Below are 72,089 nucleotides of genomic sequence, written 5' to 3' on the forward strand. Positions count from 1 at the left end.
GAAGATATTGCCTGCCTGCAATACTACAGTAGCAAAACAACACGGCTGCCATCACGTCCATACACAGTGCAACAAAATGGTGTACGACTTTCATCTGCCGTATATAGACCCATGATGTCCCCAAATCATTTGGCTGTCAGATCCGGTCTTGTTATGGAACACAACGGCTTATTCTCCTCACAACACTGTCCTCCCACAGTGCTTCTGAGCCCGTCTTTCATTTTCAATCACTCCCTCTGTTCCTGATGGGATTATGCATAGTGACTACACTTTTTTTCTCTTCACAGGAAGTAAAAGGCTCCATAGAGTTCACTCTGACTGTTAGGATAATGCTGTAGCTGAGGGCCATTGAACACAACACATTTTACAGGCCAACATATTACCAGAAATGAGACATCGTTGTTCAACGCTTTGCTAAGCCTATTTTGACAAAAAGACTGGAATAGTGTATTTATTTGGAAACCGGGAAAATAAGTATTTTTGAACCCCGACCGTTATGCAAATCCATGGCCACGGTAGGTGACCTGTCGATTGAACTGCTGTTCTTAATGGAATGGCATGTCTCCAGAGTCCAGCTATCAGAAAAGCTCAATCTGATTAAAGAGAAAAAGAAAATGTCCCCTAAAAATGATTTCAGCCTCCCATGCTCATCCAGTCATAAGAGTGAGGTCCTTTTGTTGAGGCAGTGCATTGATGTTGTTAAGGAATGTGTTTCGTAAGTTCTTACTTTAGCTGAGCTTGTGGTGACATTAAACATGCACAATTCTATCTACAGTATGTATACCCTGTTCAATGACAATGGCATTTTTGTAATGGGAACTGAGAATATTAGCGCTAATTTCTATTAACCGTCCAAAATAACATGCCTGAAAGTGTCTTGGTCAATCTGCAACTCACTGTGAGGTTCAAGCTCTCTGTTGTACGAAAAAACTGTTGTGCCACAGAAGCTGCCATTCAGGACCTCCGCAGAACAACAAAGATGTCTGTTTTCCTGAACCCGCATGCTCCTCATTTCATTCATCAACAATCATACTGACCACAGTCACTGTTTGTATGGTATTCAACAGTTATGTACAGTATGTACAGGGTTTTTCAGTGTAGTCTACAGAGGAAAACAACCATGATTCCTTCTTTATGTTATGTGCCCATGTAATGGAATTATTCATTTAAATCCACAGGCATTTATTATAACTTAACAAGGCAGCTGGATGTGATTGATGGGCATATGTCGGTCGGTCGGCCGCTAAAGTGACAGTTACCTCAGCGTCCCTAAAATAAAATCCTGCTTCACTTTTCATAATGATGATCAAAAACACGAAATATTTACAATATGCCAAAAGTCCAGTATATCACAGTAATTCCTTTCCATGAAAACCTGTGAGTCGGTTGGACATCCCTGCTTGCTTCCTAGTTGCAATTAAAGGTTCCTCTATTCCTTTGGAAACAATAGCTTGATAATACATTGATGTATTGCCGCTAAACAAGTTGCTCAGTGACCTTAGACTAACTCCTTTCAGGGTTACGTGGGATGGGCAGGGCATTCTGTACAAGCCCAGTATCCTTCATGATTGACAAGGAGCCACGGTGCCATGGTAACCAAAACCACCTCTGGGAGTTATGCCACATGCAAACTAAGGTGTGAAATTAGAAAACAGTGAGTGTGGATATCGAAAGCAGAGTCTAAAGCAAGTCTCCCGTCTCACGGCTGGATCTATCAGGTACAGTAAGCATGCAGAAATACAGCATCCATCGATTAAAGTGTCTGCCATTGGTTCAAAACACATTCTCACATAACATCATGTTTGGGTGCGCTACTCACTGCACTCTGAAACAATGTGGTATTTCATTGTTGAAAAGCCCCTTTGGTATTGTTCGAAACTGTCATGTATTTTCATGAAGTCTGCCCAGTCAAATGATTTTCAGATGTGTCCCAACCCACACATCTGTGGATTAATAATTATACTGTACATGCAAACATCTATTCTGTTGTAAGGCGTGTGCCTTATGAATATTTAATGCTTGTAAACTCTTGTTTCTGATATGACTTGGCACTTCAGGGCAACATGGGGGGGGTCCACATGATATAGTCTGGGTTTGATACGTGAGGTGTATGTTGCATTCATCTGTGTTACGAATGATGGTACTCTCATATGTACATAGAACGTTCTATATCTGGTACAGGGCAACACTGTCTGTAATGTTACCCATTACAGTTTATGGTTGCCATGTCAACAAGCTCATCCAGACTAATGCTACAATATGAGTCCACATTAACCAGGTCTATTCCCACGTTTCTGTCAAATTCCCCTATGTGGTATACGTGGACACAAAACATTTATTATGGGCTAGTATATGACTACCACTCTGTCTGCATGATCAGTTGGATGTTCCTCAAAAATCTACTTGTGTGTTTGCACAACCCAGTCCAACATTTATATTTATTTATTTATTTCGCTAGGCAAGTCAGTTAAGAACAAATTCTTATTTTACAATGACGGCCGATCCCAGCCAAACCCCAACCCGAACGATGCTGGACCAATAGTGTACTGCCCTATAGGACTCCCAATCACGGCTGGTTGTGATACAGCCCGGGATCAAACCAGGGCCTGTAGTGACGCCTCTAGCACTGAAATGCAGTGCTTTTAGACTACTGCACCACTCGGGAGCCCCTTTGTAGGAAAGAAAAGCCCCTCGGAAAAGACAGATTTCCTCAAATAAACTCTGGTGAGCCTAACACCATCTAAAACACAGACCAAACAATGCTACGTGACAGCCAAAACATGCCAAACATAATTTCCCTGGTTTCTATGAAACAGACACCAAATGGCTATATAAACTAACAGGCAAGTTTCCCGGTATCAATGGATCTTTAAAATTAAAGCATCACAGTTTTACAAGTGTAAAACTCGTAAAGACGTTAGTGCTGCAAAACTTCTGGGAAACTCACCCCCGCAGAAATTCTGGCACTGAACTCCTTGGTCTCAGAATGGATAAGCGGTTCATCTGCTCTACATTGGCATATGTACTATATGTAAAAATAGGCACAATGTTTTGATGCACTTGTACATATAGTACCTAGTTAATGAGAGACCGGGTTGATTTGCATGCACATCCCAATGGCTTTTGGAGGAATCCACAGCGCACAGTATGGCTGCCATGTTGTGACTCCCTCCCGTGGGCAGTGCTCTGTGAGTGCGGGTGCAGACAGGGCTGTCGGCTCAGCTCAGCCTTGTTGTATATGGGATCCATCTGATGGAGCGGATGGACAGCCATCCTGGGAGGATAAGGGCTTTATTGTCTCAACCCTCTGTTGCATTGTATCCTAATATCTAGGTCACCGCCTGTGATTGAACGCTTGAGTGCATAAATGAGTGTTTTTCGCACTGAGAATTCCCCCTTCCCTCCCATACTGAATGCGCTGAAAGGACTGCCTGCCTGCCATTAGGGGTACAATAAGTGGTCCCCCCTTCACCTCCTCTACTGGGATGAGAGGCTACAATGACATAGCTATGAGCTGCCAAATGATTTTTTTCTCTTGACAAAAAGCTTTTTTCGACAAAAGGGTTATTCATGGCAATAACTGGTGTTCAGTAGGACCTTCAGATCTCTTCAGATCTCCACCATTTTGTAGGCTCTCATTATGTCCCATTCACTCTCACCAGCATCGTTATTACTGACTGATTTGTAATCATAGCAGGGTTTAGCATATAAACTCAGCAACAACAAAAAAAACGTCCCTTTTTCAGGACCCTGTCTTTCAAAGATAATTCGTAAAAAAATTCAAATAACTTCACCGATCTTCATTGTAAAGGTTTTAAACACTGTTTCCCATGCTTGTTCAATGAACCATAAACAATTAACAAACATGCACCTGTGGAACGGTCGTTAAGACACTAACAGCTTACAGAAGGTAGGCAATTAAGGTCACAGTTATGAAAACTTAGGACACTAAAGAGGCCTTTCTACTGACTCTAAAAAACACCAAAAGCAAGATGCCCAGGGTCCCTGCTCATCTGCGTGAATGTGCCTTAGGCATGCTGCAAGGAGGCATGAGGACTTCAGATGTGGCCAAGGCAATAAAATGCAATGTCTGTACCGTGCGACGCCTAAGACTGCGCTACAGGGAGACAGGACGGACAGCTGATCGTCCTCACAGTGGCAGACCACGTGTACCAACACCTGCACAGGATCGGTGCATCCGAACATCACCCCTGCAGGACAGGTACAGGATGGCAACAACAACTTCCAGAGTTACACCAGAAACGCACAATCCCTCCATCAGTGCTCAGACTGTCCGCAATAGGCTGAGAGAGGCTGGACTGAGGGCTTTGTAGCCCTGTTGTAAGTCAGGTCCTCACCAGACATCACCGGCAACAACGCCTATGGGCACAAACACACCGTCGCTGGACCAGAAAAAGTGCTCTTCACCGACGAGTCACGTTTTTTTCGGATTCACGTTTATTGTCGAAGCAATGATCGTTACACCGAAGCCTGTACTTTGGAGCGGGATCGATTTGGAGGTGGAGGGTCTCGGACTGAGCTTGTTGTCATTGCAGGCAATCTCAACGCTGTGCGTTACAGGGAAGACATCCTCCTCCCTCATGTGGTACCCTTCCTGCAGGCTCATCCTGACATGACCCTCCAGCATGACAATGCCACCAGCCATACTGCCCGTTCTGTGCATGATTTCCTGCAAGACAGGAATGTCAGTGTTCTGCCATGGCCAGCAAAGAGCCCGGATCTCAATCCCATTGAGCACGTCTGGGACCTGTTGGATCGGAGGGTGAGGGCTAGGGCCATTCCCCTCAGAAATGTCTTTGGTGGAAGAGTGGGGTAACATCTCACAGCAAGAACTGGAAAATCTGGTGCAGTCCATGAGGAGGAGATGCACTGCAGTATTTAATGCAGCTGGTGGCCACACCAGATACTGACTGATACTTTTGATTTTGGACCCCCTCGCCCCTTTGTTCAGGGACACATTATTCTATTTATGTTAGTCACATGTTTGTGGAACTTGTTCAGTTTATGTCTCAGTTGTTGAATCTTGTTATATTCATACAAATATTTACACATGTTAAGTTTGCTTCAAATAAATGCAGTTGACAGTGAGAGGACGTTTCTTTTTTTGCTGAGTTTATTAGTGCTCACGCCTGGCTTTGACAGCTGGGTATTGATACTAAGAAGTCATTATCGAAGCACTAATGATCTGCTTCACCCATACCCTCTAATAGCCCTGCTGGAAAATTACTTCAAATATTATGATTTCTCCATATTAGTTTTAAGAAGGATGATTTTAATCAACAAGAAAGAATGGTGGCTCGTATCTTGAATTCAGTAAAACAAAAGCCATGAACAGGATGGTTTTTGCACACAAACCATAAATCCTGACAAGAATGGTTTGAACCTTTCAAGTATATTTGCAAAGAGATGGTGCCCCTTCTTAAGAGATCCAGGGAAGTTTTGTGAATTCCGCCAGTGCTGGCCAATGGTATTCCTCTGTTAACCTGTTTGGTGTACCAAACCGAGGAAGAGGAAGTGAATCTAACCAACAAGTAAGCCCATAAGTCTGCATAGCACACTGTACTTTTTCCAGCAATTACACACCATTTACTGCAGCAATTGATGTGCTTTGACTGTGGCTATCAAGCAAAATATTCAAATGAATTCTATCAGGCGTTGAGTTACGACCAGGCATATGCCCAACTGGCCCCAGGTGTGATCCCTAGCACAGAACGTCTGTAAAGAAACAACATAGCCTTATAAATAAAGCAATGCACTCGTCCATTTAATGTTGGAGTCACAAAGAGTGAATGTGCTTGGAGCGGAACTCTGGTGACATGAGACACAATCTGGCTCAACATCACTCGGGCACTGACGTAAACCAAACGGTACAGCACTAGTACAAACGGAATCCTTGGGAATGTTTTTCTAGCTTCGGCTGAGGCAGGAGTCAGGAGTGGGTGGTTCGGTTAGCTGTTTACTGTGGAGAATCCAACGTAAAAAGGTTGGGAGGGAATAAAGCTCTAGTGTGCAACGCATAGCAGTAGGACACCATCTTAACATGTCAGTTCACCAGAGCAGTGTGACAATGAATGGGGCTCTTTTCAAAACTTTGTCCCCAGGAGTCCAAGGGGCCACGGAACACAGTAATATGAGTTCCACTAGTAGAGGTGAAAACAACGTCTTGCACAGGCCAATGTAAGAAAAACATCAACTACACCGACCTTATTTGGCCTCTGCAGCCTTTGGCCTTGTTTTCATGATGAAAAGTTACAACGTAATTAAATCATGCTTCAGATTCTCCACTCCTCCCTTTTCCTCCCTTCCTCTCCTTCTCCTCTACTTCTCTTCTTCTCCCTTCAACTCTCCTTCTCCTCCCTTCTCTTCCATTCCTCTCCTTCTTCTCCCTTCTCCTTTCCTTCTCCTCCCATCTGTTATCCTCCCTTCTCCTCCCTTCTCTTTTTCCTTCCTTCCTCTCCTTCTCCTCTACTTCTCTTCTTCTCCCTTCTCCCCTCCTTCTCCTCCCTTCTCCTTCCTTCTCCTCCTATCTTCCTCTCCTTCTCCCTTCTCATTCCCTTCTCCTCTCCTTCTCTTCCCATCTGTTCTCCTCCCTACTCCTCCCTTCTCCTTTTCCTTCCTTCTCCTCTCCTCCTCTCTTCCTCTCCTTCGCCTCCCTTCTCCTTTTCCTTCCTTCTCCTCTCCTCCTCTCTTCCTCTCCTTCGCCTCCCTTCTCCTTTTCCTTCCTTCTCCTCTCCTCCTCCCTTCCTCTCCCCATCCTCCCTTCTCATCCCTTCCGTTCTACTCCCTTCCTCTACTTCTCCTCTCCTCTGTTCTCCTCCTCCTCCCTTCTCCTCTCCTCCGTTCTCCCTCCCTTCCTCTCCTTCTCTTCCCTTCTCCTCTCCTCTTCCCTTCTCCTCCTCTCCTCCCTTACTCTCCTTCCCTCACCCCTTTCCTCCCTCTGGACAGTTACCAATGGCTGGTGAAGGGTAACACAGCACTGACCAGAGGCCATAACAAACTCTGCATTGTGTCACTCTGTATAAGCATTTGTGTGTGTGTGAGAGAGAGAAATAGAGAGAGGACAGCTATGGCATCGAGGCCATCTCTTAATGGTGGTTTCACCCTGCACCAACTGTCACAACGCTCTGACAGGACACAAACACTACATGATCACCAAGGGCAGCTCTTCATGTAACATATGCCATGTAATAGCAGTTGATATCTGTGAAAGAACTGAAACATTTAAATTTGAAATAAATGTATTACAGTACATTGGTGACAGTGTGTTTGGGATAACCATCTGTATGACAGAACACAAACTGAAAAGTGTGAATCTATTTCAAGAGCCAGCACTTCCTATTGTTTTCATTCACATTTGATAAAGTAAGCATTTTGAAAACTAAACGCACACTGACTTTCTTTCATTCAAAAATATATGTTTTGCTGACTTTACAGGAAGACAAAGAAGAGGGTTTGCGTCACTGTGTGACTCGGATCGAGGGGGAACAATCGGTGCTTTGTGTGGGGTTGTTTATGGCGTGTGGGTTAATGGCCAAGGCAGGCACTGATGGTCTGTAACTCACTAAGGAGCAGCCATGGGAGACACACCCTGAGTGAGTGGGCATGCTGTTAGGTCACCCTCTGATCCTTCAAGTGGCAAACATGCCAACACAATTGGAAGAAGGAGGACAATTGACCATATATGTCTTGTCCTGTCAGGAGTAAGCTAATGTTGCACCTAGACCCACCCCATATCTGGTTATGGTTAGGATTGTGGGAGGGTTAGGCTGATCCTAGATCTGTGGGAAGGGAAGGCTGATCCCAGATACAGTTTGTGGGAGTGTAGACTGATCCTAGATCTGTGGAGGGTAAGCTGATCATAGATATGTTAGAGGTTAGACTGATTATAGATCAGTGGGAGGGTAGGCAGATCCTACATCTGTGGGAGGGTAGGCTGATAATAGATCTGTGAGAGGGGTAGGCTGAACCCAGATCTGTGAGAGGGTAGACGGATTCTAGATCTGTGGGAGGGTGGGCTGGTCCTAGATCTGTGGTAGGGGGTGGGCTGATCCTAGAAATGTGGAGGGTAGGCCTAGATACAGTTCGTAAGTATTCAGACTCACATTTTGTCCACATATTGTTACATTGCAGCCTTATTCTAAAAATACATTTTCCTCATCAATCTACTGACAATACCACATAATGACAAGGCGAAAAAACTGTTTTTTATAAATGTTTCCAAGAAATAAATAAAAATAATACCTTACTTACATAAGTATTCAGACCCTTTACTCTGAGATTTAAAGTTGAGCTCAGGTGCATCCTGCTTCCATTGATCATCCTTGAGATGTTTCTACAACTTGATTGGAGTCCACCTGTTGTAAATTAAATTGATTGGACATGATTTGGAAAGGCACGTCTCCCCAGCCTGGTGAGTCCTGTGCCTGCGCCCTGTCCGGAGCTGCCAGAGTCGCCCCCCCTGTCTGGAGCTGCCAGAGTCGCCCTCCTGTCCGGAGCTGCCAGAGTCGCCCTCCTGTCCGGAGCTGCCAGATTCGCCCTCCTGTCCGGAGCTGCCAGAGTCGCCCCCCTGTCCGGAGCTACCAGAGTCGCCGTCCTCTCCGGAGCTGCCAGAGTCGCCCTCCTGTCCAGGGCCCGCTGCGAGGGTCCCCAGTCCGGGGTCGGCGGCGAGGGACCCCGCTCCAGAGGCGCCACCTAAGTGGGCCAAGCCTAAGGTGGAGCGGGGTCCACGTCCCGCACCAGAGCCGCCACCGTGGATAGATGCCCACACAGACCCTCCCCGATAGGTTTAGGTTTTGCGGCAGGAGTCTGCACCTTTGGGGGGGGGGGGGGGGGGGGTTGGTTTGGTCAGGGCGTGAGTTGGGGTGGGCATTCTATGTTTTGTGTTCTATGTTTTCTAGTTCTGTGTGTTTGGCCGGGTGTGGTTCTCAATCAGAGGCAGCTGTCTATCGTTGTCTCTGATTGAGAATCATACTTAGGTAACCTTTTCCCACCTGGGTTTTGTGGGTAGTTGTTTTCTGTTTTTGTGTCTGCACCAGACAGAACTGTTTCGGTTTCGTTCGTTCTCTTTGTTGTTTTGTTATTCAGTGTTCAGTTCTATTAATAAATCATGAAGACTTACCACGCTGTGCTTTGGTCCACTTCTTCATGCAACGATGACCGTTACACCATGAGGTCGAATGAATTGTCCGTAGAGCACCAAGACAGGATTGTGTCGAGGCACAGATCTGGGAAGGGTACCAAAACATTTCTGCAGCATTCAAGGTCCCCAAGAACACAGTGGCCTCCATCATTCTTAAATGGAAGAAGTGTGGAACCACCAAGACTCTTCCTAGAGCTAGCAGCCTGGCCAACCTGAGCAATCGGGGCAGAAGGGCCTTGGTCAGGGAGGTGACCAAGAACCCGATGGTCACCCTGACATAGTTCCAGAGTACCTCTGTGGAGATGGGAGAACCTTACAGAAGGACAACCATCTCTGCAGCACACCACCAATCAGGCCTTTATGGTAGAGTGGCAAGATGTAAGCCACTCCTCAGTTAAAGGCACATGACAGCCCACTTGGAGTTTGCCAAGAGGCACCTGAAGGACTCAGACCATGAGAAACAAGATTCTCTGGTTTGGTGAAACCAAGATTGAACCCTTTGGACTGAATGCCAAGCACCACGTCTTGAGAAAACCTGGCACCATTCATACGGTGAAGCATGATGTTTGCAGCATAATGCTGTGGGGATGTTTTTCAGTGGCAGGGACTGGGAGACTAGTCAGGACTGAGGGAAATACGACCGGAGCAAAGTACAGAGAGATCCTTGATGAAAGCCTGCTCCAGAGCACTCAGGACCTCAGACTGGGTTGAAGGTTCCCCTTCCAACAGGACAACGACCCTAATGACACATATGTACATGTTAACTGTTTTTGCTTTGTCATTATGGCGTATTGTGTGTAGATTGATGAGGGGAAAAACTATTTAATCCATTTTAGACAAAGGCTGTAATGTAACAACGTGGAAAAAGTCAGAATACATTCCAAATGCACTTAGCAGAGGGAGGAAGAATACTCAGCTCTGAGGGACAGGTATCAGAGAAAGGAAGAAATAGAAAACAGCTTTTGAGAGGCAGACATGACTTATTCTCCTGTGGCTGGTCTACGTTTTGTTAGATAATGAATGACATGATCATGCAAGTGCCCTTCCCTCCTCCTTGCTAACGAGCTAGCATTCCCAAAGCTCCAAGCCAAGTTTGTCTCATGCATGACAGCTCCTAATTATTCTGTTTTACATCAACATCACAAAAATGTATGTGCGAGCATCGTTGAGGCAGAAGGCTGTGTAGTGTTATGATTCTGAACAATCAGATAGCTAGGAACAATGACAAGAAGCTGCCATGTGGGTAATCATAGGTGGCTTGTTTCAGCTAGCTGTGTCTTGTTCTTGATATGTTTTGTTTTGAGGTGTTTTGACTATGCTAATATGGTAAGATTTGCTAAATAGCTAACCAACAACTGTAACAATGTATTTGATAGAAAGCAAGTGCTTATTGTGCAAATGTATTTATGTTTTCAATAAACACTTGAAGACTAAATATAGTTTACATGTAGTAAATAATGCTTTGACAGTTGTTTTGCCCCCAAATTGTTGTGTAACAACCCACCCATCTGTTTATACCATCTCTAAATGAGAGAATGGAGAATCTTGAGGTTAGTGTGTTTGATGCTTCAGTTCTCGAGTAACTCCACTCTGGCAGACCCATGCACTTGATTTCAGTATAGCCCTTAAAATGTAGTGTTACTAAATGTATGCATGATTTATAAAGAAATTGTCATCTTCGAGGGCTTTATTCAAGTGTTATTTTCTTTACTCCTAATTTGTGATTTAGTCAAATATTCATGTTAGGAACCTACCCATTTATCCCCAGGCAAGTTAAATCAGTAGCTGCCACAAAATGAGACTTCAAAAGTTCAAACATATTTTGTGTAAAACAAACACATTGCACAGTCTTAGCATTACCATAGTAACGTCACATTAGTTCTCTGAGGATAAATTCAGACTAAAATGAAAGACATATCTGTCCTCATATGACTTCTCCATCACTGATGCTATTTTATGTACTTTCTGTACAAAGCCTCTTGAGGTTTTGCATATTTTGGGAAAACAATGATGATGATAGTAGCCTTAGCTGTTCCCTATGCATCTCTGCATTGGCTGTTTAAAATCATAACCCACTTCTTATTTAACTATGCAAGTCAGTTTTTTACAATGACGGCCTAACCCGGACCAGTTTTCTGCCACCCTATGGGACTTCGAATCACGGCTGTTTCAAATACTGCATGGAATCGAATCTTGGTCTGTTGTGATCCCTCTAGCACTGCCTTAGACCGCTGTGCCACTCGTGAGCCCACTTCGTCCACGTCAAAGTTAACAACTCTGTAGGCCTACGCTCCATTGCGCCCAAGGTGCAGCAAAAGCCCCATCCTCCACCTCCACCTCCACCCTCCCAACATTGTATGTGGAAGACAGTGAGGAACGGATGGTATTGAGCTCCTCATATCACCAGGGAACTTGTCCATTGCCTTGACAGACCAACAAAGGCCTGTAAAGTGAAGCCTGCTGAAAGACTGATGTTCTAGGTGGTCTGTCATTGTGTAATTACATACACCCTTCATATGCCTCAAAGTCAACAGGAAATAACGTCCTTTCACAGTAATCTGTGATACAGAGGGAATATTAATGCTAAATGGCCTCAAAATGGACTGGACTTTAATTGCACTTACTCAAATGTAGGAAAACACACCCAAAAGACATACTATAGAATTCAGTAAATAATCTATTTTATTCTGAGGATGGATGACAGTGTACTGAGAAGAAGGAAAGATATGCCAACATAACACAGTTACATAGCACAGAGAGAATGTCGACCATTATTCTACATTCTAGTGCATTCAAATGGTGTACTGATGCTGGAATACGACAGTATGCGGCCACAGAGGCTCTTTGTCTTTTTAAAGCTGCATGTGTCCAGACTGAGACTGTTCCTGGGGGGAGATGAGAAGTAACAAGATGACTAACATAACTTAAGGAAGGATCCAAGAGGCCAGAGGAAATATTGCTATAATCAAATGCACATTCTATTGTTGGGAGAATAGAGAGGCCAAGGGAGCTATTTTTAAAGGAGACAAGTATCTGCACACAGCACACGTCTCTGTGTGTGATCATTTACTGGTGTTCTATAGAACATTCTGGCTCACAATCAATTCAACACAATGCCATGCCACAGGTGCAATGCTCACAATCTACCAGTCAATCACCAGTCAACTTTGTTTCTAAGGAACAGGGCTCACAACTCACCAATAAAAGTCCTCAAAGCAATATGTCCTCATTGTACATTTGGTAATATCAGGGCATAAACTGGGAATCCAACTGCTTGCACTAATCCACTGAGATCTCTTTACATACAGTGCATTCATAAAAAGTGTTCAAACCCCTTGACTTTTTCCACATTCTGATACATTACAGTTTTATTCTAAAATGGATTAAATCGTTTTTTTCCCTCATCAATCTGCACACAATACCCCATAAGTGGTCAGATGAAACAGATGCTAAGCAACAGGACTGTTTTGCTAGCACAGACTGGAATATGTTTTGGTAGTCTTCTGATGGCATTGAGGAGTACACCTCATCAGTCACTGGCTTCATCAATAAGTGCATCGATGACATCGTCCCCACAGTGACTGTACGTACATACCCCAACCAGAAGCAATGGATTACAGGCAACATCCGCACTGAGCTAAAGGGTAGAGCTGCCGCTTTCAAGGTAGAGCTATGCCCTCCGACGAACCATAAAACAGGCCAATACAGGACAAAGATTGAATTGTACTAAACTGGCTCTGACGCTCGTCGGATGTGGCATGGCTTGCAAACTATTACAGACTACAAAGTGAAGAACAGCCGCGAGCTGCCCAGTGACATGAGCCTACCAGACGAACTAAATTAGAACCATGCTAGCTTCGAGGCAAGTAACATTGAAACATGCATGAGAGCATCAGCTGTTCCTGACGACTGTGTGATCACGCGCTCCGTACCCGATGTGAGTAAGACCTTTAAACAGGTCAACATTCAAAAGGCCACAGGGCCAGATGATTAACATGATGTGTACTCCGAACATGCGCTGACCAACTGGCTAGTGTCTTCACTGACATTTTCAACCTGTCCCTGACTGAGTCTGTAATATCAACATGTTTCAAGCAAACCACCATAGTCCCTCGGCCCAAGAACACTAAGGTAACCTGCCTAAATTACTACCGATCCGTAGCACTCACGTCTGTAGCCATGAAGTGCTTTAAAAGGCTGGTCATGGCTCACATCAATACCATTATCCCAGAAATCCTAGACTCACTCCAACTTACATACCGCCCCAACAGATCCACAGATGATGCAATCTCTATTGTACTCCACACTGCCCTTTCCCACCTGGACAAACAACTGGACTACAACTGGACTACAGCTCAGTGTTCAACAGCATAGTGCCCTCAAAGCTCATCACTAAGCTAAGGACCCTGGGACTAAACACCTGCCTCTGCAACTGGATCCTGGACTTCCTGTCGGGCCGCCCCCCAGGTGATAAGGGTAGGTAACAACATTTCCACCACGCTGATCCTCAACATGGGGGTGCATGCTCAGTCACCTCCTGTACTCCCTGTTCACTCATGACTGCATGGCCAGGCACGACTACAACACCATCATTAAGTTTGCTGATGACACAACAGTGGTAGACTGATCACCGACAATGATGAGACAGCCTATAGGGAGGAGGTCAGAGAAATGGCCGTTTGGTGCCAGGACAACAACCTCTCCCTCAACATGATCAAGACAAAGGAAATTATTGTGGACTACAGGAAAAGGAGGACCGAGCACATCTCCATTCTCATCGACGGGGCTGTTGTGGAGTAGGTTGAGCGCTTCATGTTCCTTGGTGTCCACATCAAGAACAAACTATCATGGTCCAAACACACCAAGACAGTCATGAAGAGGGCACAACAAAGCTTATTCCCCTTCAGGAGACTGAAAAGATTTGTCATGGGTCCTCAGATCCTTAAAAAGTTCTACAGCTGCACCATTGAGAGCATCCTGACTGGTTGCATGATTGCCTTTGTATGGCAACTGCTCAGCATCCGACCACAAGGCACTACAGAGGGTAGTGCGACAGCCCAGTACATCACTGGAGCCAAGCTTCCTGCCATCCAGGACCTCTATACCAGACGGTGTCAGAGGAAGGCTCTTAAAATTGTCAAAGACTCCAGCCACCCTAGTCATAGACTGTTCTCTCTGCTACCGCACCGCAAGCGGTACTGGAGCGTCAAGTCTAGGTCCAAAAGACTTCTGAACAGCTTCTACCCCCAAGCCGTAAGACTCGTGAACAGCTAATCAAATGGCTCCCCACTGTATTTGCATTGCCCCCCCGCCCCCTATGTTATGCTGCTGCTACTCTCTTTTATTCTACCTACATGTACATATTACCTCAATTACCTCGACTAACCGGTGCCCTCGCACATTGACTCTGTACTGGTACCCCCTGTATATAGCCTTGCTATTGTTATTTTTCTGCTGCTCTTGAATTATTTGTAATTTTATTTTTCATTTTTTTACCCAGCTATTTAAAAGAAAACTGTATTCTTGGGTCAGGGCTTGTAGGTCAACATTTCACTGTAAGGTACCAGCAGTCCTGTTGTATTCAGCGCATGTAACAAATACAATTTCATTTGATTTGATTTTATGTGCTTTTACAAATCATGTCCAATCAATTGAATTTACCACAGGTGGACTCCAATCAAGTTGTAGAAACATCTCAAGAATGATCAATGGAAACAGGATGTACCTGAGCTCAATTTAGAATCTCATAGCAAAAAATACTTATGTAAATAAGGTATTTGCTAAAATTTCTAAAAACCTCTTTTCACTTTGTCATTATGGGGTATTGTGCGTAGATTGATGAGGAAAATCTTTATTTAATCCATTTTAGAATAAGTCTGTAACGTAACAAAATGTGGAAAGAGCCAAGGGGTCCGAATATTTTCTGAATGCACAGTATGGCTTTATCTCATCCACTCTGGACAGCATCATGTTTTGCTAAAGTCTGGTATATAGCCCCCCTATTGTATTAGCAGACAACTGTTACCATAGACGACTCTGGTAACCTTCAGTGACCTTGTAAAATTACCATTCTCCACATGCAGTGATGGACAGTACCCATCTCCACATGCAGTTGCGAGAAGGCGCTGATGGACATTACCTATCTCCACATGCAGTTGCGAGAAGGCGCTGATGGACATCGCCCATCTCCACATGCAGTTGCGAGAAGGCGCTGATGGACATTACCTATCTCCACATGCAGTTGCGAGAAGGCTCTGATGGACATTACCTATCTCCACATGCAGTTGCGAGAAGGCGCTGATGGACAGTACCCATCTCCACATGCAGTTGCGAGAAGGCGCTGATGGACATCGCCCATCTCCACATGCAGTTGCGAGAAGGCGCTGATGGACATCGCCGCATTGTTTCAGTCTGCTAAGTATCTTTGCAGTATTTTTTTGCTTGTGAGATATTAGTGCACAGTTGAAGCTAGAAACACAAGCATTTCGCTACACCCGCAATAACATCAATTAATCATGTGTATGTGACAAATCAAATTTGAGTTGACTAATGGAAAACCACCATGGAACCCAGCCTGAATCCAAACAATAAAAACAACAGTCGTGTGTAGCTACATGATATACAGTTGAAGTCGGAAGTTTACATACATTTTAGCCAAACACATTTACACTCAGTTTTTCACAATTCTTGACATTTAATCATAGTAAAAATTCACTGTCTTAGGTCAGTTAGGATCACCCCTTTATTTTAAGAATGTGAAATGTCAAAATAATAGCAGAGAGAATGATTAATTTCAGCTTTTATTTCTTTCATCACATTCCCAGTAGGTCAGAAGTTTACATGCACTCAATTAGTATTTGGTAGCATTGCCTTTAAATTGTTTAACTTGGGTCAAACATTTCAGTTAGCCTTCCACAAGCTTCCCACAATAAATTGGGTGAATTTTTGCCCATTCCTCCTGACAGAGGTGGTGTAACTGAGTCAGGTTTGTAGGCCTCCTTGCTCGCACACTCTTTTTCAGTTCTGACCACAAATTGTCTATGGGATTGCGGTCAGGGCTTTGTGATGGCCACTCCAATACCTTGACTTTGTTGTCTTTAAAGCCATTTTGCCACAGCTTTGGAAGTATGCTTGAGGTCAGTGTCCATTTGGAAGACCCATTTGCGACCAAGCTTTAACTTCCTGACTAATGTCTTGAGATGTTGCTTCAATATATCCACATGATTTTCCTTCCTGATGATGCCATCTATTTTGTGAAGTGCACCAATCCCTCCTGCAGCAAAGCACCCCCACAACATGATGCTGCCACCCGTGCTTCACAGTTCGGATGGTGTTCTTCTGCTTGCATGCCTCCCCATTTTTCCTCCAAACATAAAGTTGGTAATTATGGCCAAGGATGAACCAGACTTGTGGAGGTCTACAACTTATTTTCAAGCAAAGAGGCACTGAGTTTGAAGGTAGGCCTTGCAATCCACAGGAACACCTCCGGTAATGGTTTCAATGGTTTCAGCTAGCAAGCTAGCTTGCTAATGCACTGTTAGCATCAAGCTTCATCCCACAAACCACCAGCCTGTTCTCTATCACAGTGTCAGAGCACCTGAGATGACGTTGTGATGGGAAATGAAATCATACTATTATTGCATGAAAGTGGTTCATGATGCTAAAGTGGCTCAGTTGACAATTAGGCCAATATTCAGCTCAGTTCACTTTAAGTTAGTTCAGTTAAACTCGACTCAATTCAGTGCAGATCAGATCAGTACATTTTAATTCAGTTGAGTTCAATTCAGTCACTGAATTACAGCTTTGGGACTTGGGGAGGGATAAGGAACTTGATTATCAAGAATGGTCACAAGCTTAATCTTGAACATAACCTTTTAAACAAAGGATATGACTAATCAAATGAGGGTTTATAATGACACCATTAAGGATGGGATTCAGCTATCACTTACTATTGTTATTACTTTATGTCATTAGCACTGTGTGGAAAGGAATGTTAGCATGTGAGCTTTTCAATGATCAGGTAGAGCTATCAAAATTGACTTATGGTTGCGTTTGTAACAATCACTTTTCAGCTGTAGTTTCACCTTTCATGTGTATGTGCGTGAGTGTGTGCATGTGTGTGTGTTTGTGTTTGTGTTTGTGTTTGTGTTTGTGCATGTGCGTGTGCGTGCCGTGCGTGCATGAGTGAGAGAGGTTTCGAGCCACAGAGGCTCCCCAACAGATGGACAGAGTAGAAAGGGAGGGGCTTAAGGATGTATAGTATGTCACTGGGTGCCTTGATCCCCTTTTGCTATAGAATTTTTATCCACTTCTGTTACAGAACCTTGATCCACTTCTGTTACAGAACCTTGACACCCTCTTGCTATAGTATAGAACCTTGACCCCCTGCTGTTAAAGAACCTTGATAGCCTCCTGTTAAAGAACCTTAAACCCCTCCTGCTATAGAACCTTGACCACCTCCTGTTAAAGGACCTTGATCCCCTCCTGCTATCAAACCTTGAGTCCCTCCTGCTATAGAACCTTGATCCCCTCATGTTAAAGGATCTTGATCCCCTCCTGCTACAGAACTTGAAGCCCCTCCTGTTGTAGAACCTTGACCCCCTCCTGCTATAGAATCTTGACCCCCTCCTGCTATAGAACCTTGACCTCCCTTTATAGAACCTTGAACCCCACCTGCTATATAACATTGATCCCCTCCTGCTATAGAACCTTGACTCCTCCTGTTATAGAACCTTGACACCCATCCTGCTATTGAACCTTGACCCCTCCTCCTATAGAACCTTGAACCCATCCTGTTATAGAACCTTGATCCCCTCCTGTTAAAGGATCTTGATCCCCTCCTGCTATAGTACCTTAAGCCCGTCCTGCTATAGAACATTGATCCCCTCCTGTTATAGAACATTGAACCCCTCCTGCTATAGAACCTTGGTCCCCTCCTGCTCTAGAACATTGAACCCCTCCTGCTATAGAACCTTGACCCCCTCCTGTTATAGAACCTTGATCCCCTCTTGCTATTGAACCTTGACCCCCCTGTTATAGAACCTTGACCCCCCCTTTATGGAACCTTCATCCCCTCCTGATATAGAACCTTAAGCCCCGCCTGCTATAGAACATTGATCCCCTCATGCAATAGAACCTTGATCCCCTCCTGCTATAGAACCTTGATCCCCTCCTGCTATAGAACCTTGATCCCCTCCTGGTATAGAACCTTGAACCCCTCCTGCTATAGAACCTTCATTCCCTCCTGCTGTAGAACCTTGACCCCTCCTGTTATAGAACCTTGACCCCCTCCTGCTATAGAACATTGATCCCCTCCTGCTATAGAACCTTGAACCCCTCCTGCTATATAACCTTGATTCCCACCTGCTATAGGACTTTGATTCCCTCCTGCTATAGAACCTTGACCCCCTCCTGTTATCAAACCTTGACCCCCCTTGTTATAGATCCTTGACCCCCTCCTGCTGTAGAACCTTGATTTCCAACTGCTATAGGACTTTGATTCCCTCCTGCTATAGAACCTTGACCCCCCCTGCTATAAAACCTTGATTCCCTCCTGCTATAGAACATGGATCCCCTCCTTCTATAGAACCTTGATCCCCTCCTTCTATAGAACCTTGATCCCCTCCTGCTATAGAACCTTGATCCCCTCCTTCAATAGAACCTTGATCCCTTCCTGCTATAGAACCTTGACACCCTCCTGCCCCAAGAATATGATTTTAGGGGATGATAGACAACCGTCTACACATAATGCTCCTTGATATACATGCACACACACACGGGTTTCTCTTTATTGAGATCTATACAGATGTATTTCCTGGATGCTTTTAGTGTGAACCCTCTGGAGGGTTGGGAAAGGGCCTATGCAAAGGGACACGATAGTGTTCTCTACTTATCTCTCATTCACTAAGTAGTGATCAACTTCAATCCTATCCTCGAACTTTCAAAGTTAAACATGGCAAAACTGGCTTGAAAAAACTACTTAATTTGTGGTTCCCAGATATTATCCAATGATAAGCTTTCTAGAGGGAAACCATGTGGATTATAGTTGTCAGGATTAACTTGATGATACTCCAGCATGTCGATAAGAAGTTTTGTTTTGTGACGGAAATTAGATGAGAATGTGATTAGAATTGTAACCATGGTGATATCAAGGCTCTCACTCTCTCTGTAGATGGCTATAGCTTTAGAAGAGAGGAGATTGAGGTTTTCTGCAGTGGATTATAGAGATTTAATGATTCGTTCTTGTTTCTGTGAGTATCCCACACTGGGTTGGAACTTCATAGCCTCAGCTCTCTCTATTTGAAGCAGTCCTCTTGTATCTCACAGTCATACAGGAATCAAAGAAAACCCTTACGGAGAAACCATGTGAATTTCACATGTGATCACGTGACCTCGTGTGGTTTTTCTGTAAGGGATGTTCAATGCAGTGAGGCACAAGCAGCAGGTGTGTAGCAAGGTTTGTTTTGTGTGTGTGTTTCGCTAAACACACACGTACACACACAAAACAAACATATGTTGACAAGAAGACAAGTATGCATAAATATGCCCAAGCCCAAATTCATTTGACTCCTGAAGAGAATGGAGTCCAAAGGGATTTGATCTCCCCTCATCAGCATGCTCTCCCTAATCTAAGTCTTCAGAGACAAAGGGATTTGATCTCCCCTCATCAGCATGCTTTCCCTAATCTAAGTCTTCAGAGACAAAGGGATTTGATCTCCCCAAATCAGCATGCTCTCCCTAATCTAAGTCTTCAGAGACAAAGGGATTTGATCTCCACACATCAGCATGCTCTCCCTAATCTAAATCTTCAAACAAAGGGATTTGATCTCCCCAAATCAGCATGCTCTCACTAATCTAAATCTTCAAACAAAGGGATTTGATCTCCCCAAATCAGCATGCTCTCCCTAATCTAAGTCTTCAGAGACAAAGGGATTTGATCTCCACACATCAGCATGCTCTCCCTAATCTAAATCTTCAAACAAAGGGATTTGATCTCCCCTCATCAGCATGCTCTTCCTAATCTAAGTCTTCAGAGACAAAGGGATTTGAACTCCCCAAATCAGCATGCTCTCCCTAATCTAAATCAATCAGTAGGACAATGTAGCATTCTCAGAGTCATGAAATATAATAACCATTAGGGCTTACCCTGCAGCGCAGTAGGTTTAAGGTACTGTTCTAAGAGAGTACATTATTTCATATTACTGCATTCCCCGGTCCTTTCTCTAAATGACTTCTCTCTCTGTCAGATGGAACACTTCCCATTGGGCAGACACTGGTTGAGTCAGCGTTGTTTCCATGTCCTTTAGACGTTGAATTGAGTGCTCTGATGAAAGGAGTGGGTCACTCAAAACTGTTCCTGACATTACTCTGACATGGTGATATTCATACGACATTTTAGAAGAAAAAAAGACTCTATTAAGTTGTTCACTATTAAGAACAACTACTCTAAACTACGGCAGACACGAGAAGTAACAATCCTCCTTATCACTATAGATATCATAGAGGACAAACAACCACCAAAGAGCAATGCTTTTTCTCAGCCTTGACAGTTGTATTCAAGCTGAGTCATTGCTGAATGGTTTGTGCAGATACACTGTCCGGCTATAGACCCCCTTTTGTGTTGCACTTGAGAAAGCCAATGCCGCTTAGTTCACTCTGAAGTTGTAAAGACCACCTCCACCCACCCTTGAGATGAGTGTAAACCCACTCTAATCGCAGACAGTCACCCGGTGTCGCAGCAGTGTGTGTTGATGTGTCATGCTTAGGTCCCTGTGTTATGCTGTACAGTTAAACCATTTGCACTGTTTCATTCAGCTGGACTGTGGCTACCCAGTATTAGACTGCCACCTGTGGAATCAAGAACTTCACTGAATATCAAATGTTTTACTGAATAGAAAAACACTTGGAGTTACTCTTGAACTCTTATTAAAGACACAATCTGGGATATGTCCTGCTGTTTGATAGTCATTCCAATGAATGATGTGTGCCATTGGTATGTGTCATTGCTATGTGAAATGATGTAACCAGTTCAAGTAGCCTTATTGGTTTCAAAATGTATTTCATTTAATCCATGAGGTGTTTCCCACGCAAAACGGGATATATGAGAGGAATTGTTGTCACTGTTATCCCTTGACTAACCCAGAGGAATCAGTGCAAAATACAGATTTATCGCCCCCTACAGTTACTTTACACTATCAGCAGGAGTTTAATTTACGTTGCCCTTTTTAATGAAGCATTCCCTTCCTGTCTGGCTAGGATACATATGGATACATATTTTCAAATGGAGGAACGCTAACAGCAACAAGGAGCTTGGGTGGAACATAGTGGTATAGTCTGGTTAATTTGTTTACATTGTCCCCTTAGTGAGACACATAGGCACTCTAGCCAGAAGACGCATGGATTCATGCTATGGATCTGTAACGTCCAATAATATCTGTGAGAAATGACTGAAATCAAATCACATTTTATTTGTCACATGCCCGAATACTTCAGGTACAGGTATACTTTACTGGGAAATGCTTACTTACGAGCCTTTTCCCAGCAATGCAGAGTTAAAAAGTATTTTCATGATCAATGTATTTTTTTAAAATCTGTCAGACAGACACAAAGTTCCCTCGAGCTAAACAACAGGTTTTGAAAGCTATCTGGAGATTTGTGAACAGGAAACTTGTCATTGACAGGAGATGCCAGTGGTCTATATACCTGATGAATGCTGGCCTTACAGTGTCATAAGATATTGGGTACAGTATGTCACATTAGAAACCTAGTTAAAGGTTGTGGATATACAGTATATAACATTATAAACCTAGTTAAAGGTTGTGGATATACAGTATATAACATTAGAAACCTAGTTAAAGGTTGTGGATATACAGTATATAACATTAGAAACCTAGTTAAAGGTTGTGGATATACAGTATATAACATTAGAAACCTAGTTAAAGGTTGTGGATATACAGTATATAACATTAGAAACCTAGTTAAAGGTTGTGGATATACAGTATATAACATTAGAAACCTAGTTAAAGGTTGTGGATATACAGTATATAACATTAGAAACCTAGTTAAAGGTTGTGGATATACAGTATATAACATTAGAAACCTAGTTAAAGGTTGTGGATATACAGTATATAACATTAGAAACCTAGTTAAAGGTTGTGGATATACAGTATATAACATTAGAAACCTAGTTAAAGGTTGTGGGTATACAGTATATAACATTAGAAACCTAGTTAAAGGTTGTGGATATACAGTATATAACATTAGAAACCTAGTTAAAGGTTGTGGATATACAGTATATAACATTAGAAACCTAGTTAAAGGTTGTGGATATACAGTATATAACATTAGAAACCTAGTTAAAGGTTGTGGATATACAGTATATAACATTAGAAACCTAGTTAAAGGTTGTGGATATACAGTATATAACATTAGAAACCTAGTTAAAGGTTGTGGATAAACAGTATGTCACATTAGAAACCTAGTTAAAGGTTGTGGATATACAGTATATAACATTAGAAACCTAGTTAAAGGTTGTGGGTATACAGTATATAACATTAGAAACCTAGTTAAAGGTTGTGGATATACAGTATATAACATTAGAAACCTAGTTAAAGGTTGTGGATATACAGTATATAACATTAGAAACCTAGTTAAAGGTTGTGGATATACAGTATATAACATTAGAAACCTAGTTAAAGGTTGTGGGTATACAGTATATAACATTAGAAACCTAGTTAAAGGTTGTGGATATACAGTATATAACATTAGAAACCTAGTTAAAGGTTGTGGATATACAGTATATAACATTAGAAACCTAGTTAAAGGTTGTGGATATACAGTATATAACATTAGAAACCTAGTTAAAGGTTGTGGATATACAGTATGTCACATTAGAAACCTAGTTAAAGGTTGTGGATATACAGTATATAACATTAGAAACCTAGTTAAAGGTTGTGGATATACAGTATATAACATTAGAAACCTAGTTAAAGGTTGTGGATATACAGTATATAACATTAGAAACCTAGTTAAAGGTTGTGGATATACAGTATATAACATTAGAAACCTAGTTAAAGGTTGTGGATATACAGTATATAACATTAGAAACCTAGTTAAAGGTTGTGGATATACAGTATATAACATTAGAAACCTAGTTAAAGGTTGTGGGTATACAGTATATAACATTAGAAACCTAGTTAAAGGTTGTGGATATACAGTATATAACATTAGAAACCTAGTTAAAGGTTGTGGATAAACAGTATATAACATTATAAACCTAGTTAAAGGTTGTGGATAAACAGTATATAACATTATAAACCTAGTTAAAGGTTGTGGATATACAGTATATAACATTAGAAACCTAGTTAAAGGTTGTGGATATACAGTATATAACATCAGAAACCTAGTTAAAGGTTGTGGATATACAGTATATAACATTAGAAACCTAGTTAAAGGTTGTGGATATACAGTATATAACATTAGAAACCTAGTTAAAGGTTGTGGATATACAGTATATAACATTAGAAACCTAGTTAAAGGTTGTGGATATACAGTATATAACATTAGAAACCTAGTTAAAGGTTGTGGGTATACAGTATATAACATTAGAAACCTAGTTAAAGGTTGTGGATATACAGTATATAACATTAGAAACCTAGTTAAAGGTTGTGGATATACAGTATATAACATTAGAAACCTAGTTAAAGGTTGTGGATATACAGTATATAACATTAGAAACCTAGTTAAAGGTTGTGGGTATACAGTATATAACATTAGAAACCTAGTTAAAGGTTGTGGATATACAGTATATAACATTAGAAACCTAGTTAAAGGTTGTGGATATACAGTATATAACATTAGAAACCTAGTTAAAGGTTGTGGATAAACAGTATATAACATTAGAAACCTAGTTAAAGGTTGTGGATATACAGTATATAACATTAGAAACCTAGTTAAAGGTTGTGGATAAACAGTATATAACATTAGAAACCTAGTTAAAGGTTGTGGATAAACAGTATATAACATTAGAAACCTAGTTAAAGGTTGTGGATATACAGTATATAACATTAGAAACCTAGTTAAAGGTTGTGGATAAACAGTATATAACATTAGAAACCTAGTTAAAGGTTGTGGATATACAGTATATAACATTAGAAACCTAGTTAAAGGTTGTGGATAAACAGTATATAACATTAGAAACCTAGTTAAAGGTTGTGGATAAACAGTATATCACATCAGAAACCTAGTTAAAGGTTGTGGATATACAGTATATAACATTAGAAACCTAGTTAAAGGTTGTGGATATACAGTATATCACATTAGAAACCTAGTTAAAGGTTGTGGGTATACAGTATATCACATTAGAAACCTAGTTAAAGGTTGTGGGTATACAGTATATAACATTAGAAACCTAGTTAAAGGTTGTGGATATACAGTATATAACATTAGAAACCTAGTTAAAGGTTGTGGATAAACAGTATATAACATTAGAAACCTAGTTAAAGGTTGTGGATATACAGTATATAACATTAGAAACCTAGTTAAAGGTTGTGGGTATACAGTATATAACATTAGAAACCTAGTTAAAGGTTGTGGATATACAGTATATAACATCAGAAACCTATTTAAAGGTTGTGGATAAACAGTATATCACATTAGAAACCTAGTTAAAGGTTGTGGATATACAGTATATCACATTAGAAACCTAGTTAAAGGTTGTGGGTATACAGTATATAACATTAGAAACCTAGTTAAAGGTTGTGGATATACAGTATATAACATCAGAAACCTATTTAAAGGTTGTGGATAAACAGTATATCACATTAGAAACCTAGTTAAAGGTTGTGGATATACAGTATATCACATTAGAAACCTAGTTAAAGGTTGTGGGTATACAGTATATAACATTAGAAACCTAGTTAAAGGTTGTGGGTATACAGTATATAACATTAGAAACCTAGTTAAAGGTTGTGGATATACAGTATATCACATTAGAAACCTAGTTAAAGGTTGTGGGTATACAGTATATAACATTAGAAACCTAGTTAAAGGTTGTGGATATACAGTATATCACATCAGAAACCTAGTTAAAGGTTGTGGGTATACAGTATATAACATTAGAAACCTAGTTAAAGGTTGTGGATATACAGTATATAACATTAGAAACCTAGTTAAAGGTTGTGGATATACAGTATATCACATTAGAAACCTAGTTAAAGGTTGTGGGTATACAGTATATAACATTAGAAACCTAGTTAAAGGTTGTGGATAAACAGTATATAACATTAGAAACCTAGTTAAAGGTTGTGGATATACAGTATATCACATTAGAAACCTAGTTAAAGGTTGTGGATAAACAGTATATAACATTAGAAACCTAGTTAAAGGTTGTGGATATACAGTATATAACATTAGAAACCTAGTTAAAGGTTGTGGATAAACAGTATATAACATTAGAAACCTAGTTAAAGGTTGTGGATATACAGTATATAACATTAGAAACCTAGTTAAAGGTTGTGGATATACAGTATATAACATTAGAAACCTAGTTAAAGGTTGTGGATATACAGTATATAACATTAGAAACCTAGTTAAAGGTTGTGGATAAACAGTATATAACATTAGAAACCTAGTTAAAGGTTGTGGATATACAGTATATAACATTAGAAACCTAGTTAAAGGTTGTGGATAAACTGTATATAACATTAGAAACCTAGTTAAAGGTTGTGGATATACAGTATATAACATTAGAAACCTAGTTAAAGGTTGTGGATAAACAGTATATAACATTAGAAACCTAGTTAAAGGTTGTGGATAAACAGTATATAACATTAGAAACCTAGTTAAAGGTTGTGGATATACAGTATATAACATTAGAAACCTAGTTAAAGGTTGTGGATAAACAGTATATAACATTAGAAACCTAGTTAAAGGTTGTGGATAAACAGTATATAACATTAGAAACCTAGTTAAAGGTTGTGGATATACAGTATATAACATTAGAAACCTAGTTAAAGGTTGTGGATAAACAGTATATAACATTAGAAACCTAGTTAAAGGTTGTGGATATACAGTATATAACATTAGAAACCTAGTTAAAGGTTGTGGATATACAGTATATCACATTAGAAACCTAGTTAAAGGTTGTGGATATACAGTATATCACATTAGAAACCTAGTTAAAGGTTGTGGATATACAGTATATCACATTAGAAACCTAGTTAAAGGTTGTGGATATACAGTATATAACATTAGAAACCTAGTTAAAGGTTGTGGATATACAGTATATCACATTAGAAACCTAGTTAAAGGTTGTGGGTATACAGTATATCACATTAGAAACCTAGTTAAAGGTTGTGGATAAACAGTATATAACATTAGAAACCTAGTTAAAGGTTGTGGATATACAGTATATAACATTAGAAACCTAGTTAAAGGTTGTGGATAAACAGTATATAACATTAGAAACCTAGTTAAAGGTTGTGGATAAACAGTATATAACATTAGAAACCTAGTTAAAGGTTGTGGATATACAGTATATAACATTAGAAACCTAGTTAAAGGTTGTGGATATACAGTATATCACATTAGAAACCTAGTTAAAGGTTGTGGATATACAGTATATCACATTAGAAACCTAGTTAAAGGTTGTGGATAAACAGTATATAACATTAGAAACCTAGTTAAAGGTTGTGGATATACAGTATATAACATTAGAAACCTAGTTAAAGGTTGTGGATAAACAGTATATAACATTAGAAACCTAGTTAAAGGTTGTGGATATACAGTATATCACATTAGAAACCTAGTTAAAGGTTGTGGATAAACAGTATATAACATTAGAAACCTAGTTAAAGGTTGTGGATAAACAGTATATAACATTAGAAACCTAGTTAAAGGTTGTGGATATACAGTATATAACATTAGAAACCTAGTTAAAGGTTGTGGATAAACAGTATATAACATTAGAAACCTAGTTAAAGGTTGTGGATAAACAGTATATCACATTAGAAACCTAGTTAAAGGTTGTGGGTATACAGTATATAACATTAGAAACCTAGTTAAAGGTTGTGGGTATACAGTATATAACATTAGAAACCTAGTTAAAGGTTAAAGGTTGTGGATAAACAGTATATAACATTAGAAACCTAGTTAAAGGTTGTGGATAAACAGTATATAACATTAGAAACCTAGTTAAAGGTTGTGGATATACAGTATATAACATTAGAAACCTAGTTAAAGGTTGTGGATAAACAGTATATAACATTAGAAACCTAGTTAAAGGTTGTGGATAAACTGTATATAACATTAGAAACCTAGTTAAAGGTTGTGGATAAACAGTATATAACATTAGAAACCTAGTTAAAGGTTGTGGATATACAGTATATAACATTAGAAACCTAGTTAAAGGTTAAAGGTTGTGGATATATCACATCAGAAACCTAGTTAAAGGTTGTGGATATACAGTATATAACATTAGAAACCTAGTTAAAGGTTGTGGATATACAGTATATAACATTAGAAACCTAGTTAAAGGTTGTGGATAAACAGTATATAACATTAGAAACCTAGTTAAAGGTTGTGGATATATCACATCAGAAACCTAGTTAAAGGTTGTGGATATACAGTATATAACATTAGAAACCTAGTTAAAGGTTGTGGATATACAGTATATAACATTAGAAACCTAGTTAAAGGTTGTGGATATACAGTATATAACATTAGAAACCTAGTTAAAGGTTGTGGATAAACAGTATATAACATTAGAAACCTAGTTAAAGGTTGTGGATATATCACATCAGAAACCTAGTTAAAGGTTGTGGATATACAGTATATAACATTAGAAACCTAGTTAAAGGTTGTGGATATACAGTATATAACATTAGAAACCTAGTTAAAGGTTGTGGATAAACAGTATATAACATTAGAAACCTAGTTAAAGGTTGTGGATATACAGTATATAACATTAGAAACCTAGTTAAAGGTTGTGGATATATCACATCAGAAACCTAGTTAAAGGTTGTGGATATACAGTATATAACATTAGAAACCTAGTTAAAGGTTGTGGATATATCACATCAGAAACCTAGTTAAAGGTTGTGGATATACAGTATATCACATTAGAAACCTAGTTAAAGGTTGTGGATATACAGTATATAACATTAGAAACCTAGTTAAAGGTTGTGGATAAACAGTATATAACATTAGAAACCTAGTTAAAGGTTGTGGATATACAGTATATAACATTAGAAACCTAGTTAAAGGTTGTGGATATACAGTATATAACATTAGAAACCTAGTTAAAGGTTGTGGATAAACAGTATATAACATTAGAAACCTAGTTAAAGGTTGTGGATATACAGTATATAACATTAGAAACCTAGTTAAAGGTTGTGGATATACAGTATATAACATTAGAAACCTAGTTAAAGGTTGTGGATATACAGTATATAACATTAGAAACCTAGTTAAAGGTTGTGGATATACAGTATATAACATTAGAAACCTAGTTAAAGGTTGTGGATATACAGTATATAACATTAGAAACCTAGTTAAAGGTTGTGGATAAACAGTATATAACATTAGAAACCTAGTTAAAGGTTGTGGATATACAGTATATAACATTAGAAACCTAGTTAAAGGTTGTGGGTATACAGTATATAACATTAGAAACCTAGTTAAAGGTTGTGGATATATCACATCAGAAACCTAGTTAAAGGTTGTGGATATACAGTATATAACATTAGAAACCTAGTTAAAGGTTGTGGGTATACAATATATCCAGTTACACTTGTGATCTTGTCTTTACTTGGAAATGATGGTATTTTCACCATAATGTGTACTTTTACATCACCATCAAATGTGTTTACACTTTTCACAGCAGTTTCATTTATGTTTTTGTACTTTCACCAAAAGTGCAGTGTTCATACCTTTTACCTGAACTTTTTTTATTAGAATTTTTTACATATGGTAGCAACCCAAACTAGTATCCCAAACATAAACTCAAGAAGCCCTGGAAACTCCAAGTGACAGTACAACACAGTACAACACCTCCTTTTGTACACAATACACATACATCACAGGTGGCTTGTGGCACCTTAATTGGGCTCATAGTAATGGCTGGAAAGGAATAAATCAAATGGTATTGTCATGGCTGTTGAAGGAAGAACTGGACCAAGGTGCAGAGTGGTGAGCGTACATTTTCTTTTATTAGAAAAAATGACGCCAACAAAACAACAAACGAGAAAACAACCGTGAAGCTACAGGCTATGTGGAATAAACAAAAGTCAACTTCCCACAAAGACAGGTGGGAAAAGGGCTACCTAAGTATGGTTCTCAATCAGAGACAACGATAGACAGCTGTCCCTGTTTGAGAACCCTACGTGGCCAAAACATAGAAATACAAATAGAATACCCACCCCAAATCACACCCTGACCAAACCAAATAGAGACATAAAAAAGGATCTCTAAGGTCAGGGCGTGACAGGTATCAAACACATGGTTTCCATATGCTTGATACCAATCCATTCACTCCATTCCAGCCATTATTAGCAGTCTTCCCTTCACCAGCTTCCTGTGTTGTTGCACATCATTACAAGAAAAACATACATACTGTAGACAGAAGTCAGAATGACAAATGGTTGGAAGTATTGGGGAGTTCCATTGCTTTGGACAAAGTTGGGGAAGGAGTTTAGAGTACTGGAGGACTGACATGGTTCGTCAGAGTAGCACAAACAGTCAAATCTGTCAGCAAACCAGTCAATCTCATATTGGGACATTTCACCCTTCACAGCCAGATTGCCTGTTTTATATCTCTTGATCTGGAAGGTATATGGGTTGAGGTGTAGGTAGTCGTCTCTGTCCCAGTGCTTTCTTATGCATCGGCCATTCGCCCGACACAAAGCCTCGCTGCACAGCCGCGATGCTGTGGAAACATTCAAGATGTATGGATTCATGATCTTCTCCAGGTGGCGTCTGGCAGTGAAGCAGGAGTCCTGTGAAAAGTTAGGGACAGAATGATAAAGTGCTTTTGTTGTGTTTACATTAAATGTTTGATTAAATGCATTTAGGTGCATGGATTGTTCTTAGAAGCATATGAAATAGATCTGTAAAGAAATAGGGAGCATACCTCTGAGTCAGTGACATTCATGTCCCCCCAGGAGATCACCCCAGCCGCTCCCAGGGCAGCTGCCTCCCCAATGGTGTTCACCAGGTCATACTGGAAACCACAGAGTTACAAAGTCATAAGGGAAAATCACTATGACATAATACACCCCCACCAAGTCATTTAAAAGATACAAATCACACCAAGTCATTCAAAGAATAAACATTTTGCCAAGACAAAACACTAGCACTTCAAACACACTTCAAACAATAACATGATAGAAAATGTTGGTAGAACAGAGGATTAAATAAAAAGATAGAGAGATCACTATGATTTTTTAGCAATACCCTTGAGACATTTAGGCCAGGGGTCGGCCAAAGGTTTTTAGCAACGTAAAAAACTATACGTCTTGTTTGTAGGATTTTAGTTTTACGTCCAAAAAGACTAAAATCACCAGTATTCCAGTAAAACATTTGTTTCATTTAGGAAATTATTCCCACAAATATAAAAAGAGACATATGTGATCGTGTCTCAATATATTCAAGGTATGAAAGTATTGTTCTTTTGAAATACAATCTCTTTTTGGGCTTAGTTGTGTTCAATTATGCAGTGTACAAATTATTATAATGAAGTTCCATCCTCTACCACGGCTGAATCTAGTTGCAGACCCCTGGTTTAGGCTATGTCTGATTTTAGGCCAGTTAGTGTGCTGTCAGGTACATAAATAGTTTTCAGATCTCTTGACAGTGTTCACTGACCTCTGACATGTAGTCATCACCACTATCTTTGAAAACTGGGCGGATGTAGGCGTAAACAGGAATGGCGTAACTTTGGTTGGGGAGCATGGATACTCTCATAGCTTCCTGAATGCGGTGGCGGACAAACAGGCGGGCTTGGTAGGAATCTCTCAGGATCAGCTCCAGATAGATGGATGGATAGAGAGCAGTGGACTCCTTCCATAGCCACATCAACTCATCGTTCCTCTCTTGCTCAAGCTCAGGACAACTCCCAGAATAATCACTCATATCCTGGTTGTAGTCGTAGTTGTAACAGTCCGGGTACAGATAGTATCCCCAAAGCCTGTTGGGTCTTAGCCTCTTCCCAACCAAGAGAGATCGGAGAAAGTATCGCTTTGCTGCTCGCTCAAACACTATTTTGGCTCTGTCTTCGGCCTCGTCGTCGGATAAGGTTGGGGTCTTGGTTTTCACAGTCTCAATTGAGAGATCTCGATAGACGTCCTTGCTGCCCCAGTTCCGGACCCACTGTGGTCGCCACTCCTCAAAGTCAAGGATGGCGAGGCCCGGTTGGTCTTCGGGGATGTAGTATTCAATGTCATCTTCGGCCTGCTCACGGTGTTCCTGGAAATCAATCAGCTGTGGAAGGCCTTCATCATACATTTCCCCTGTGTCCTCGTCCACGTAGGGGAAGAGGCCGAAACGGTCGGTGTAGAAAATGGAGATGCTTTGGTTGGTGGCAGACTTCAAAGTGCTGCTCACTAACTGGAAGTGGGAGAGGTTGAGAACTACGCCAAATCTGGTCTCGCAGAGTTCTGTGGGAGCGTTCCACATGAATAGGAAGGGGTAGTCAGGATCTACAGGTGGGTCTGTTTTAGGTAGTGCCCAGTTAGTGCCCAGCAGAGTCATGAGAAAAAAACATTCCATGAAGTGCAGTCCACGAACGGAGACCCTGTCAAGATTCATTTTCAACTCTTTGTCTTATTCCTTAAGATGGGAAAACAAAGCATAAATAATCAAAGTTTTTGTGAGTAATGTTTTGGAGCAGAATCAAAAGAAAGCACATCCAACCCAGAGTTAAGTAGGTAAATGTGTTCTGCACTACCTTTCTTTTCAAAGCAGATTTCCTTTCAAAGAAGAAGTATTTGTTTTTGTTTGATTTAATTTTGTCAAATACAAACATAACTGTGACATCACTGGTCAGCATTCTATCCTGCACCATCTACTCAAAAAAAGCTTTTACATTTAAAGTGTTCAATTCAATAAAAATAATTACATTTTTCTGCGAGGGAACATCTTGTGTGGAGTGGAAAATACAACCAAACACTGCACAAATTGTAAAAATAGAAGTGATAGTCAAAATGGAGGCAATAGAGAATGACATCAGCACAAAACTAAGCACATTGTATTCAATCTTTTTTTTTGTTTTTGTTCACCTTTATTTAACCAGGTAGGCAAGTTGAGAACAAGTTCTCATTTATAACTGCTTCCTGGCCAAGAAAAAGTAAAGCAGTTCGACACATATAACAACACAGAGTTACACATGGAGTAAAACAAACATACACATCAATAATACAGTAGAAAAATAAGTCTATATACAATGTGAGCAAATGAGGTGAATCATATCTGTGATTTCTCAACTGCTGAAAATTACCACCCCATTTCCCGTACAATAGAGTTAGTAGAGAAATTCCATTATTATGTAAAGGGTAATTGATTTGGAGCATTTCCAAAGATCTGATCTATGTTCTGTTTTTCTCTTTCCTCAAGAACACCTGTTGGTACTTGTACTATTTCACAATGTATTGCAACTGGAAGAGTAGGAATTGGAGTTGATGATCATTGACTAGCAATGCCTGACGTGTGAATTAGAGCTCTGTGATATGGACAAAAATCCGTAATACAATAAATTTCCTGAATATTGTGAGTATGATAATTAGAACTATACATTTATAACATTAATGTGCATCACATATATATATATATATATATATATATATTACAAATAGTTTGATGGTTGAAGTCATCAATTGTAAAATGAACAATCACCCATATAAGCAAACGTATTTCGCATTTCTGTAGTAAATGTTAATTATTTTAATGAAGGATATCTGCAAAATGTCTGCGATAAGTGAATGGTATGGTCAGAGTTTATTGACCCAGTTCTACACTCTTAGAAAAAAGGGTTCCAAAAGGGCTCTGAAGCTATCAACATAGGATTTTTGTTCCAGGAAGAACACTTATTGGTTCAAGGTAGAACTATTTTGGGTTCCATGTAGAACCCTTTCCACAAAGGGTTCTACATGGAACCCAAAATAGTTCTACCTGGAACCAAAAGGGGTTCTTCAAAGGGTTCTCCTATGAGGACAGCCGAAGACCCCTTTTTGGTTCTACATAGCACCTTTTTTTCTAAGAGTGTACATGCATCTCTCACTTGAACTAATTCGGATGGTGGTTGTACTGGAATAAAGTCACATCCAGTTAAGCTGTCTTGTGTCCAAGTCTTTTCTTTAATAAAGCTGATGTTCCACTCTCTGAAAGCTACAAACGGCGCGTTGCATTACCCATCTCAATTCATTTACATGGCAGACAGGAACTTAGACACACGTCAAGCATTACTAATCAATGATCATCAACTCCAATTCCCACTCTCATTCCTCACATTATGCAACCTTGTAATGTACTCAAGGTTTAAAAAGGCTTCTAAAGTTTGTCATTTCCACTTTGGAAAATGAATCAAACCCTACTAAAATGTCCATTAATTATAATCCACATAATAATTCACATTTCCTTTTGCTGCAGGATTATTTTCCTGCTGTTGCGAACTGGCTCAAATTAAGATCCTATATCTATACCACTTCAAACTTACTTCAAACAATAACATGAGAGAAAATGAGACTTAACAAAGTTGTCGAGCTGGTAGAACAAAGGAATAAAGGTTACAACATGAATGTGCACACACCTGTTCCAGGGATTCACACACAAATCCCTTGCAATCCAGCACACTCTGTATTTCCCCTTCTCCTGCTCAAAATGTTTGATCCCTTACTACAAACTTCACCACAGGTCTCATCTGGGAAATTTAAATAGGGTGTCTCTAAATACGTTTTGCAATAGCTTTGAGCGTAGCTTGCGTTTGAAGACAGACGTTGATTTATATGCTAGGTCTTGTGACTCCCTCAGGTGGTTATATTTATTGGGATTCGTTGATATGAACAGGTTTAAAATGAACCTGTCTGTGCCTGGAGGGGGGTATGAGGAAACATGTTTATCACAACAATGTGTGGACACCACCAAATATCCTTGCTATGTGTCATAATTTGATTTGTCCCTAGTATCTTTCCCTCTATATGCTCGGTCAGTTTAAATTGGAAATGTACTGCTGAGTAATTGTACATACGTAGCTAGTAATTTCATCATATCTATGACCGAATCTGTTAATTCTTTGGAGTCTAAGACGTTGGGGGGGGGATTGTTAAGTTGAAATCTGGATTTGTTTTTAGATGGCCATACTATGGATCATTTAGCTATTTGATTTGGAATTGTAGGACCTTTTTTTTTATACCTTTTAGGTATAATATATATATATATATATATATATATATATATATATATATATATAATATGTATACGCCCATATAATCACATTGAATAACACATTCATAAATGGCAAAAAGGATAGTCCAAAAATAAATAATAAGAAACAAGGTTTTGAAGTGTTTGTCTTAATTCTAGGAGACGTACAAAAAAACTCAGGAAATATATCTATATTTTTTACACATATTTAAAACAAACTATTTCATCAACTTAATTATCACAGTAGCATTACTCAAAGCCCCTCAAAGGTTATTGGGTTAAAGGTTACTATCACGACCCAAATGCAGACTGTGTTGAAGTAACAATATTCTGGAAGAAATATGTTCTGGAAGAAAACCTGATGGAGTCTGCAAAAGACCTGAGACTGGGACGGAGATTTGTCTTCCAACAAGACAATGATCCAAAACATAAAGCAAAATCTACAATGGAATGGTTCAAAAATAAACATATCCAGGTGTTAGAATGGCCAAGTCAAAGTCCAGACCTGAATCCAATCGAGAATCTGTGGAAAGAACTGAAAACTGCTGTTCACAAATGCTCTCCATCCAACCTCACTGAGCTCGAGCTGTTTTGCAAGGAGGAATGGGAAAAAATGTCAGTCTCTCGATGTGCAAAACTGATAGAGACATACCTCAAGCGACTTACAGCTGTAATCGCAGCAAAAGGTGGCGCTACAAAGTATTAACTTAAGGGGGCTGAATAATTTTGCACGCCCAATTTTTCAGTTTTTGATTTGTTAAAAAAGTTTGAAATATCCAATAAATGTCGTTCCACTTCATGATTGTGTCCCACTTGTTGTTGATTCTTCACAAAAAAATACAGTTTTATATCTTTATGTTTGAAGCCTGAAATGTGGCAAAAGGTCGCAAAGTTCAAGGGGGCCGAATACTTTCGCAAGGCACTGTAATTCTAGGCAGAGTCGCAAAGAAAAAGCCATATCTCAGACTGGCCAATAAAAATAAAAGGTTAAGATGGGCAAAATAACACAGACACTGGACAGAGGAACTCTGCCTAGAAGGCCAGCATTCTGGAGTCGCCTCTTCACTGTTGACGTTGAGACTGGTGTTTTACGGGTACTATTTAACGAAGCTGCCAGTTGAGGACTTGTGAGACGTCTGTTTCTCAAGCTAGACACTATAATGTACTTGTCCTCTTACTCAGTTGTGCACCGCGGCCTCCCATTCCTCTTTCTATTCTGGTTAAGGCCAGTTTGCGCTGTTCTGTGAAGGGAGTAGTAGACAGCGCAATTTCTCGCATGGAGTAGCCCTTATTTCTCAGAACAAGAATAGACTGACGAGTTTCAGAAGAAAATTATTTGTTTCTGGCTATTTTGAGCCTGTAATCAAACCCAAAAATGCTGATGCTCCAGATACTCACCCTCTCTAAAGAAGGCCAGTTGTGTTGCTTCTTTAATCAGAACAACATTTTTCAGTTGTGCTAACATAATTGCAAAAGGGTTTTCTCATGATCAATTAGCCTTTTAAAATGACTAACTTGGATTAGCTAACACAACGTGCCATTGGAACACAGGAGTGATGGTTGCTGATAATGGGCCTCTGTACGCCTATGTAGATATTCCATTAAAAATCAGCTGTTTCCAGCTACAATAGTCATTTACAACATTAACAATGTCTACACTGTATTTCTGATCAATTTGATGTTATTTTAATGGACAGAAAAATGTGATTTTCTTTCAAAAACAAGGACATTTCTAATTAACCCCAAACTTTTGAACGGTAGTGTCTATCAGCCAATACAGCTGGTCCTGTACATTTCTGTGAAACTGCTGCTTTTACTGATATCTGGTCTCCTATCTCGTTTCTGCACTCTGGAAAACACAGATGCCCTTCAAGGCACCTGACCTCTGGAGTGTGCCGAGGATATCAGTGTGTGTCTGCAGTTATCAGCCTAACACATTGCGTGTAAGAGAAGGAATGTGTCCAAATACACATGCAATAGAATCCAAACTTTAAGGGTCACTTTCAGGGCCACTTTCAGGGTCACTTTCAGGGCCACTTTAAGGGACTGTTAAAGGGCTACTAAAGGGCCGATTAAAAAACATTCTCAATGGAGAATCTTCATTGATACGTTGTCAATCGGAAAATAGTCATCCATGTTTATTTCTTGATATCAGCCTCCATACAATGCCATTTAATTAAGTTTCTTAGCTTTGAAGCAGAATGTAGAAACAAATTGATGTATCCAAAATGATTGATTTTTTATTTTTTTGCAGTTCATCTACATTCAAGCAACACGTGTCATATGTTGCATATAATCCTTGTGTATTTGGTTTACAATCTTGGAATCTTAAGTGCAGTCTAGGCAAAAGCACAACAGGGCTACTATTGCTGAGATGGCTGAGATGATGAAATCATCCACATTGAGATGGATTTGTCTACAGTGAAACCACAGTCAGTAGACATAATGAAAAAAATTGTATGAACTACTTATATGAGCCACTTGTTCATACACATAAAACATGAACACAAAGTGAGTAAAGCAATCCAAAAAGAAATGTTGGCGGCCATCAAAATGCTGACATGCCTTATATTGATGCCAAGTCAATTATGACTCTAGCCCTTGGTGCTTCACAGAAAGAACATCTGGAGAACATTTGTTCAGTGACATCGTGCATGGATGGAACAACATGGATACAAGATTTGAAACATTTCTGTTCTTTACATTAAAATAACATATAGTCCATATACAGAATGGTTTTACAGTCTAGTTTAGCATAACAATTGTACATCAAAATTATTTTACAGTTTCACACATTTCAAGAGTAACCTGGGTAGAAAACACTCACTTTGGTGTTGCAAGACAATACCTTGTGACTCTCCTACAGTAAACTACTAACTAAGGAGGACAGGCAAAAGGTGTTGACATTACATACCTTGTCTCTTCCATTGCTGCTCAGTGTTAACCCCTGCCTACCTGAGCTTTAATGTCAGAGTGATAAGTAAAGGCTTTGGCTTCTTTTGAGCATACACCTGTGAATCTATGAGATGTCCAGTTTAAATACAACTTGAACACCAATGTTTGCAAAAAGGTGTGGGAAGGAAACAGCTGGCACCCTCCATAGCGCCTCTGTCACACAATGCTCTGTTGCCTACTAAACAGTGCTGCCTGTGGAAGGCCATGGGAAGGCCCGAACGTGATGTGCTTCGGAAACTTTTCCATGGAGATATACCAATTTGTTAAAGGCTTTTTCAAATTGCGCTGTGCCAAGGAACTTTTTAAAACTTTATTGTTCCTCCAGTAGTCAAATTAGATAATCCGTTCAAATTAATTCGCATTCAATGATAGCGTACGATTAAAAAAACAAAAAAACTTGGAAATACCAAGCTTATTGCTAGATGAAACTGCACAGTATTAGGGGAGACTGGAGCAAAAAACAGCCCACAGTTTATATTGATCCTAATATTTAGTAAGGCTTAATGAAACCATAATGTAGGTTTGATGACAGGATAAGCATTTAGGGTGGCAGGTAGCCTAGCAGTTAGAGCATTGGGCCAGTAACTGAAAGGTTGTTAGTTTCAATCCCTGAGCTGACAAGGTGGTACCCTTCAAGTAAAGTGTTACCCATTATAGTGAAGGACCGCAGTTGAAAAATGACACAGCGTTGCATGAAAGCAGTGTCCCATGGAAGTGACTTCAAGCTCTGTCTCCCCTACCGCAAATAACACACGGCACTTAAAGTGCTATCATCATACAACAGTCCCCACTAAGGATATAAGTTCAATAGGAGGAGCAACACTACCAAGCCAAGGGTGTTCCCAGTTCGTGAAGCCGCACTTTCCCTCTGCTCCTCCTCCCCCTCTCCCCCCTCCTCTTCCTCCTCTTCTTCCACCACCTTGTTCAGGCTGTCACACTTCTCCCCGGTGTGTCCCTCATAGCAGTGACAGCGGAACCTCTCGGCCAGTAGTTGGAGCTCGTGCTGCGAGTGCCAGCCAGTGACCACAAAGTCCCCGTCCCCTGAGGGCTGGATGTGGTAGCTGTCTCCGCTCAGGTGGAGGTAGTACGGGGCGTGGAGGTTCCTGCGGACACAGCGGCCGTTGCTCTGGCACAGGAAGTCACTGCAGACCTCTGCAGCCCGTGTCACATTGGTGATGTACTGACCCAGGCGCTGGTTCAGGAAGGACTTCACCTTTGTGCAGTTGTGCTGGAGACAAGAGAGAGAGAGAGAGAGAGAGAGAGAGAGAGAGAGAGAGAGAGAGAGAGAGAGATAGAGAGATAGAGAGATAGAGAGAGAGAGAGATAGAGAGAGAGATAGAGAGAGAGATAGAGAGAGAGATAGAGAGAGAGATAGAGAGAGAGAGAGAGAGAGAGAGAGAGAGAGAGAGAGAGAGAGAGAGAGAGATAGAGAGATAGAGAGATAGAGAGATAGAGAGAGAGAGAGAGAGAGAGAGAGAGAGAGAGAGAGAGAGAGAAAACGAAGAGACAGTCAAACAAATAAGGACATTGTGCAATCCACGATAATCCCTTATATACTTTAGCGCGTTGCCCCATACTGTCATAACTATTCTCTGTTGGTTTTCAGCTATTTTCAACCAACTATTGTCCTCCTTATAGCATTGGTACGTCTTACACCCAGATTTATAAAATGCTTGAAGCTTCAACTCAAGCTTCAAGAGAAACCAGTAAGCAAAATGAAGTTGAAAATACATATTTTAGACTTCATTTCCAGACGTTGACGGTGTATTTTATCTGCTGAATGAAAGGTGAAAATACTTCTTTTCCGGATGCTGAAAATACTTGTTTTCTGGACGTTGCAATCAAGTGCATTTGAGGTGCTGAATGAAAGGAGAAAATACAAAGACGTCAAAAATATGTATTTTCCAGACATTGAAAAGAGATAATTTACAGATATTGAAATAAGTATTTTTTGGTCATTGATTCTGTGGCCAAATTTCAACTGCACATACATTATCAATGGCAATCTGTTGATGAGGAAGGCACAAAACACAAATTGCTCCTGTAATCCGCTCTGTATAAGAGTGTCTGCTAAAATGTAATGTAAATATGAACTGTGCAGTCCTGTGATGTTCAAACTTGTGAAATATAGCCTAGACGTCTATGATTCGGTTGGACAGACCACATTTGTACTTGTTTGGGGGTGGAGCTCATTAGAATAATACCCAGCATGCGTTTGCAAGTGTTTGTTTATACATTTACAATAATGTAATACATTTAATGTTGCAATCTTCATTTTGCTTATCTTTCCTATTTTAAGAGGCATTATATCACAATAATAATTTATTAGGGTTAGTATATAGACTGTATTTAGACTTTCTTTTTTCTACTGTGTCATTGACTTGTTTATTGTGTTATTGGCTTGTTTATTGTTTATTCCATATGTAACTCTGTGTTGTTGTCTGTGTTCCACAAGATATAGTCCTGACACACATCTAGGGTTGCTAGATGTGCGATCCAGTCGTTCGTTATTTTTGTTCTGTATCTATGGACACGATCCAGTCGTTCGTTATTTTTGTTCTGTATCTATAGACACGATCCAGTCGTTCGTTCTTTTTGTTCTGTATCTATGGACACGACCCAGTCGTTCGTTATTTTTGTTCTGTATCTATAGACACGATCCAGTCGTTCGTTCTTTTTGTTCTGTATCTATGGACACGACCCAGTCGCTCATTCTTTTTGTTCTGTATCTATGGACACGATCCAGTCGTTCGTTATTTTTGTTCTGTATCTATAGACACGATCCAGTCGTTCGTTCTTTTTGTTCTGTATCTATGGACACGACCCAGTCGTTCATTCTTTTTGTTCTGTATCTATGGACACGACCCAGTCGTTCATTCTTTTTGTTCTGTATCTATGGACACGACCCAGTCGTTCATTCTTTTTGTTCTGTATCTATGGACACGACCCAGTCGTTCATTCTTTTTGTTCTGTATCTATAGACACGATCCAGTCGTTCGTTCTTTTTGTTCTGTATCTATGGACACGACCCAGTCGTTCATTCTTTTTGTTCTGTATCTATGGACACGACCCAGTCGTTCATTCTTTTTGTTCTGTATCTATGGACACGACCCAGTCGTTCTGTCTTTTTGTTCTGTATCTATGGACACGACCCAGTCGTTCATTCTTTTTGTTCTGTATCTATGGACACGACCCAGTCGTTCTGTCTTTTTGTTCTGTATCTATGGACACGACCCAGTCGTTCATTCTTTTTGTTCTGTATCTATGGACACGACCCAGTCGTTCAGTCTTTTTGTTCTGTATCTATGGACACGATCCAGTCGTTCATTATTTTTGTTCTGTATCTATGGACACGATCCAGTCGTTCATTCTTTTTGTTCTGTATCTATGGACACGATCCAGTCGTTCAGTCTTTTTGTTCTGTATCTATGGACACGACCCAGTCGTTCAGTCTTTTTGTTCTGTATCTATGGACACGATCCAGTCGTTCATTATTTTTGTTCTGTATCTATGGACACGATCCAGTCGTTCATTATTTTTGTTCTGTATCTATAGACACGACCCAGTCGTTCATTCTTTTTGTTCTGTATCTATGGACACGATCCAGTCGTTCATTCTTTTTGTTCTGTATCTATGGACACGACCCAGTCGTTCATTCTTTTTGTTCTGTATCTATGGACACGATCCAGTCGTTCATTCTTTTTGTTCTGTATCTATGGACACGATCCAGTCGTTCATTCTTTTTGTTCTGTATCTATGGACACGACCCAGTCGTTTGTTCTTTTTGTTCTGTATCTATGGACACGATCCAGTCGTTCATTCTTTTTGTTCTGTATCTATGGACACGATCCAGTCGTTCATTCTTTTTGTTCTGTATCTATGGACACGATCCAGTCGTTTGTTCTTTTTGTTCTGTATCTATAGACACGATCCAGTCGTTCATTCTTTTTGTTCTGTATCTATGGACACGATCCAGTCGTTCATTCTTTTTCTTCTGTATCTATGGACACGACCCAGTCGTTTGTTCTTTTTGTTCTGTATCTATGGACACGACCCAGTCGTTCATTCCTTTTCTTCTGTATCTATGGACGCGACCCAGTCGTTCATTCTTTTTGTTCTGTATCTATGGACACGATCCAGTCGTTCATTCTTTTTGTTCTGTATCTATGGACACGACCCAGTCGTTCATTCTTTTTGTTCTGTATCTATGGACACGACCCAGTCGTTCTGTCTTTTTGTTCTGTATCTATGGACACGACCCAGTCGTTCATTCTTTTTGTTCTGTATCTATGGACACGATCCAGTCGTTCATTCTTTTTGTTCTGTATCTATGGACACGACCCAGTCGTTCATTCTTTTTGTTCTGTATCTATGGACACGACCCAGTCGTTCATTCTTTTTGTTCTGTATCTATGGACACGACCCAGTCGTTCATTCTTTTTGTTCTGTATCTATGGACACGATCCAGTCGTTCATTCTTTTTGTTCTGTATCTATGGACACGACCCAGTCGTTCATTCTTTTTGTTCTGTATCTATGGACACGATCCAGTCGTTCTGTCTTTTTGTTCTGTATCTATGGACACGATCCAGTCGTTCATTATTTTTGTTCTGTATCTATAGACACGACCCAGTCGTTCATTCTTTTTGTTCTGTATCTATGGACACGATCCAGTCGTTCATTCTTTTTGTTCTGTATCTATGGACACGATCCAGTCGTTCATTCTTTTTCTTCTGTATCTATGGACACGACCCAGTCGTTTGTTCTTTTTGTTCTGTATCTATGGACACGACCCAGTCGTTCATTCCTTTTCTTCTGTATCTATAGACACGATCCAGTCGTTCATTCTTTTTGTTCTGTATCTATGGACACGACCCAGTCGTTCATTCTTTTTGTTCTGTATCTATGGACACGACCCAGTCGTTCATTCTTTTTGTTCTGTATCTATGGACACGACCCAGTCGTTCATTCTTTTTGTTCTGTATCTATGGACACGACCCAGTCGCTCATTCTTTTTGTTCTGTATCTATGGACACGATCCAGTCGTTTGTTCTTTTTGTTCTGTATCTATAGACACGACCCAGTCGTTTGTTCTTTTTGTTCTGTATCTATAGACACGACCCAGTCGTTCATTCTAAATGTTCCATTGCCATACTGACTGGCAACGTTCTTTTCCCTTGCCTGCTAGCTAGCCAACTACGGTTAATTTACAGTCATGTCAAAAAGTGCAGCCAGAATAACAGCAAAGTAGCTGCATTTGCATTTGTTTAAACTGTTTTCTAGTGAAGATGGAACAGAGGAAATAGGCATTTCAACATCATAGATTCAGCCAGTGGTAACTTTTGAAATAGACACTGGCTGGAATGCGGTTTTAACCAATCAGCATTCTGGATTAGTCCCACCCTTGTATAATTCATTACAGTACAGTATAGTTTAATTCCGTAGAGTACAGTGGGGTGCAAAACAGTACACTATACTTTTCTATACTTTACTGTTCCTTAATGTGCTCTACTGTACTGTAATGTATTGTACTCTGCTTTTCATCAATGTACTGTGCTGTACGGTGCGGTCCAAACCGGACCGGATTAAATCTGAACCAATTATAGACGTCTATGTTTGGGCCAATTCCAGGGTGATCTGGACCGGACCAAATCTGAAACAATTATAAACGTCTGTTTGGGCCAAATATAGGCACGTCCGGAACAGACATCTGTGGACGGAGAAATCAAGGCTGGTCCAGTCCGGACAAAATCTGAGCCATAGACGTCTATGTTTGGCTAAAATAAAGTTGAGACCAAAAATCTGCATCCTTGTACGCTGAAAACAAGGCCAGTACAGACTGCACCAAAAAAATATATACAAAAGACATCGCCATTGGTAAATGCTTAGTGGGAAGAATGTTTGGAATACATTTAGGAATACATTACATTTCTTCTCAAAGCCTCATTTTGAATGACAGATGTACACAGGCCTTGGAGGTGTTGACAGCAAAATTAGGTCCAAACAGAATGAAATAGCAAGCACATTATTTTCATAGCTTTAATTCATGATTTGTCTTTGTCAGAGCTGTTCATTGCCCTGACGCCAGCCTTTTTGGCTCTTCTCTATTCTAGCTTGTCTAACACTTGGATGGTCTAACTATAATGCAAATCATATAAGATAACAGTAAAGATGGAGAATCAGACTCACTCTGGATGAGGTGAGGTTGAGGTCTCCCCAGATCACAAAACCAGCAGCACCAAGAGCAGCACTCTCCCCAATGGTGTGGATCAAGTCTTTCTGCAATACACATACAGACAGACACACAGACAGGATAATTCCACCACATTTTCAACTTTTTTAAGCAGCCACAAGATGGTGCTAATGTCTCCTCAGGAAAAGCAGAATTGCCTGCACACAACTGATGATGCAGTACTCTAAATAGGGTTGACTGCTGAGGGGGAAACAAATTAGTGTAGGTTAAAGAATGCCAAAAAGAAATAATTCCCAGTCAAACAAATTATGTCTAAACTGATCCTGTCTGTAAAGCATTACAAAGCTTTGTAGTATCAACTAATGATCAGTGAATTACCAGTCCCATTGGGATAATGTAGGATGAAAAGCATTTGATTTTAGACCTTTGGGTTACTAAGTGTGGCAGTCTTACCGTGGTGAGGAAGGCCATTGCCTCGTCTCTGTAGCCCAGGCGTGTGTACACGAATGTGGGCAGATCATAGCTGTGTGAGGTGAGCCCAGCTATCCTCAGAGATTCCAGCACCCTAAACTGGGAGAAATGGAGATTGCTGACACTGTCTGTTTGGCTCTTCCTGATAGCCACTGAGGGAAACAGTGCTGTGCTGCTGTTCCACAACCAGAGCAGTTCGTCATTACGCAGGCTCTCCAGCAGAGGGCAGGAGCCTGTGTAGTTGTGCTCATACAGGTTGTAGTTGTGGCAGTCCGGATAGAGGTAGAAGCCCCAGAGTCCGTTGGGGCGAAGGAACGTCCCTAGCTGGACAGTCTTCTGCATGAACGCACGGGCACTCTTCTCAAAGCGTTTGCTCGCCAGCTCTTCGATTTGTGATGAAGTCACATTAACATATGCCTGTGTGATCAGCTCCCGGGACTTCCGCCGGTAAATGTCTTTCTTGTGCCAGTTGCGGTTCCACTGTGGGCGCCAGTACTCCCAGTCAATGACCGCCAGACCGGCAAAGTCCTCCGAGGGGATAAAATGGTTGATATCCCTGTAGGCCTTGAGGAGATGGTCATTCATGTTGCAGTTTTGGGGCAGGCCTCCATTGATAGGGATGCTGTGGTCCGTGTAGAAAGGGTAGAGGCCTAGCCGGTTGGCATAGAAAATGGTAACGTTCTGGCCAGTGTGGACGGCCCGCGGACTGCCACTAATGTGGAAGAGGTGCTCCAGGTTGGTGTGGACATTGTACTTGACAGTGCAGAGGTCCAGCGGTGCGTTCCAGGCAGCGATGAAGGGCTTGCGGCCCACCAGGGGCAGTTTGGCAGGCTTCTGGCTGAAGGCGGCATGAAAGAATAGCAGGAGCCAGGAACAGGTGAGGGCGCAGGCCACAGGCACGGCGTGGTGAGGTTGGCCACTTCCAACGGGCACCATGAGCATCCTGGAGCTTGGGTCAATGGGAAGGGCTGTCAAACATCCTGAAGAGAGAAAAGGGAAGAGAGAGAGTGAGTAAGATAGTGAATGATACAGACAGAAGAAGGACAGAGAGTGAAATGGTGTGAGAGAGAGTGAACAATATAGAGGAATGATGGAGAGAGAAAGAGTGGATGAGGAAGAGAGAGAGAGAGAGAGAAAGAGAGGCAGAGTGAGTGAGAGAGAAGGAGAAAGGAAGAGAGAGGACATTAGGGATTATAGATGAGGGGTCATTTTATCATATAGTGTTTCATATAGTGTTTCACAACAATGCTTGTGAAAAAAATGACAATTTTAATTTACGATCTGTAGAAAATATGCGAATAGAAAGGTTCAGAACCTTTGTGAAACATCACAGCACAGTGGGAAAATATATGGCAGCTGGAAATCCAAACTGGATGGTATTCAGACACAGATGGGAGAGGACAAACAAAATATAACTAAAGTTAAATATACTGTGCATAAAATGAATATACTGTTGAAGTTGGATGTTTACATACACCTTAGCCAACTACATTTATACTCCGTTTTTCACAATTCCTGAGATGTAATCCTAGTAAACAAATCCCTGTCTTAGGTCAGTTAGGATCACCACTTGATTTAAAGAAAGTGAAATGTCAGAATAAGAGTAGAGAGAATAACTTATTTCAGCTTTTATTTCTTTCATCACATTTCCAGTGAGTCAGCAGTTTACATACAGTCAATTCGTATTTGGTAGCATTGCCATCAAATTGTTTAACTTGGGTCAAACGTTTCGGATAGCCTTCCACAAACTTCCCACAAGAAGTTCGGTGAATTTTGGCCCATTCCTCCTGACAGAGCTGGTGTAACTGAGTCAGGGTTGTAAGGCCTCCTTGCAAGCACATGATTTTTCAATTCTGCCCTCAAATTGTCTATAGGATTGAGGTCAGGGCCTTGTGATGGCCACTCCAATACCTTGACTTTGTTGTCCTTAAACCATTTTGCCACAGCTTTGGAAGTATGCTTGGGGTCATTGTCCATTCGGAGACCCATTTGTGACCAAGCTTTAACTTCCTGACTGACGTCTTGAGATGTTGCTTCAATATATCCACATAATTTTCCTGCCTCATGATGCCATCTATTTTGTGAAGTGCACTAGTCCCTTCTGCAGCAAAGCACCCCCACAACATGATGCTGCCACCCCCGTGCTTCACGGTTGGGATGTTATTCTTTGGCTTGCAAGCCTCCCTATTATTCCTCCAAACATAACGAGGATCATTATGGCCAAACAATTATATTTTTGTTTCATCAGACCAGAGGACATTTCTCCAAAAAGTACGATCTTGTCCCCATGTGCAGTTGCAAACCGTAGTCTGGCTTTTTTTATGGCAGTTTTGAAGCAGTGACTTCTTCCTTGCTGAGCGGCCATTCATGTTATGTTGATATAGGACTCATTTTACTGTGGATATAGATACTTTTATACCTGTTTCCTCCAGCATCTTCACAAGGTCCTTTGTTGTTGTTCAGGGATTGATTTGCACTTTTCACACCAAAGTATGTTCATCTCTGGGAGACAGAACGCATCTCCTTCCTGAGCGGTGTGACGGCTGCGTAGTCCCATGGTGTTTATACTTGCGTACTATTGTTTGTACAGATGAACGTGGTACCTTCAGGCATTTGGAAATTTATCCCAAGGATGAACCAGTCTTGTGGAGGTCTACCATTTTTTTCTGAGGTCTTGGCTGATTTCTTTTGATTTTCCCATGATGTCAAGTAAAGAGGCACTGAGTTTGAAGGTAAGGCCTTGAAATTCAGTCACAGGTACACCTCCAATGGACTCAAATGATGTCAATTAGCCTATCAGAAGCTTGTAAAGCCATGACGTAATTTTCTGGAATTTTCCAAGCTGTTTACAGGCACAGTCAACTTAGTGTATGTAAACTTCTGACCTACTGGAATTGTGATAGTGAATTATGCGTGAAATAATCTGTCTGTGAACAATTATTGGAAAAATGACTTGTGTCATGCACAAAGTAGATGTCCTAACCGACTTGCCAAAACCATAGTTTATTAACAAGAATTTTGTGGAGTGGTTGAAAAACGAGTTTTAATGACTCCAACCTAAGTGTGTGTAAACTTCCGACTTCAACTGTAGTATGTATGAGCTGGAAGTAGAAGCCTAAGTATTGTTGTCCATTAGTTTACTTCAATTAGGGGAGGGATGGTAGATAAGGGGAAAATAATATAGAAGGAAAATATATTTAAAATATATATATATTTAAAATAATATATATGGGGGATTGGAAATGATGCAGACAATTACATTGATAGAAGTCACAATCTAACTGCAAGATTAAAGCTGATCTACCCCCCCCCCCCCCCCCAAAAAAAAATAACGCTAACATTGACTAAGTGCAACCCGTTTTGAACGGCTAGGATTCAATGCCTTTTGCAGATGTTCTTGTGTACATATGGTATAATAACATAATAAAATGGCCTTTTCCAAGAGGAGGCAAACAACCACAGTTGTATATTGGAAGAAGCGTGTAAGTTTGGCCGACTGTCAAATTGAATGATTTATCTTCCTGCACGGAACCCGCAGACCTATCTGGTAGCAATTAAGATAAGATTTTGTTGATGACTGTGGTTTACATGGAAGCCTACTGACCAACATCAACAACTTCTAAAACTGAACTGTTTTTAAGTATCTGTTCTAGCCAATGACAACTCATCTACAATTTATCCCTGCATACCCCACTTAGAGTTTAAAGATGTTGGAACTTCTGTTGGACCAAGAACTCTGACTGTAAACTCAAATGTGAACTTAAAGTGATTTGTAGGAGACACAGTGAGAAAATATTATTCCATTTCACTGTTCATTTAAAGGGATAGTTCGATTTTGGTAAAATCAGTCAGAACAGTCAGAACTTGTGGATACCATTATTATGTCTCTGTGCAGTATGAAGGAAGTTAGAGGTAGTTTTGCAAGCCAATGCTAACTAGCATTAGCGCATTGTCTGGAAGTCTATGGGTATGTGTTAGCATGCTTCATACTGGACACAGAGACATACAAATGGTATCCACAAGTTCATCTAACTCTGGGGAAGAACATAAAGGGCCTAATTGTCAAAATCCCTACGTATCCCTTAAAGGTAACATGCAGATGTTTTTATCTCACTATCAAATAATTTTTGGATAGCAATTAAGTACCTTACTTTGACTCTTTACTTAGCAAAGAGCAATTTCCCAAGCAAGAATTTTGCTAGGACTCTCTGGGAGTGATCTGAGAGGGGAGTAGAAAACTGAAAAGTAGCTGTTATTGGTAGAGGTTTGTAACGCTCAGGCAGGCCAAAACTCCATCCCCCCAAAACAGGCAGAAATTTCAGGTGGTCTTTTCAAACAGCTCTTACACTAAAAGGGAATTAACATAATTTTCACAATTTTAGAGTATTATTCAAACATTATAGTGTGGAAATATGTGTAAAACACATGAAAATGATTTTTGTTGACTGCCATGGGCCTTTAAAACAGTACATTTCGAAATATGTTTTAACAGCACCTGACATTGCCAGGAGTACTGGGAGAGGAGGATTAAGAAATGCTGAGCTAATCTACAGTACTGTTTTGTTTTGGTTTGAGGTGGATCCTTCCTTGCTGGATGGCTAAAACAACTGAGGGGCTAGGGTCACTCTGTGCTATCTCGTGTAATTCTCCTGTTTATCTGGTGTCCATTGTGATCGTAAGTATGCCCCCTCTTATTCTCCCATCACTCTCTCTCTCTCTCTCCACTCTCGGAGGACCTGAGCCCTAGGACCATTGCTCAGGACTACCTGGCCTGATGACTTCTGGCTGTCCCTGTCCCCAGTCCACCTGGTCATGCTGCTGATCCAGTTTCTGCTGTTCTGCCTCGACTATGGAACCCGGACCTGTTCACCAGACGCGCTAACTTATCCCGGACCAGCTGTTTCGACCCTCCCTCTCCCTCTCTCTCTGCCGCACCTGCTGTCTCAACCTCTTAATGCTCGACTATGAAAAGTCAACTGACATTTACACCTGAGGTACTGATCTGCACCCTCTATAACCACTGTTATTTGACCCTGCTGGTCATCGATCTGGCCTTAATGGCCATGTACTCTTATAATCTCCACTGGGCACAGGCAGAAGAGGACTGGTCACCACTCAGAGCCTTGTTCCTCTCTAGGTTTCTTCCTAGGTTCCTGCCTTTATAGAGAGGTTTTCCTAGCCATGTGCTTCTACATTTGCATTGCTTGCTGTTTGGGGTTTTAGGCTGTGTTTCTGTAAAAGTGACATCTGCTGATGTAAAAAGGGATTTTATAAATACATTGAGAGAGAGAGAAAGAAAGAAAGAAAATGAAAGCAAATAGAAAGAGAGGGTAGAGGAAGAGAGAGTGTGGCGGAGAGAAAGACATACAGTGTAATGCAACACCTCAGGTTGTGCCAGAACCTTTACCCTGCGGTGAACCTTCAGGAAGCAACCCAAACATTGTCAACACAACCTGTCAGTCCTGCAGTGTGTCTGGCTCATCTCTCTGCTTGTGTGGGGGCATAACTCATCCCTCGTCACTATTATCCCAGAGCCAGAGAAGCGCTTTATCCATGAGCCAAAATCCCCTCCGGTATTCAGGTATCTAATTCTCCCCCCAAAGGCCTCTTATTCTCATCTCTATAGGAGGCATTCTTACTGTTCGGTTTTAATTATGTGAAGAGATGATTAAAAAAATAGGCAACCCTAAACAAAATGGATGTTTTATAGGGGTTGTAATGTAATTTAATTCCGCTTGTCTCGCCAGCCTCGCTCCCACCGCTAAACTTTGAAATGTCTCTTTTATGTTCGTCATTAAGTGTGAACATGAACAAAGATGGCAAACATGAAAAGATGGGGTAGAAACCAGCGCTGTCTAAGGCACAGTGACTGACTTGTACTGTGCAGTATTGTAAGGCTGTGTTTAGACAGCCAGACCAATTCTGATCTTTTTTTCAGTAATTGACCAATCACATAATATCTTTTATTTTTCAGATACTGATCTGATTGGTCAAAAGAACAAATAGTGAAAAAATATATCCGAAATTTGGACTGCTTGTCTAAACGCAGCCTACGGGTGAACATTCCAGGTCAGACACAGCCCCTTGACTGACACAAAAACATAACTTTAAAAAATAAAGTTATAGTAATACCTATTACTGGGTAATGAGTGTTTCTCAAGAGCGAAGGAAACCCAACATTATAGGCACAAATTGTCTCCAGCATTGTTCAGCTTGTTTGTGTCCAGTCCTATAGATAAGAGCTATTGGTCAGACACAGCCCGTTGACAGGCACAAAAACATCACTTTAAAAAAAAAACTCCTATTCACACTGCTGTTGTGCCATTAGTTTGAAAGCTGTTTAGTAAAAGCTATTTTGTTCCTTATATATTATGTGGTTTGTGTGAGAGCAATGTCAGAATCTGACGAATCAGAGATATCTCTCACCTGTAGATCCTGTACGGTGACCATCACATCAGCCAATCCTGGGGAGAGGGGGGTGGGGGCAGGGGGTGGGGCACAGGAATTGTGCCCCTCTTCATCTGTCCTACACTCCAGTATTCCTTGACTCTGTCTGACACACAATCCAAACACCACACTTATATAGTGTAAAGGAAGAGAGAGCAAGAGGGAGAGAGAGAGAGAGAAAGAGAGTTAAAGAGAGAGAGAGTTTCCTGTGAGGGAGGAGAAACCACCACTGAGCTCGAACTAGCACCACAACAGAGTGATTAGAGTAGGGAAGGAGAGGGGGGTGGAGGAGGAGGGAGGATAGAATGATGGAGGGAGGGTATAGCCTTAAATAAATTACATTAAAACTGATCTGAATGTGTAAGTCTGATCATCTCTGGCACGTTTTATGCTCGTGTGTGTGTGTGCGTGTGTGTGGCCACATGTGCGCGTGTGCATGTGTGCGTGGCTGAGGGTCTCCCGTCTCCTGGCTCTCATGTGACCAAGTGTGCGTTAATGTAGCAGAACTTTCCAGTCTTTATACCATCTAGTCTACGGCAATGTGCTTTGCAAGTTATACATGCTACTTTTAGTGTGTCATTGATTTGATTCAATGCTATTGCATACCCACACACTCATTTAACTTGGCTTTAACATGAGAGTCCAATGGCTAACCACACTCATTTACTATGAGAAAAAGGCAGACCCCGCCCAAAACATTCAAATGTGCTGTATGTCAATCTACACATTAATTATTTGGCCTGGGTGTCTGTTCAAAATATGCTGGTGAGTTATTTTAACAGACCTCATTTGGCCTGACAGCATGACTCAATAACAATAGACCATTTTACTAATCAAAATGCTTATATCTGAAGCAAAGAAAGTTATTGGCCTTGTAAAACAAAACCTCATTGAAGTAAGATATATTTAATCATTGCTTGTAGATATTATTCACCCCCCTACGTCATACTACTTAATCTTCAGTTTCCATTCCGTTTTTTTGTTTTGTTTGTTCTTTTTGTTGTTTTTGTTGTTTTTGTTGTTTTTACATTTTTTTGTGGTATCCAATTGTTGTCTCATTGCTACAACTCCCATACGGGCTCGGGAGAGACAAAGCTTGAAAGTCATGCGTCCTCCGATACACAACCCAACCAAGCCGCATTGCTTCTTAACACAGCACGCATCCAACCCGGAAGCCAGCCGCACCAATGTGTCAGAGGAAACACTGTGCACCCTTGGTTAGCATGCACTGCGCCCGGCCCGCCACAGGAGTCGCTGGAGGGGCACAATACCGGCCAACCCCTCCCTAACCCGGACGACACTAGGCCAATTGTGCGTCGCCCCACGGACCTCCGGGTCGCGGCCGGTTACAACAGAGCCTGGGCGCGAACCCAGAGTCTCTGGAGGCACAGCTGGCGCTGCAGTACAGCACCCTTAAACACTGTGCCACCCGGGAGGCCTCCATTACATTTTGAATGTTTACAGGGATATCATATTTTGAATATTTCCAGGAAACAAATGTTCCGCTATGTTCACAGACAAAGAAAACGATTGTAAGTTGTGATCCTTTGTAAGTTAAGGCAACCAATGAGAGGCTATGACATAATGTTGACTTCCAATAAGGATATATAACAGGTTGTAGCTGCCAGAGCATTCAGACAGCCAATGGAAGATAGCATTAGCTGTGACTAGCTCGTTGGCTGTAAATAGATGGTTGCAGTAATGAGTGTTTCTCAAGAGCGAAGGAAACCCAACATTATAGGCACAGCATTGTTCAGCTTGTTTGTGTCCAGTCCTGTAGTTAAGAGCTATTATATGCAAAACTCCTAGAAAAAGAATGAATAGAACGGGCTTGGAACCTATCTAACCCTGGCAATTTGAATGGTAAACTCATGGGTACACTCGCAATGGCTTCCTGGTATTGTGATGCAATTGTGATACAACACAGAGTTACGCATAAACAAACGTACAGTCAATAACACAATAGAAAAAGATATGTACAGTGTGTGCAAATGTAGAAGAGTAGGGAGGTAAGGCAATAAATAGGCCATAGAGGTGAAATAATTACAATGTAGTATCAACACTGGAGTGATAGATGTGCAGATGATGATGTGCAAGTAGAGATACTGGGGTACAAAAGACCAAGAGAATAAATAACAATATGGGGATGAGGTAGTTGGGCGTGCTATTTACAGATTGGCTGTGTACAGGCGCAGTGATCTGCTCTGACAGTTGATGCTTGAAGTTAGAGACAGGGATATAAGACTCCAGCTTCAGTGATTTTTGCAATGTGTTCCAGTCATTGGCAGCACAGAACTGTAAGGAAAGGCGGCCAAAAGAAGTGTTGGCTTTGGGGATGACCAGTGAAATAGAACTGCTTTGGTGCGGGCTACGGGTGGGTGTTGCTATGGTTACCAGTGAGATGAGGTAAGGCAGGGCTTTACCTAGCAAAGACTTATAGATGACCTGGAGTCAGTGGGTTTGGCGACGAATATGTAGCAAGGGCCAGCCAATGAGAGCATATAGGTCGCAGTGGTGGGTAGTATATGGGGCTTTGGTGACAAAATGGATGGCACTGAGATAGACTACATCCAGTTTGCTGAGTAGAGTGTTGGAGGCTATTTTGTAAATGGCATCGCTGAAGTCAATGATCGGTAGGATAGTCAGTTTTACGAGGGTATGTTTGGCAGCATGAGTGAAGGAGGCTTTGTTGCGAATTAGGAAGCCAATTCTAGATTTAATTTTGGATTGGAGATGCTTAATGTGAGTCTGGAAGGAGAGTTTACAGTCTAACCAGACACCTAGGTATTTGTAGTTGTCCACATATTCATAAGTCAGAACCGTCCAGAGTGGTGATGCTAGTCGGGCGGCAGGGTGCGGGCAGCAATCGGCTGAAGAGTATGCACTTAGTTTACTTGCATTTAAAAGCAGTTGGGGACCTCGGAACAAGTGTTGTATGGCATTAAAGCTCGTTTGGAGGTTTGTTAGCACAGTGTCCAAAGAAGGGCCAGAAGTATACAGAATGGTGTTGTCTGCGTAGAGGTGGATCATAGAATCACCAGCAGCAAGAGCGACATCATTGATATGTACAGAGACAATTGTTGGCCCAAGAATTGAGCCCTATGGCACCCCTAATAGAGACTGCCAGGGGTCCGGACAACAGGCCCTCCGATTTGACACACTGAACTCTATCCGAGAAGTAGTTGGTGAACCAGGCAAGGCAGTCATTTGAGAAGCCAAGGCTATTGAGTCTGCCGATAAGAATACGGTGATTGACAGAGTCGAAAGCCTTGGCCAGGTCAAGGAAGACGGCTGCACAGTACTGTCTTTTATACTCTTTTCATGCACCCATGACCAGCTTGGAAACCAGATTGCATAGTGGAGAAGGTATGGTGGGATTCAAAATGCTCGGTGATCTGTTTGTTAACTTGGCTTTCAAAGATTTTAGAAGGGCAGGGCAGGATGGATATAGGTCTATAACAGTTTGGGTCTAGAGTGTCTCCCCCTTTGAAGAGTTGGATGACCGCAGCAGCTTTCCAATCTTTGGGGATCTCAGACGATACGAAAGAGAGGTTGAATAGGCTAGTAATAGGGGTTGCAACAATTCCGGCGGATACTTTTAGAAAGAGAGGATCCAGATTGTCTAGTCCAGCTGCAAAATCTGGAGCCCTTGCAGAACATCAGCTGTCTGGATTTGGGTGAAGGAGAAGTGTGTGTGTGGGGGGGGGGGGGGGGGGGGGGGGATTAGCCAGGTGCCAGGTGCCAGGTGGAAAGCATGGCCAGCCGTAGAAAAATGCTTATTATTATTGAAGTAATCGATTATCGTAGATTTATCGGTGGTGACAATGTTTCCTATCCTGAGCAGCTGGGAGGAGGTGCTTTTATTCTTATTATTGATCCTCTGCCATATTCACCAGTCTCCATGCCTCTGTCATATTCAACAGTCTCCAAGCCTCTGTCATATTCACCAGTCTCCATGCCTCTGCCATATTCAACAGTCTCCATGCCTCTGCCATATTCACCAGTCTCCATGCCTCTGCCATATTCACCAGTCTCCATGCCTCTGCCATATTCAACAGTCTCCATGCCTCTGCCATATTCACCAGTCTCCATGCCTCTGCCATATTCACCAGTCTCCATGCCTCTGCCATATTCAACAGTCTCCATGCCTCTGCCATATTCACCAGTCTCCATGCCTCTGCCATATTCACCAGTCTCCATGCCTCTGCCATATTCAACAGTCTCCATGCCTCTGCCATATTCAACAGTCTCCAAGCCTCTGTCATATTCAACAGTATCCAAGCCTCTGCCATATTCAACAGTATCCATGCCTCTGTCATATTCAACAGTCTCCAAGCCTCTGCCATATTCAACAGTCTCCATGCCTCTGTCATATTCAACAGTCTCCAAGCCTCTGTCATATTCAACAGTATCCAAGCCTCTGTCATATTCAACAGTCTCCATGCCTCTGCCATATTCAACAGTCTCCAAGCCTCTGCCATATTCAACAGTCTCCATGCCTCTGCCATATTCAACAGTATCCAAGCCTCTGCCATATTCAACAGTATCCAAGCCTCTGCCATATTCCACAGTATCCAAGCCTCTGCCATATTCCACAGTATCCAAGCCTCTGTCATATTCACCAGTCTCCATGCCTCTGCAATATTCACCAGTCTCCATGCCTCTGCCATATTCAACAGTCTCCATGCCTCTGCCATATTCCACAGTCTCCAAGCCTCTGCCATATTCAACAGTCTCCATGCCTCTGCCATATTCAACAGTCTCCATGCCTCTGCCATATTCAACAGTATCCAAGCCTCTGCCATATTCAACAGTCTCCAAGCCTCTGTCATATTCACCAGTCTCCATGCCTCTGCCATATTCAACAGTGTCCATGCCTCTGCCATATTCACCAGTCTCCATGCCCCTGCCATATTCACCAGTCTCCATGCCTCTGCCATATTCAACAGTCTCCATGCCTCTGCCATATTCACCAGTCTCCATGCCTCTGCCATATTCACCAGTCTCCATGCCTCTGCCATATTCAACAGTCTCCATGCCTCTGCCATATTCACCAGTCTCCATGCCTCTGCCATATTCACCAGTCTCCATGCCTCTGCCATATTCAACAGTCTCCATGCCTCTGCCATATTCACCAGTCTCCATGCCTCTGTCATATTCAACAGTCTCCATGCCTCTGCCATATTCAACATTCTCCATGCCTCTGCCATATTCAACATTCTCCATGCCTCTGTCATATTCAACATTCTCCATGCCTCTGCCATATTCAACATTCTCCATGCCTCTGCCATATTCACCAGTCTCCATGCCTCTGCCATATTCAACAGTCTCCATGCCTCTGCCATATTCAACAGTCTCCATGCCTCTGCCATATTCAACAGTGTCCAAGCCTCTGTCATATTCAACAGTCTCCATGCCTCTGCCATATTCAACATTCTCCATGCCTCTGCCATATTCACCAGTCTCCATGCCTCTGCCATATTCAACAGTATCCAAGCCTCTGCCATATTCAACATTCTCCATGCCTCTGCCATATTCAACAGTCTCCATGCCTCTGCCATATTCACCAGTCTCCATGCCTCTGCCATATTCACCAGTCTCCATGCCTCTGCCATATTCACCAGTCTCCAAGCCTCTGCCATATTCAACAGTCTCCATGCCTCTGCCATATTCAACAGTCTCCATGCCTCTGCCATATTCAACAGTCTCCAAGCCTCTGCCATATTCACCAGTCTCCATGCCTCTGCCATATTCACCAGTCTCCATGCCTCTGCCATATTCAACAGTCTCCAAGCCTCTGTCATATTCAACAGTCTCCATGCCTCTGTCATATTCAACAGTCTCCACGCCTCTGCCATATTCAACAGTCTCCATGCCTCTGTCATATTCAACAGTCTCCAAGCCTCTGTAATATTCAACAGTATCCAAGCCTCTGCCATATTCAACAGTATCCATGCCTCTGTCATATTCAACAGTATCCAAGCCTCTGTCATATTCAACAGTCTCCATGCCTCTGCCATATTCAACAGTCTCCAAGCCTCTGTCATATTCAACATTCTCCATGCCTCTGCCATATTCAACAGTATCCAAGCCTCTGTCATATTCACCAGTCTCCATGCCTCTGCCATATTCAACAGTATCCAAGCCTCTGCCATATTCCACAGTATCCAAGCCTCTGCCATATTCCACAGTATCCAAGCCTCTGTCATATTCACCAGTCTCCATGCCTCTGCCATATTCACCAGTCTCCATGCCTCTGCCATATTCAACAGTCTCCATGCCTCTGCCATATTCCACAGTCTCCAAGCCTCTGCCATATTCAACAGTCTCCATGCCTCTGCCATATTCAACAGTCTCCATGCCTCTGCCATATTCAACAGTATCCAAGCCTCTGCCATATTCAACATTCTCCATGCCCCTGCCATATTCAACAGTATCCAAGCCTCTGCCATATTCAACAGTCTCCATGCCTCTGCCATATTCAACAGTCTCCATGCCTCTGCCATATTCAACATTCTCCATGCCTCTGCCATATTCACCAGTCTCCATGCCTCTGCCATATTCAACAGTATCCAAGCCTCTGCCATATTCAACAGTATCCAAGCCTCTGCCATATTCAACATTCTCCATGCCTCTGCCATATTCAACAGTCTCCATGCCTCTGCCATATTCACCAGTCTCCATGCCTCTGCCATATTCACCAGTCTCCATGCCTCTGCCATATTCACCAGTCTCCATGCCTCTGCCATATTCAACAGTCTCCATGCCTCTGCCATATTCAACAGTCTCCAAGCCTCTGCCATATTCACCAGTCTCCATGCCTCTGCCATATTCAACAGTATCCAAGCCTCTGCCATATTCCACAGTATCCAAGCCTCTGCCATATTCAACAGTCTCCATGCCTCTGCCATATTCAACAGTATCCAAGCCTCTGTCATATTCACCAGTCTCCATGCCTCTGCCATATTCACCAGTCTCCATGCCTCTGCCATATTCAACAGTCTCCAAGCCTCTGTCATATTCAACATTCTCCATGCCTCTGTCATATTCAACAGTCTCCAAGCCTCTGCCATATTCAACAGTCTCCATGCCTCTGTCATATTCAACAGTCTCCAAGCCTCTGTCATATTCAACAGTATCCAAGCCTCTGCCATATTCAACAGTATCCATGCCTCTGTCATATTCAACAGTCTCCATGCCTCTGCCATATTCAACATTCTCCATGCCTCTGTCATATTCAACATTCTCCATGCCTCTGCCATATTCACCAGTATCCATGCCTCTGCCATATTCACCAGTCTCCATGCCTCTGCCATATTCAACAGTCTCCAAGCCTCTGCCATATTCAACAGTCTCCATGCCTCTGTCATATTCAACAGTCTCCAAGCCTCTGTCATATTCAACAGTATCCAAGCCTCTGTCATATTCAACAGTCTCCATGCCTCTGCCATATTCAACAGTCTCCAAGCCTCTGTCATATTCAACATTCTCCATGCCTCTGCCATATTCAACAGTATCCAAGCCTCTGTCATATTCACCAGTCTCCATGCCTCTGCCATATTCAACAGTATCCAAGCCTCTGCCATATTCCACAGTATCCAAGCCTCTGCCATATTCCACAGTATCCAAGCCTCTGTCATATTCACCAGTCTCCATGCCTCTGCCATATTCAACAGTATCCAAGCCTCTGTCATATTCAACAGTCTCCATGCCTCTGCCATATTCAACAGTCTCCAAGCCTCTGTCATATTCAACATTCTCCATGCCTCTGCCATATTCAACAGTATCCAAGCCTCTGTCATATTCACCAGTCTCCATGCCTCTGCCATATTCAACAGTATCCAAGCCTCTGCCATATTCCACAGTATCCAAGCCTCTGCCATATTCCACAGTATCCAAGCCTCTGTCATATTCACCAGTCTCCATGCCTCTGCCATATTCACCAGTCTCCATGCCTCTGCCATATTCAACAGTCTCCATGCCTCTGCCATATTCCACAGTCTCCAAGCCTCTGCCATATTCAACAGTCTCCATGCCTCTGCCATATTCAACAGTCTCCATGCCTCTGCCATATTCAACAGTATCCAAGCCTCTGCCATATTCAACAGTATCCAAGCCTCTGCCATATTCAACAGTCTCCATGCCTCTGCCATATTCACCAGTCTCCATGCCTCTGCCATATTCAACAGTCTCCATGCCTCTGCCATATTCAACAGTCTCCATGCCTCTGCCATATTCACCAGTCTCCATGCCTCTGTCATATTCAACAGTCTCCATGCCTCTGCCATATTCAACATTCTCCATGCCTCTGCCATATTCAACATTCTCCATGCCTCTGTCATATTCAACATTCTCCATGCCTCTGCCATATTCAACATTCTCCATGCCTCTGCCATATTCACCAGTCTCCATGCCTCTGCCATATTCAACAGTCTCCATGCCTCTGCCATATTCAACAGTCTCCATGCCTCTGCCATATTCAACAGTGTCCAAGCCTCTGTCATATTCAACAGTCTCCATGCCTCTGCCATATTCAACATTCTCCATGCCTCTGCCATATTCACCAGTCTCCATGCCTCTGCCATATTCAACAGTATCCAAGCCTCTGCCATATTCAACAGTATCCAAGCCTCTGCCATATTCAACATTCTCCATGCCTCTGCCATATTCAACAGTCTCCATGCCTCTGCCATATTCACCAGTCTCCATGCCTCTGCCATATTCACCAGTCTCCATGCCTCTGCCATATTCACCAGTCTCCAAGCCTCTGCCATATTCAACAGTCTCCATGCCTCTGCCATATTCAACAGTCTCCATGCCTCTGCCATATTCAACAGTCTCCAAGCCTCTGCCATATTCACCAGTCTCCATGCCTCTGCCATATTCACCAGTCTCCATGCCTCTGCCATATTCAACAGTCTCCAAGCCTCTGTCATATTCAACATTCTCCATGCCTCTGTCATATTCAACAGTCTCCAAGCCTCTGCCATATTCAACAGTCTCCATGCCTCTGTCATATTCAACAGTCTCCAAGCCTCTGTCATATTCAACAGTATCCAAGCCTCTGCCATATTCAACAGTATCCATGCCTCTGTCATATTCAACAGTATCCAAGCCTCTGTCATATTCAACAGTCTCCAAGCCTCTGCCATATTCAACAGTCTCCAAGCCTCTGTCATATTCAACATTCTCCATGCCTCTGCCATATTCAACAGTATCCAAGCCTCTGTCATATTCACCAGTCTCCATGCCTCTGCCATATTCAACAGTCTCCATGCCTCTGCCATATTCACCAGTCTCCATGCCTCTGCCATATTCACCAGTCTCCATGCCTCTGCCATATTCAACAGTATCCAAGCCTCTGCCATATTCACCAGTCTCCATGCCTCTGCCATATTCACCAGTCTCCATGCCTCTGCCATATTCACCATTCTCCATGCCTCTGCCATATTCACCAGTCTCCATGCCTCTGCCATATTCACCAGTCTCCATGCCTCTGCAATATTCACCAGTCTCCATGCCTCTGCCATATTCAACAGTGTCCATGCCTCTGCCATATTCACCAGTCTCCATGCCTCTGTCATATTCACCAGTCTCCAAGCCTCTGCCATATTCACCAGTCTCCATGCCTCTGCCATATTCAACAGTCTCCATGCCTCTGCCATATTCAACAGTCTCCATGCCTCTGCCATATTCACCAGTCTCCATGCCTCTGTCATATTCACCAGTCTCCAATTCTCTGCCATATTCACCAGTCTCCATGCCTCTGCCATATTCAACAGTCTCCATGCCTCTGCCATATTCACCAGTCTCCAAGCCTCTGCCATATTCAACAGTCTCCATGCCTCTGCCATATTCAACAGTCTCCATGCCTCTGCCATATTCACCAGTCTCCATGCCTCTGCCATATTCAACAGTCTCCATGCCTCTGCCATATTCAACAGTCTCCATGCCTCTGCCATATTCAACAGTGTCCATGCCTCTGCCATATTCAACAGTCTCCAAGCCTCTGTCATATTCAACAGTCTCCATGCCTCTACCATATTCAACAGTCTCCAAGCCTCTGCCATATTCAACATTCTCCATGCCTCTGTCATATTCAACAGTCTCCATGCCTCTGTCATATTCAACATTCTCCAAGCCTCTGCCATATTCAACAGTCTCCAAGCCTCTGCCATATTCAACAGTCTCCATGCCTCTGCCATCTCGTTGTTTCGAATAAAAACAGTTAGCAAATAATCCAAATAGCTAACTTCTCAGTTCAGTTGGTAAAATAACTAACTTGCCAGTCTTGCACTGAGTAAACTGTCTTGACACGCTCTCTTGTCAAATGCATCCACTCTGGTGCTAAAAACACAGATAATGAATCTGTATATCTATCCTGTTTGAATGATATTCCAAATATTCGTGGGGGTTGTTTTTGAGTATCCAAAGGAGTGTAATTACTGGTGCCACCCGTCTTGCATTACATCAGAGCTGGAGCTCAATTGAGCTGAACATGATCCTGACTGTCAAGTCTGACTCAACTCAAAGCCAACTCAGAGTACAACTTTCCTTTCTCTCTACTACTCAACACTTCTACATGATGAACCTGCATCTAACACAGAACAGATGGTGGAGGTCTATTAGAAATTGGAGATTTGATGTGAACACACACACACCCTGTTTTCTAATTGTTCACGTGAATGTTAGTTTTGTATCAAATTCTCCTTTCATGCTACGCCCGCTAGGGACCATGGGACCACACCCCACCCCACCGTCCTCCATCGTATACACCCCCATTTCCCAGTGCCCCAGCCAACAGACATCCCTTGCGTGCAGTCAGTTTGGAGACAAGCGTCTTCCCAACAAGCGAGAGTCTGGGGGTGGGTGGTGGTTATGAACATTTCAGAGAAAACCACATTCTCACATTCGGAGGGGTGGGATGGTTCTTTTGGCCTGGTGTTGAGATACTTGCTCCAGCCTCTAGATTCACTTTACAACCACCTTGGATGAAAGCCTGTCTCTTGACATTGGAGCCCCTAGCTCACTTTTTCACTCGACAACTCTCTCTTTTTCTGGTTGGAAAATGTACTTGTGCATTGAAGATGTTATTTGAACTGAATTTCCATGTTTGTGTGAACATATGGCATGTGTTATGATTATGTCTATGGTTTCACCATCATGGAATTGGGCTCCAGATACAGTGTCTAGGTATAAGGAAAATGAGCATCTCTCGCAATGTCTTGGTGTCCAACTGGTTATAGTATGTATCCTGTACCTGAATACGTCACCCCAGTAAATAATTTTTTACCATTCAACGAACAGTTGGCTGATGAAAGGTTATGTCGACCCTCTGATCAATTGAGTGAATGTCACCATGATGTCACAATAACAGATGTTACGCATACCTTTCACCTTTAAGGGCTGAGCCTCAAGAAAAAGGGTTCCAAAAAGGGTTCTTCTGACCCCTTCCTGGTTCCAGTTAGAACTCTTTCTGGTTCCAGGTAGAACTATTTTGGGTTCCACCCTCTATGGAAAGGGTTTGACATGGAACTGTTTTAGGTTGTAGAATGCACCTTTTTCTCTTAGAGAGTAGGAAATAGTGGGGTTGAGAACACCCAGACTCATCCAGATTCAGTGCGGTTGAGAAAATCCAGACCCATCCAGATTCTGTGGAGTTGAGAACACCCAGATTCAGTGGAGTTGAGAACACCCAGATTCAGTGGGGTTGAGAACACCCAGACTCATCCAGATTCAGTGGAGTTGAGAACACCCAGACTCATCCAGATTCTGTGGAGTTGAGAACACCCAGATTCAGTGGAGTTGAGAACACCCAGATTCAGTGGGGTTGAGAACACCCAGACTCATCCAGATTCAGTGGAGTTGAGAACACCGAGACTCATCCAGATTCAGTGGGGTTGAGAACACCCAGACTCATCCAGATTCAGTGGGGTTGAGAACACCCAGACCCATCCAGATTCAGTGCAGTTGAGAACACCCAGACCCATCCAGATTCAGTGCGGTTGAGAACACCCAGATTCAGTGGGGTTGAGAACACCCAGATTCAGTGCGGTTGAGAACACCCAGATTCATCCAGCTTCAGTGGGGTTGAGAACACCCACACTCATCCAGATTCAGTGCGGTTGAGAACACCCATACTCATCCAGCTTCAGTGGGGTTGAGAACACCCACACTCATCCAGATTCAGTGCGGTTGAGAACACCCATACTCATCCAGATTCAGTGGGGTTGAGAACACCCACACTCATCCAGATTCAGTGCGGTTGAGAACACCCATACTCATCCAGCTTCAGTGGGGTTGAGAACACCCATACTCATCCAGATTCAGTGGGGTTGAGAACACCCAGACTCATCCAGGTTCAGTGGGGTTGAGAACACCCATACTCATCCAGCTTCAGTGGGGTTGAGAACACCCAGACCCATCCAGATTCAGTGCGGTTGAGAACACCCAGACTCATCCAGATTCAGTGGAGTTGAGAACACCCAGATTCAGTGGAGTTGAGAACACCCAGATTCAGTGGGGTTGAGAACACCCAGACTCATCCAGATACAGTGGAGTTGAGAACACCCATACTCATCCAGATTCAGTGGGGTTGAGAACACCCAGACCCATCCAGATACAGTGGGGTTGAGAACACCCATACTCATCCAGATTCAGTGGGGTTGAGAACACCCAGACCCATCCAGATTCAGTGCAGTTGAGAACACCCAGACCCATCCAGATTCAGTGGAGTTGAGAACACCCACACTCATCCAGATTCAGTGCGGTTGAGAACACCCAGACTCATCCAGATTCAGTGCGGTTGAGAACACCCAGACTCATCCAGATTCAGTGGAGTTGAGAACACCCAGATTCAGTGGAGTTGAGAACACCCAGATTCAGTGGGGTTGAGAACACCCAGACTCATCCAGATACAGTGGAGTTGAGAACACCCATACTCATCCAGATTCAGTGGGGTTGAGAACACCCAGACCCATCCAGATTCAGTGCGGTTGAGAACACCCAGACTCATCCAGATTCAGTGGAGTTGAGAACACCCAGATTCAGTGGAGTTGAGAACACCCAGATTCAGTGGAGTTGAGAACACCCATACTCATCCAGATTCAGTGGGGTTGAGAACACCCAGACCCATCCAGATTCAGTGCGGTTGAGAACACCCAGACTCATCCAGATTCAGTGGAGTTGAGAACACCCAGATTCAGTGGAGTTGAGAACACCCATACTCATCCAGATTCAGTGGAGTTGAGAACACCCAGACCCATCCAGATTCAGTGGGGTTGAGAACACCCAGACCCATCCAGATTCAGTGCGGTTGAGAACACCCATACTCATCCAGATTCAGTGGGGTTGAGAACACCCAGACACGTTTTGTTGTGTTACAGCCTGAATTCAAAATGGATTAAGTATTTTTTTTGCCTCACCTATCTACAAACAATATGACAAAGTAAAAACATGCTTTTAGAAATGTTAGTAAATTTATTGAAAATGATTTACATAACTATGTACATCCCTGAGTCAATACTTTGTAGAATTGGCAGAAATTAAAGCTGTGAGTCTTTTTGGGTAAGTCTTTCCACACCTGGATTGTACAACATTTGCCCTTTATTATTTTCAGAATTCTTCAAGCTCTGTCAAATTGGTTGTTGACCATTGGTAGAAAGCCATTTTTAGGTCTTGCCATAGATTTTCAAGTAGATTTAAATAAGTCAAAACTGTAACTCGGCCACTGTGTTCTTGGTAAGCAACTCCAGTGTATATTTTGACTTGTAGTTTATTGTCCTGCTGGAAGGTGAATTCATTTCCCAGAGTCTGATGGAAAGCAGACAACCAGGTTTACCTCTGGGATTTTGCCTGTGCTTAGCTCCATTCGGTTTATTTTTTATCCCGAAAAACTCCCCAGTCCTTAACGATTACAAGCGTACCCATAACATGATGCAGCCACCACTATGCTTGAAAATATGGAGAGAGGTACTCAGTTATGTGTTGAATTGGATTTGGCCCAAAATAATACTTTGTATTCAGGACAAAAAGTGAATTGCTTTGCCAGATTTTTTTGCAGTATTTCTTTAGTGCCTTGTCGCAAACAGGATGCATGTTTTGGAATATTTGTATTATTCTGTACACCTTTCCTTCTTTTCAGTCTGTCATTTAGGTTAGTATTGTGGAGTAACTACAATGTTGTTGATCCATCCTCAGTTTTCTTCATATCGCAGCGATTAAATTCTGCAACTGTTTTAAAGTCACCATTGGCCTCATGGTGAAATCCCTGAGCGGTTTCCTTCCTCTCCGGCAACTGAGTTATGAAGGATGCCTGTATCTTTGTTGTGACTGGGTGTATTGATACACCATCCAAAGTGTCATTAATAACTTCACCATGCTTAAAGGCATATTCAATGTCAGCCTTTTATTTTTTGCCCATCTACTGTACCAATAGGTGCCCTTCTTTGCGAGGAATTGGGAAACCGCCCTGGTCTTTGTGGTTCAATCTTTGTTTGAAATTCACTGCTCGTCTGAGGGACCTTACAGATAATTGTATGTGTGGGGTACAGAGATGAGGTAGTCATTCAAAAATCATGTTAAACACTATTATTACACACAGAGTGAGTCCATGCAACTTATTATGTGACTTGTTGAGCACATTTTTACTCCTGAACTTATTTTGACTTGCAATAACAAAGGGGTTGAATACTTACTGACTCAAGACATTTCAGCATTTCATTTTTTATGAATTTGTAAAAATGTAGAAAAACATAATTCCACTTTGACATTATAGGGTATTGTGTGTAGGTCAGTGACCAACGAATCTAAATGTAATCCATTTTAAATTTAGGTTGTAACACAACAACATTTTTAAAAAGTCAAGGGGTGGGAACACTTTCTAAAGGCACTGTAACTTACTAGTTGAACTACATGTACTGTAGGTAGCCTAGTTGTTAAGAGTGTTCGGCTAGGAACTGAAAGGTTGCTGGTTCAAATCCCCGAGCCGGCTATGTAAAAAAATCTGTTGATGTACCCTTATCCAGAGCAATTAGGGTTAAGTGCCTTGCTTAAGAGTGTCTGCTAAATGACAGAGATGTAAGATGTACTCCCAACACTGGTAATGAGGATGTGTCAGTCTTTAGCACTAAATGCTGGTCTTTAAGGGAGATAGTAAATTATAAAGTCAACTATAGATCTGAGTAGGTGACAATTAGCAATGACGGATGTGTGGTGTGAGATGTGCCTCTTGTTTTTCTGAGAGTGCAAACATTTCCAGCGTGGCATAAGCCTATGTTACAGTTATGCTGTGTTGTGAATCTACAGTCAATGTATGCTGCAAAAGCTTGACATCCATTGAGTTTTGAAAAGTTTTATGTGAAACGATTAGTCATGAAACATTCCAACGGTCGGTGCGGACGAGTTGCAAACTGTTCTTATTGTGCCGAGTGGTGTCAGTTTTCCCCTTGTTATATTATTGTTGGTAGAGTCACTTGAATTTATAATTGTAAGTTACTCTGCAATTGCCCAAAACTGTCCTGTCCGTCTCTTGTTTCTGAAAACCACCTAGGTTCAAATATTTTTTTTTTAAATTTAAAAAATTGGGTGGGGGGGATGCTGCGCTTTATTGAGCTTGCCTGGCACGATGTAACCAAAACATAGTCCCAAAAGCGCAAACAAAGCCCATCTATTACAGGCAAGCTCAGTCAAAAACAAATAATATTTTAACCCCCATTACATGTGTAATGTTACTATGACTTTCTCATTGTGCTCTTGGACTGTGTTTGGGTGGGAAATGGGCATTGTTTACCTCCTCAATCACTTGAAATACTGCAGCATGGGTCCAGTGATTACAATAATACTCCATTTCTTTTGTTTCTGGCACACTATTATTCAATTCCAATACTTTACCGCCTCTGTTTTTCATTTCTGAGCTATTTTTACCAACAAGTGTGAATGTAAGAGGCTATAATGGAAAATAAATGTTTCTCTTTCTATTTGTTCTGAATTGAATTCCAAAATATTTTTTTGCAGAGACTTATAGCATAACATCTGAACTGCTACTATTTGATCAGATTAAATACTTTGTTTATCCTCAACAATTAAATAGTGTATCTTTTACAATCAATTAATGATAAGTAGTTAATTTATTACCTTACTGAGAGTCAAGTTACGTGCTTTGTTTACGTCTGGACTTAAGTTAATGACGTATTTTTCGGGAAAGGGGGTCTTCAGAAGTACAGGAAGAATTGCCTTGTCTCTGGCTCCAGGGGTTTAGGGAGCAGGAGCGACATCAGCTGCATGGAGACATCATGTTGCATCTGAAGTTGTTGGTGTTTAGGCCTTGTAAAGTATTTGTGTAAGAAGGGGCCTAAGATGTTTACCTCTGCAGTCTCCTTCTCTCCTCTAATTATCTCAAACAGATGAGCCTGATAGTCAGACCACAGAAATGAGAGACCAACAGATAAACAGACGGCTTACAATAGAAAGTCCATGTCAGAAATGTCAATTTCCTCAACTAGTGCTGTGCAAGCGCACACACACACAATAAATTGTCACCCAGTTTGCTTAGTATTGAGACACCCTCCTCTTTAATAAAACAGGGTTTATGTGTTTTGTTGATCAATGAAAATATCAGGACTCATGTTGGCAATATTATGACCTTAAGTTAGTTCCCTAAGCTGCCAATAACCATAATCCTTTAACAGTGCTGAACACAAACACATGTCAAACTCGTTCACAAACTCTTCTTATGGACATGGGTCAATCATTTTGTATTTTAAACCATGAACAAGAACCAATATATTGCTAAAATTCTTTGACAGACACAAGTGCTCAATTAAATTGAAATATTACCCTTTATGTTTTTGTAATTTCTCCTCATGGTGCATCACAAGTTTTAGGTTCTGGCGGTGGCGCTGGCAACTCGGATAGCTGTTTTAATTGAATATTGTCCTGGATCTGGACAATCAACTACACCTTGATGTTTACGGGCAACAGCAAAACAATATCTGAGTAAAAACCAGTGTATGACATTTGACCCAGTCAGCTGGGTGAATGGTAGTTTTGGAAAGGAGAGGTGGAGGGAGAAAATTGTTAGAGAGATTGCTTCATGCTTAGTTTGTTCTAAGCAGACTATTACAGTGGCTAGGCTTCAGTTGTATCCCTCCGAATCCAGTTTGGTATGAGTATAGTGGTGAGGATGATGATGGTGATGATCAAAAGATCACAAACTCATTGTATGACATGTTCCTGTAAAAACAAACTCACGCGTGCACACACACACATTATTCCTTTAAAGTATCCCAAATGTGTATGGGGTTATGGTCCTCATGCCCTTCATGTTGGGCGTTTCTTTCCTGTCTTTCCCCCTGTGGGTCTGTCTGCTTGTATTGGATGTGATCGTCACACATCAGAAAGTCAAGGAGGAATTATATAGTCTACAGATGCTGTAGCGCATTCCTGTTACTGGATCTGTCTGCAGTCAAAAGCACAACTGCTGCTCTTGAACCTCTTATAGTGGATGTTCAGAATGTTCAGTACTGTTTTATGATTGTTTCAAGACTTATAAATCAACAGAGACTTAAAGGGGAATGGAAACACTTTTCAGGAAGTGAAGCTGAGCAAAGTGATGCACTCAATCCACCAATAGAGGCTGCTGAAGGGAGGACGGGTCAAAATAATAGCTGGAATGGAGTAAATGGAATGGCATCAGACACATGTGTTTGATACCATTCCATTCACTCCATTCCAGCCATAACACTCCATTCCAGCAAAAATTATGAGCCGTTTTCAACTCAGCAGCCTCCACTGCAATCCACTAATACTTAACATGTGCTTGTAACTAAGGACAATCTGTACATATACAGTTGAAGTCAGAAGTTTACACACACTTAGGTTACACACATTTCTTTTCAGTTTTGGCAAGTTGGTTAGGACACCTACTTTGTGCATGACACAAGTATATTTTCCAACAATTGTTTACAAACAGATTATTTCACTTATAATTCACTGTGTCACATTTCCAGTAGGTCAGAAGTTTACATACACTAAGTTGACTGTGCCTTTAAACAGCTTGGAATATTTCAGAAAATTATGTCATGTCTTTACAAGCTTCTGATAGGCTAATTGGCATAATTTGAGTCAATTGGAGGTGTAGCTGTGGATGTATTTCAAGGCCTACCTTCAAACTCAGTGCCTCTTTGCTTGACATTATTGGAAAATCTAAAGAAATCAGCTAAGACCTCAGAAAAAAAATGGTATACCTCAACAAGTCTGGTTCATCTTTGGGAGCAATTTCCAAACACCTGAAGGTACCACGATCATCTGTACAAACAATAGTACGCATGTATAAACGACACGGAACCACGCAGCCGTCATACCGCTCAGGAGTTCTGTCTCCTAGAGATGAACGTGCTTTGGTGGGAAAAGTGCAAATCAATCCCAGAACAACAGCAAAGGACCTTGTGAAGATGCTGGAGGAAACAGGTATAAAAGTATCTATATCCACAGTAAAACAAGTCCTATATCGACATAACCTGAAAGGCCGCTCAGCAAGGAAGAAGCCACTGCTCCAAAACCTCCATAAAAAAGCCAGACTACGATTTGCAACTACACATGGGAACAAAGATCGTACTTTTTGGAGAAATGTCCTCTGGTCTGATGAATCAAAAATATAACTTTTTGGCCATAATGATCATCGTTATGTTTGGGGGAAAAGGGGGGATCCTTGCAAGCCAAAGAACACCATCCCAACTGTATAGCACGGAGGTCTGGTGCTGGTGCACTTCACAAAATAGATGGCATCATGAAGAGGGAAACATCTCAAGACATTAGTCAGGAAGTTAAAGCTTGGTCTCAAAAGCTTGGTCGCAAAAAAGTTGTGACAACAAAGTCAATGTATTGGAGTGGCCATCACAAAGCCCTGACCTCAATCCTATGGAAAATGTGTGGGCAGAACTGATAAAGCGTGTGTGAGCAAGGTTGCATACAAACCTGAATCAGTTACACCAGCTCTGTGTCACGCCTTGACTTTAGTTCCTTTTTTATGTCTCTATTTTGGTTTGGTCGGGGTGTGACTTGGGGTGTGCATTCTATGTGGTTTTCTATGTTTTCTTTTCTATGTGTTTGGCCTGGTATGGTTCCCAATCAGAGGCAGCTGTCTATCGTTGTCTTTGATTGAGAATCATACTTAGGTAGCCTTTTCCCACCTGGTGTTTGTGGGTAGTTGTTTCCTGTTTTGTGTTTTCACCTTTCAGGACTTTTTCGAAATCATTTCTTACTTTCACTTTGTGATTAAGTATTTTTGTGTTCTGTTATAATAAATAATCATGTTCACTTACCACGCTGCGTTTTGGTCCGATCCTTCCTACTCCTCATCCGATGAAGACGAAGATCGTTACACTCTGTCAGGAGGAACGGGCCAAAATTCACCCAACTTATTGTGGGAAGCTTGTGGAAGGCTACCCGAAATGTTTGACCCAAGTTCAACAATTTAAAGGCAATGCTACCAAATACGAATTGAGTGTATGTTAACGTCTGACCCATTGGGAATGTGATGAAACAAATAACAGCTGAAATAGATCATTCTCTACTATTATTCTGACATTTCACATTCTTAAAAAAAGTGGTGATCCTAACTGACCTAAAACAGGGAGTTGTTACTAGGATTGAATGTCAGTAATTGTGAAAAACTGAGTTTAAATGTATTTGGCTAAGGTGTATGTTAACTTCCGACTTCAACTGTATGTATTTTTGGTTAGCGAGGTATGGGTAGCGTCATCTTGAAATGCCATAGTATTGACTGACAAGTGTTCTTTCCTAACAACAGCAGTCAAGCACCCCAGACACTGACCATTTTTCTCGCCCTAGCAGAACTGGTTGGCTGTTTTTATGTTATCCAGAGCGTTAAGGACTGCAACTGTGTAGCTGGCTAAATGTATCCTTTTTTTGACAATGTTTACTGACACCGGCCATGTTCAGTGGGTGTTGAACATGAACATTTGTCAGTTATTCTGCACTCAGGCACACTCAGATGAGAGTGCTCTTAAATCGGAGTAGATAGCCAGAGTAAATTTACCAGCTACGTCTATCCACCGTTGTCGCAGTGACATTTTATTGAAAGGGTGACTTGCATAGTGTAGTCTTTTGTTAAGACATGTAGCTAGCTAGCTAGGTAAACAATGAACCATAATCCCAACTCATGACGTTACTAGCCTGAATGAATCTGCAGGTAGCTAACCAACCAGGTTCAATGTTAGCTATCTGACATTAGGCTATAACTAGCAAAGCAAATTGCTCTGAGAACAGAATAATACGATTATATACGTCATGTTAGCTAGCGAGCTAGCCAGTTAACTTTGAAATTAAAACAACTTTGTCAAAATTAGAAACGTGCAATATCTGAAAATGTAGCTAGCTAGACTATTTTACCCCATATACATCATGGATGGATGCTTCTCGCGGTCGCGGATGCCATCGTTGCCCTTAGCTTGAAGATGTAGTCCAGAGACAGGTGTTTTCTCCATCTCCTTAGCTATCATAATCTAATTCCACTGATTTCAAAACTCGGTCCTCCAGAAAGTGGAGAGCAACACTTATGCAGTTCTACTACGCAATATATTTGAAAGAAAGCCGCGTTCGACAGGATTACCTACTGACCAGGTCAAATAGACAGAATGTCATGTACTGTCATGTTGTCTTGTCTCTGTCCTTTCCCTTCACCCTGTCTCCCTCTGCTGGTCGTGTCAGGTTACCTTTTCTCCCCCGCTTTCCCCCAGCTGTCCCTTGTCTCCTCTAACTACCCATTCACCCCGTTCCCCACCTGTTTCCTTTTTTCCCTCTGATTAGGTCCCTATATCTCTCTCTGTTTCTGCTCCTGTCCTTGTCGGATTCTTGTTTGTTTGTTTGTGTCATTCATGCCTGAACCAGACCATCGTCGTGTTCCTGTAACCTTGTCCTGTCCTGTCGGAATCTGCCTGTCCGTCTGAGCCTACGTTTTGTTTTGTAATTAAAGATACTCTGTTTTGTTAATTCGCTTTTGGGTCCTCATTCACGCACCTTAACAGAAGAATCCGACCAAGAATGGACCCAGCGACTTCGGATCCTCTCCACTCAGCCGTCGAGATCCAGGGAGCGATGCTAGGCAGACACGAGCAGGAATTGTCTGCTGCTCGACATGCCGTTGAGACCCTGGCCACCCAAGTCTCCAACCTCACAGAACAGGTTCACCATCTCCGCCTCGATCCACCGGCCACTTCCAGGGCTTTCGAATCTCCGGAGCCCAGAATCAATAACCCGCCGTGTTACTCTGGGGAGCCCACTGAATGCCGCTCGTTCCTCACCCAGTGTGATATTGTGTTTTCTCTCCAGCCCAACACTTACGCCAGGAGCACTGCTCGTGTCGCCTACGTCATATCTCTCCTTACTGGACGGGCTCGTGAGTGGGGCACGGCAATCTGGGAGGCAAGGG

General features: G+C 41.8%; 2 protein-coding genes across 2 annotated transcripts; both read right to left on the reverse strand.

The window, feature by feature from the left end:
* Positions 1–29,586: 29,586 nt before the first annotated feature.
* Positions 29,587–34,245, reverse strand: LOC110521336 (hyaluronidase-5). The gene is made up of 4 exons (XM_021598832.2): positions 33,960–34,245; positions 31,022–31,984; positions 30,288–30,377; positions 29,587–30,153 (listed from the first exon to the last, which is right to left on the reverse strand). The coding sequence occupies exons 2-4, from the start codon at positions 31,961–31,963 to the stop codon at positions 29,722–29,724; spliced, it is 1,464 nt and encodes a 487-aa protein (XP_021454507.1). The 5' UTR covers positions 31,964–31,984; positions 33,960–34,245; the 3' UTR covers positions 29,587–29,721.
* Positions 34,246–36,787: 2,542 nt separating this feature from the next.
* Positions 36,788–50,792, reverse strand: LOC110521337 (hyaluronidase-4). The gene is made up of 4 exons (XM_021598833.2): positions 50,618–50,792; positions 44,174–45,171; positions 43,717–43,806; positions 36,788–38,756 (listed from the first exon to the last, which is right to left on the reverse strand). The coding sequence occupies exons 2-4, from the start codon at positions 45,131–45,133 to the stop codon at positions 38,319–38,321; spliced, it is 1,488 nt and encodes a 495-aa protein (XP_021454508.1). The 5' UTR covers positions 45,134–45,171; positions 50,618–50,792; the 3' UTR covers positions 36,788–38,318.
* Between the last annotated feature and the right edge of the window lie 21,297 nt (positions 50,793–72,089).

The sequence above is a fragment of the Oncorhynchus mykiss genome, chromosome 30, assembly GCF_013265735.2.
Source record: "Oncorhynchus mykiss isolate Arlee chromosome 30, USDA_OmykA_1.1, whole genome shotgun sequence".
Taxonomy (NCBI): domain Eukaryota; kingdom Metazoa; phylum Chordata; class Actinopteri; order Salmoniformes; family Salmonidae; genus Oncorhynchus; species Oncorhynchus mykiss.

Excerpts from the sequence above, each read along its gene's own strand:
- LOC110521336 (XM_021598832.2), bottom strand. The coding sequence starts at position 31,963 with ATGAATCTTGACAGGGTCTCCGTTCGTGGACTGCACTTCATGGAATGT. Across the intron at positions 30,378-31,021 it reads GTGATGACTACATGTCAGAG|TATGACCTGGTGAACACCAT; the intron begins GTCAGTGAACAC and ends TGTGGTTTCCAG. Across the intron at positions 30,154-30,287 it reads TGAATGTCACTGACTCAGAG|GACTCCTGCTTCACTGCCAG; the intron begins GTATGCTCCCTA and ends AACTTTTCACAG.
- LOC110521337 (XM_021598833.2), bottom strand. The coding sequence starts at position 45,133 with ATGCTCATGGTGCCCGTTGGAAGTGGCCAACCTCACCACGCCGTGCCT. Across the intron at positions 43,807-44,173 it reads CAATGGCCTTCCTCACCACG|AAAGACTTGATCCACACCAT; the intron begins GTAAGACTGCCA and ends TGTGTATTGCAG. Across the intron at positions 38,757-43,716 it reads TCAACCTCACCTCATCCAGA|CACAACTGCACAAAGGTGAA; the intron begins GTGAGTCTGATT and ends TCTTGTCTCCAG.